Raw genomic sequence first — 72,089 nt, forward strand, 5'->3', positions numbered from 1 at the left:
CTCTAACCTACACCTCTCATATTGGGTAGTGGTCAAGTATAAAAATATATTCACTTTTTTTATTTGCCCCCTATGTCTATTTTTGTATTTGCCCCCTCTGTACTTTTTATATAGTGCTCTCTCTGTCCACCCTATACGCCAGGTGATTAGAGTTTAATTTAAATATGTAGCCCACTCTTACACCTATCTTTTAATACCAAGGTTTGTATTTTGATAAGAATTGACAAAGTTATGACAATTTGAGTAAAGAAAAACATAATTTTGACCACAGTTTCTTCAACAAATTTATACATCAAAAAATTTCGTATTAAAACCGTCGCAACTTTTGAAAAAATGGTTCAATTATGATGATTTTTTCACCTTTAAAATACTGTAATGGTCTTTTTTCCAAAGATATAAGACAGTATTGTATATTGCAACAGTTTGAAGTTTTTATCGACGCACCTTTAATATTGTTAAAAGATTTTAAAAGCAGCAACTTTTTATTCTGTGATTCTTTATCAAAACATTTCGCTCTGCAGTTGCAGGGATCTCCATTTTTTCTCTCTCCTTTAGCAGTTTTTGTTTTTTCTCAAACTCAATGTAAATCTATCTATCAACTTTTCTTTTTTTTGCAAAATTTCTTTTCCAGACATTATTATTTATGATGCGTTTTCTTGTTACCTTTTTTTTTTTTAGATTTACTTTCAGAAGTAATTTCAAATCTCTGCACTATCATTTGAGATAGAAATGATTTTTACATTAGGCTCACTGTTTTTGAGGACAAAATCAGTGATATTAATATACATTTTAATATACATATAATATTAATACACTTTAGTATACATTCATCATGAGAAGCCATGTTTTTACTTGTATTAAATAAGTTCTTTTATGTACAATGCTTGAAAATAATAATAACACTATACTAGAATTTAGTATATGACTGGAAGAAACACTAAAAACATTTTGTATCTCTGTCAAAAGATATAAACCTAATATTTAAACAAACGCGAACGGGCACTACTCAATGTGACATAAATACAAAATATATATTGTGCATAAAAGAGGCGACTCCGGAGTTACCTCGTTTTTGCACCGAATGAATGTAGGAAATACCTATTTTTCTACCAAGTCATGTGTTTAATGGCACAAGAAATGCTTTAATCTTTGTCATTTTTATACTAACTGACACAACTTCTTTTATATATTAATATTCGAATAAAACTTGAATATTGATAAAAAGTGGAGCTACATCGTTGTTGCACCCATGCATGGACAATTAAAGACATGGCCATGTCTTCAATTTATTTGGAAGCAAGTTAAAAAAAAAAATTTACTCGCAGATATGCAATAAACTTCTAGTTTTTTTAAACTCTCCCCATCTCACTTTATTTTTTTGTCATTACGCCTCAAAGCAAACCATTTCTCATCGGGTATTTTTTTTCAAAGTTACGTTCTAAATTATTTTAAATGTCTTTTAAACGCCTTCTAAACATTCTTTCGTAAAGAACGTTTAATAGACGTTTAAAAACTGGATATAAAACTTTCTAAAAAAATACAATCTAAGGTCATCAACTAATCCACTAAACACTTCACTACTTCCCTAACAAAGCCGGCGTAAAGGTGGGGAGAGGTGTGTGTGACACCACCTATTAATAAATTTTTCATTCATTTAGTTTAATTAGCAAACTTGACCCTTTTAGACAAGTCAGTCGGCAAATTTAGATAGTCAGTCGGCAAATTTTAAAAAACGAGGATTTTTTTTTTTTTTTTTTAGTCGGCAAAAATTATAATAGCATCCCCCATCCCCACGATAAGACTTTTGACATAAAGTTCAAAACTTTGCCTAACAACTTAAGAAATTTTTTTACATAATTTAGATATTAGATTGCTTACAAGAAAACCTTAAACTAAAAGAAAAGTTTATGAAGCACAAAACAATTCAATAAAATCGGTTAGGTACAATCGGCCGAACAGAGCAGATTGGCTGAACAAATCATTTATTTGGTACAAGCGGCAGAGTGGTTTATAAAACTAGCTGAACTTTTATAAATATTCTGTTAAATAATTAGGCGGATTACATGCACACAAAGCACTCCAAATCGAATGGTAACCGTTCAAAGAATCAATAGTTTAAAGACTTGAGTCTTGTGCACTTTTTATTTCAATTGCAAAATTGGAGAATGGTCCGATACATCACATCATTTTCCAATTGTATATCCAATAAATATATATCCGATATATCGAATGTCATTTTCCAATTTTTATTGCAACTCAAAAATGTAATCTTAAGTCGCAAAAACTGAAATTAACTAAGCAAATAATTATTGACGTTTCTACCAAACTTTATAATCAGTCTTTATCTTCTGCAAACTGAAAAAAAAAATTACAAATAAATACCACAAACAAAGCCTAAAAAAATTTCCTTCAAGTATTTCAAAAACATTACAATAATGCATTCCCGGAGATAACAAAAATGATTAAACCTAAATATATTTGAACCCATGGATAACTACCGAAATATTGAAATCATCAAAAAAGAAACGTTTACATAAACTTTTTTAAAAAAGAACATTTTGAATCAAAATAATAACAATGAATCCAAGTATAAAAAATATTAGGGTGTTTTTGAACCACTTATATATCGTTCTAAGAAAATTTTTAAAACCAACTACTGAAATTCAAAGGCGACACTCAGAAAACCTGGAATATCATTAAAAACTTAACTGGTAAATAACTAATGGTCTTCCAAATACAACAAACTTTAACAGCATTGAATACTTAATGAATGAGAAATTATAAAAATATTTAATGTAAGTTAGTGTAGGATAGAACTTAGTTTTAAAACCCGATAAATTTACCGTCCACATTTATTAGTCCACATTTAACTGCTAACAAAACAATAATGACCAACAATAAACTGAAAATGAGTTTTTAATTGCTTTTCAAACGTTCAAACTAAACGAAGGATTAAAAGTTGATGAAAAGAAGTAATCTTGTAATAAAATCTATACGCTATTTAACAACACCATTATTGTATATTTTTAATCTTTCTTTAAAACAAGGAATATTTCCAGAAAGTTATAAACCGCATAAGTTATACCGGTTTTACACCGGGAGGTTTTTCTAATGCTTCTGATTATAGAACTATCTCCATTCTTTCTTGCTTCTCTAAAATACCGGAACGATTAATGTATAACTGACTATTCTCTTTTCTAGAGACAAATAATATTCTATATAGCAAACAATTTGGGTTCAACAAGACATTCAACTTATCATGCTATTCTTTAACTTGTTCATAATATTTTTCAAGCTTTAGATAAAAAAGAGTATACATTAGGTATTTTTAGAGACCTTAACAAAACCTTTGACACAGTAGATTACCATTAAAAAAACTAGTAGTAAAAACTCACTGATAAAAATAAAATTTGAAAATTAAAACCGTTAATAAATAATTTCCTACCCCACTTCGTATAAAGCTCCAGAGAGTATATGATTTATAAGGAATTTGTAATATAGTTAGATACGTACCCCCCACTTTTTTTCAGAATCTTTTTCTTTTTAAGAAAATTCAGTATATAGAGGAATTTTTTTAGAAATTGACTATTGTGCTATCCCCCTCCTCCCCCAATTCGAAACCAGTGTCGTTGGCCATGAACACTTCTCTACTTTAAATAAGAAATAAGAAAAAAAGCAGTTCCCTAAAGGAATATTCCTATAAGATTAGGTAAAAAAATAGATCGAGGTAAAAAATATTTCTTTTAAACTCGAGAACAAAATTTAATGTATAATGATTATACATTAAATTTCGTTTTCGAGTTTAAAAGAAATATTTTTGTTCCTCTAATAACGGGTGACACCTATCTTTTTTTAAGGCATGAGGTAAAACAAGAAGAAAAAATATTTTAGAATAAAAATACTTTTATTTTAGTTTTTATTAATACAATCAGTTCCTTCCAATTAAACCATGCCTTCTGACTTAATTTTATGATATAGTTTTAGTTTACATTATTGTGATTTACATGTAATATAAACATATAAACTTGGAATCCGGAAAAAGATCATAACAATCTTGTCGCCAGAACCATATAAAAATTACAATATAAATATAATATAAAATAATACAAGTAGTTTATGACAAAATAACAATCAAAAACATTTGAAATAATAAATCGTTAAAATAATATCTCAAAAATATTTTAATATATTATCCGTTGAAAAAATAATATTCTTTAATTTGTTTTTAAAAACAGATAAAGAGATAGATGAATCATAATTAGGCTGGACAATTTTATTCCAGAGAAAAGGTGCTCGATAATCTATACAAAATTGATTAAACTTTGTTTGACAAAAGGGTTCTTTTAAATAGTTTTTGTTCTGCAAACTATATTTATTCTTTACTTTAAATGTAAATAGATCTTTAAAAACATGTAATAAAGGATTGTTCATGCAACAAAACGTAAAACATGAAGTATTATACAAGTTAAGTTTAAAAACGTCTAATACATTCATATCTTTGAATAAAGGCTTTGTATTTGAAAAACGATTTAAAAAATATATTATTCGCATTGCACGTTTCTGATGGTGGTAAAGACATTGCAATTTCTTTTTACCTGTACTTCCCTAGGCAATATTTGCATAGTTTATATAGCTATGAATAAATGAGTAGTATAGTTGTTTTAAATTATTTTTATTTAAATAATTTCTGGCCTTATAGACGATTCCAATACTTTTTGCAACTGTTGTTGATATATAATCAATATGAGTTTTCCATGTCATATTTTCGTCAAGGTAAATACCTAGGAATTTTAAAACGGAATCTTTTTTTATTTCTATTTCATCAATATAAAGTTTTGGTAAATCATTAGGCAAAAAACGTTTTTTTGTTGAGGAGTGAAAAAGGATCCACTTTGTTTTGTCAATATTTACGGTTAGTTTGTTGCATTTCAACCAACTCGAAACTTTTATAAGTTCTTTATTCACATTTAAAAAAAGTTTTTGTTTTCATCGCCATTTTAAGAAAGAAATTCTTTTTAGTCACTAGAATAATGATAAAAACAATCTATTTTTAAGTCATTAAAATAATTAACATCTGGATCTGTGTTTTTATCAGATCCAATGTATTTGTTTCCAAAGTTGAAAATAAGTGATTCATAGTCCTCCATTTTACATTTTTTGTTGTTATCATTTTTTGTATACTAAATAAGATTTAAAAGAATTTCTTATACTTCTGAGGCGATGAATGAATTTCTTATATTCATTTAATACGATTTCTCTATCTTTATAGTTAAGAAACTTTACCACGATAGTTCTTCTTCTTTTTACAGATTCAGGCAAATCCTGATTGAGCGGTTTTTGAAGATTTTCTGCATGCCAATTGTTGTTGTAGGCAAGGCGTTTCCAAATACTTTAAAAATTTTTAATAGAGCGTCATTATCCGCCTTCTCAACAAAATTCATATTTTTCTTGTTTAGTTACGTGATTACTGTTTTTGCATATTGAGATGATGCCATATCGAGCCAGAATACATATTTTTTTTTTTTTTTTTTTTTTTTGCCGTTAAATAATACATTCAGTTTCGAAGCACATAAATAAAAATAAATATTGGCAGGGCAAGAAGAAGACTAATTTAGCCTTATCACCGAGCCCTATTCTCACGTATTTACAAAAACCGTAATATTTAAATATCTATAGTTAACAAACTATTTATAATAAAAAAAAATAAAAGCAAAAAAGTATAATAGATAACAATTCCTTATCATTTAAAGAAAAACTTAAAGAATAAAACTTTAAGGAAAGAGTAGGATCATTTTTTTAGGATAAGAAAAAATAAATAAGATATTATCATTTATTTAAGAATTAAAAATTTAAAGTAAGATTTAAAAATAAAAAGTAAATAAATTAATATACACCATAGAAATAACAAAAATAAATTAGTCAACTTCATAGAAATAACGTAAATAAATTAGCAAACGTCATAGAGGTAATACCATAATTAAGATAATAAAAAAAAAAAAAAATGTTAATACACTCAGTGACATAATTTTGTATTAATTATTTTATGTATTTGAGTTTTAATTAAAAAAAACATTTAAAATCGGATATATTAAAATCCATAAGTAAGAATGCTTGTTTTGATTCATTTTTAAACTGCTCTATACTAGTTTTATGTGTATTTACAATTTTGGGAAACATTTTCCACAAGTAGGGTCCACGATAAAGAACTGAATATGAAGTTAGTTTTGAATTATATTTTGGGACAACAAAGTTGTTACTTGAAAATTTTGTTGGATATTTATGAACTATTTTGTCAAAATAGGATTGAAATATTTTAGAAGATAATCCTAAATTTGTTTTATACATGAACATTAAAACTTGGTGTAAGTTGATTTTATATATATTTAATGCTCCAAGTATACGCAGAAGAGGCTCACAAGGTAGTGTTCTATTAGCTCCAAAAATTATTCTGCGCGCGTGTTTTTGTTTACAGTACAATTTTTTTAATTTTGTATGGTTTGTACTTGCCCATGCAATATAGGAGTAAGTTAAATAACAATGAATAAAAGAGAAATATAAACTTTTCAAAGAACTACTGCTTAAAAATGGTTTAGCCCTATATATCATTGCTAAATTTTTTGATATTTTATTTTCAATACTTTTTATATGTAAACTCCAACGTAAATGTTCGTCTAAGATTACGTCTAGAAAGTTTACTGAGTTTTCTCTTTTAATGTTAGTGTTATTGATTATTAGATTAGGCAATTTGATGGGAATATTTTTTGATTTATTAACTTTGTGGAACAAAATAAATTTGGTTTTATCCACATTTAGAGAAAGTTTATTACTTTTGAACCACTCATTAACTTTCAATAATTGTTCGTTTGTTGTTTCAAATAGTGTATTAATATCACTGTGGGAGTAAAAAAGATTGAAGTCATCTGCAAAAAGAATACAATTTAATGGGTCTGTTGCTAAATTTAAATGATTAATATACACTAGGAACAACAGTGGTCCTAAAATAGAGCCCTGGGGAACCCCACAAGTTACGGCAGTCGGAAATGTTTGTTTTTGTTCATAAACTATAAATTGTTTTCTATCGGCCAAATAACTTTTGAACCAAAGTAAATTGTTATTTTTTACACCATAGTGTTCAAATTTTTTAACTAGTATATTATGATTAACGGTATCGAAAGCTTTTGACAGATCAATGAAAACTCCTAAGGTAAAGTAGTTACTACTGAATGCACTTGATATTTGATTTACTAGTTCAATTACTGCATGCTCCGTTGAATTTTTTTTTTTTGAAACCAAACTGTTTTGAATACAGCATGTCGTTTTCTGATAAGTGATTAAAAAGTCTATTGTACATTATTCTCTCAAGTAATTTTGAAAAACAAGGTAAAATAGATATTGGCCTATAATTATAAATATTTGAGTCATCTCCGGACTTAAATATCGGCGTGATTCGTGCAATTTTTAGCTTTTTAGGGACGATACCTGTTTTAAGTGAAAGATTAAATATGTGAAATAACGAGGGTTCTATTATATTATATACTGATTTTTTAGCATTAACGTTAATTTTATCAAATCCAGCACTTTTGTTAGTTTTAAGGCAAAAAAAGGCGGTTTGCAATTCAATTAGTTTTAAATTAGGTTCATCCATGACTTTATCGTAACTTTTTAAATAAGATTCAAATGGTGTTGAATTCATAGGAATTTTTTATGCCAAATTCGGACCAGTATTAGTAAAGAAGCTGTTTAGTTTTTCAGCAATAATTGATTTATCATAAATTGTGTTTTTATCAATTGTTATTTTTTTTGGCTGAATGTTTCTCGCATAAATATTTTTTCCTATTATTTCTTTAACTACACTCCATGTTTTTTTAGTGTTTCCGGTGGCTTTGCTTAATAGCTTTGCATAATAAAGCTTTTTTGAGTTCCTTTTTGTTTTTTCAAATACATTTTTATAATTTTTATATGTCATTTCGTTTTTATAAGTTTTTTTTTCAAGTACTTATCATATAACTTTTGTTTTCTTTTTGAAGATTTTAGTAACCCGTTAGACATCCATGGAGTTAAAACAGTTTTGGTTTTTACAGTTATTTTTTTTTCAGGAAATGCTTTATCATATTGCTTGCAGAATTGATTTAAAAATAGATCATATGCGTTGTTAACGTCATGTGACTGCAATACCAAATTCCAATCAACGTTGTCTTTTAAAAGATTTTGAAATTTTTTTACCGAGTTTTTATTGATCTGTCGCCTAAATATAATGGATTGAGAAAGAATACTGTTAAATAATATATTGTTAGTAACTAGAAATGTTGGGAAATGATCTGATAAGTCAGTTTTGATTATGCCTGTGTAAAGACTGTTATTAAGATGGTTATTAGTTATTATATTATCAAGAAGTGTAGAAGAGTTGTTAGTCACTCTCGTTGGCTTGTTTATTGACGGAATTAAATTATATTGAAGAAGAGTATTAATAAAATTGTTAACATTATTATTTGAAGCATGGTTTATTAGGTCTATGTTAAAATCCCCAACTAAGGCATGATTTCGGGTTTTATTAATATTTGTTAAGAATGGTTTAAGATGAGTTTTAAATTTTTTTAAGCTAGAAGATGGAGGTCTATATGTGGCATTTATAATTATTTTTGTTGTTGTTTTATTTATTATTTAAATGCATAATGACTCACAATCTTTTTCATTTACACAGAGATCGTGACGTAAATTATAACTAATTGAGTTGTGAACAAAAATACATACACCCCCACCAACACCAAAACCACGTGGTTGATGAACTGATGAGTAATTAATTAGTTCAAATTGGGCATTTGTTTCACCACGCTTACACCAAGTTTCTGTTAGACAAATAATTTTAAAATCGTGTTTTAATTCATCCAACAAAAACCTTAGATTTTCAAAATTTTTATTTAAACTTCGAATATTAATGTTTAAAATTGAAAAACTATTTTTATTTTTTTGAAGATATTGAGAAGATTCAATAACCGTATAGTATTGGCTTTCAATTTTTTGATTAAAGTTATTAGAGTCATCGACGTCACTGAGTGCGACATTTTCATCTAGAAACTCAATTATAAAGTTTTCCTCCATTTTAAAGTAACACATATATAATTAAACGCAAAAATAGTTAATAAAATAGTTAGGAATAGTTAAAAGAAAAGTAATAAACCAAACTCTTACTGACACGGTTTCGGGATTTCTTTCGTTTTCTTAGACACCCACTCGCGTACAATCAGCTTATCATATGATATGTATGCAAATTTTCCCAGCAGCCGCTCAATTTTCATTTTTTCTCTAAGATCTTTTCTTATTAAGTTCGTTTCGAAGCAATATTCTTCGTTTATGTAGATATTTTCACCCTTTAATTTAGAAGAATTTTTTAAAATTTCTACCTTATCTTTATAGTCTAACAGCTTAATAATAATTGTGCGTGGTGTTTTTGCATCTCGGCGTCCACTACGATGCGCTCGTTCAATTCTCACATTTTTCACCCCTAGAGTCTCCTCAAAAAGTTTAATCACTATTATTTCACTTTCAGACCATGTTTCATTTTCATTTTCTTTGATGCCATCAATCCTAAGGTTATTTCTTCGTGACCGATCCTCTATTTCCCTAAGTTTTTTTTTAAAGTCAATATACTCATCGTTTTTATGTGCTTTGGTTTAACAAAATCTTTTTTTTTCAATAGACTCAATATTATTTTTGACCTTTTTTTCGATAAGTTCCTCGTGAAAATTTCGATGAAAATTTCATGAAACTTTCCTTTATATCAAATACATCCTTTTCCAATCGTTTAATTTTTTCCATGCTGTCATTAATGTTTGTTTCAGCTTTTTGTTGTCGATCGCTCGTTGTTTTTGCGTTCGCACTGATGAGTTTGAGAATATTTTCTTCTTGTTGTTTTATTAGTAATACTATATCTTTTTTGTACTCCGCAAACATTTCCTTGAACATTATTCGAATTTCACTAATGGTTACTGCCATATTTAATAATTGATAGCAACTTGTATTTTTACTTTTAAATTTGTATTTAAAAAAAAAAAAAAAAATTTAAAAAAATTTCTTCGATCAATAAAAACACGTCTGTTCACCGTAAAAGTAAATGCAATTTTTTTGCCAATCTGAATGATACTTATCGATGATGGAATGAGTCTCTTCTTGATACATTTGTTTAAGTAGATTTCTTGATTTACAGCCAGCCTACTAGACACAAAATAGGGCTGAGAAATGCAATTTTCAGAAAAAGCAATCTATAGAAACAAATTTTTTTGAAACTTTTATTTTGTTTGTTATTTAACTGAAGATGGAGTAGATTTTACATAGCATATAAAAAACATCATTTCCATTGTTACTGGAGTGATTTAACGTGAAATAAGACATATGCCAATCTTCAATTATTGGTTTACGATTTTTGAATTTCTGATACACTTGACTGCACTCAGTTCTAGCTAATCGTCAGAACGTTTTGGAATTGTCATTTTTTTGGAATAATTTTTGTCTTTTTTTTAAAATATTTTACTGATGTGTTGCTGAGTACAGTTGAACTTTTTTGCTGCCTATTGTTGAGAAACTCCATCTTTAAGGCCAAACATAAGTTTGAATCTTTTAATATTTTTCTTGGTTATTTTTGCCTAAAAAATATTTTGTTTTCAAAACTTTTTTTTGATAAAACAAACTATCATGCTTCATTATTTTAAAAAAAAAAAAAAAAAAAAATTAATTTTAGAAATACCAAAATGCATCGGTGCGAAAAACAAAATTTGCGTATTTTTTTAAGCGATGCACGACCTAACACTAATCATATATAATAAATTTTGCTAGTCTGGAGTTTCATTACTTTGATTGCCGTAGCTTATTTTTAGAAATATTTTTTTTTTGTTTATTTATTTTCTTAAATCGACGAATTTTAGGAAATTTATGAAAAACAGTGTTAACTATGATTATTTTATCCGCAACTAGCATTTGTTTCTAAAGTGTCCCTATGTCCCCGCTTTACCCGCTCTAAACATAAAGTGGACGATCATTTTGGCTTACCGTTCCAGATAAAAAATTGAAATGTAAAATAAATGATTATTTTAAAACAGTATATTATTTCAAGAATAACTTCATTTACAAAAACCATAATATATATGTATACCTTAAAACCAATTTGTATAAAAGTAAATTAAATAACAATTCATTGATCACCATGGTGAACTTGCGTTAAATATTTTCTTTTTTATAAATAAACATATCAAAAAGACGGTATATACAACTTTTAATTATATAACATATAAACTATAATTATATAACAAAGACGATATATACAATTTATAAAAAATAACACATAAAAAAACTTGACTTGATTAGAATAACAAGAATCTGCACAACCATTTATAGATTTGAATTTTACAGGTTGGATTATTGACACGCACATATGATTTTTTCAAACATTTAAATCGATAAAATTCTGTTATTCTAATCAAGTCCAAAAGGTATTGCTACAAATGTACTTTGCTTTCAATAAATATTGCATCATCCAAAATAAAGTTTTCATTTATGTCAGATTTTTTAGCAAATAATGGAACACCAGCAGCAATATTCATTTCACGGACTGGTTTAATAAAACTAGAAGAGTTCTTATCAGGAGTAAATGACTCCACAATATCATATTCGGAATTTTTTGCTCGCAATCTAAAAGTTACTTTGTTTTGAAATGGCCACTTGTGTAGAGAATCATAATCTGATTTCATCAGAACAAAAAAAAGAGAAATGTAAGATCCCTTGCCTGCTCCGTCTCCATTCAAATACAATCGGAGACAATACTTGTAGCCAAAGCGCGACGTATAACACGGAGCACTGTGTAATGCTGGTATAGTTCCAGACATTGCAGCTATTGATCTTTGTTTGTAAGAAGATATTTTCCACAAAAGATGTCCGTCATAAGACGTATTTTCTAAAATTTGTTGGCTCAGATGCAAATCGTTATATGATTCATTTAGCTTTTCTTGAGACCTCTCAATGAAATTCAACTTTTTATTATGTTCATCAACAGGCGTTTGCATGAAATTAGCTTCTTTTAAATCATTAACCTGCAAACTTAATGCTTGGAAAATACTCGCACTTTCATCTACTTGTATTTGCACAGTTTTCTTTAGATCATTTATCTCTTGATCATATTTTTTTACTGATTCCAACTGCTGACGAAGTTCAAGATTCTCTTTACTAAGTTTGCTTACCTCGTTTTTTAATGTTATTTGTTTCACAGACATTTCTTGTACAAAAACCATCAATAAGTGGTTGTGAGAAATGACATCAGATTTATAGTGCTCTTCAACTGAGTTGGTTAACTAAAAAACGCAAATAAATAAAAGCACAAGTAAATAAAAATTATTATGCCTTTGTTTTTTATTAATTAACTTATTTTTTTGACTTTAAATAAAGATTTCTTCCAACATAAAAATAGTATAATTAGCATAACTACTTTAATTAAAGCTCATTAATTTAACAGCAGTAAACCTTTAAAGATACTGTATGAAAAAAGAAAAAAAGGATGCTTATTAACTTAACCATATTAAATAACAATTGAATATAATTACAATATTTTATTAAATAACCAACAAAACAAATAATGAAAACCTAAAAACCAAAAGTTACTAGTACAATTTTTTGAAATAATTAAAGTGATTAAGTATACAAAACTTTGTTCATAATTTCAAACTTGATGCAGTTAAAAAGTGTAGTTAGAATTTTTAAAACAATAATACTAAAATTTTTTGTGATCCTTATCTTTTATCTTCTCTTACTATGATGCTATATAAATTAATGCTGGAAAAAAATATTTACCTTAAAAATAAAAGCAAAGATATGATAGAATATCAATAATGGCTCTATATAATAAATAACACTGGATTTACATTTTTTTTAAATAAAATAAAACAAAATTTGAAAGAATGACTAAAGAACCTTGACATTTAACAGTTCCTTAATAAGCAGGTCTCTGAATATATTAAAAAAAAGTTTTATGAAAGGAAAAATTATATATAATAATAATGAAAACTTTTATTGGGTTTCAACAGAAGCAAAACTATATTTAAATTTCAAAAGTATTTTTTATTATACAAAAAGTAATTATCATTACATATGTTAAATAATTATAAAAAAAAAAGTCATCATTATATAAACAAGATAAATAAAAACAAAATCAAACAAATGAATGTTAATAAATCTTTATATCCATTATTAGGCAGGAATCAATGAGGTTCTAAAGTGTTTAGAACTATTTGTACAAACCTATTGATACCTTCAAAAATTTAACCAAATTGATTAAGAATGATATATCACTTGAGCTTCAAAAACCAAGATCAAAGATAGCATTTTAAAGTAAATATTGATAAAGGTTTCTGCAACTGGATTTTGAATATGCTCAGAAGAAAAAAAATTTAATTAGAACATATCTGCTGCAGTTAGGAAATGCCATGGGCCATGCCACAAAAGGCAAATTTCAAACATTGGGTGACTGGCAATGTAGATCGCAGTGTTTGCATATTGTCTGGAAATGGAATATTTTATGGAAGGGGTATACTATCTTCTTTAGTATCTTCTACAAAATGCACTTTTCAAGGCACAAAACTTATCATCTAATCATGGATTTAATTATCATGGTTTATAAAAGTTAAATTTTGAGCCATCAAAATAAATTGTGTGAAGCATTTTGTGTGTCTATATGAACCTTGATTTTATAGAAAATTCCGTATGGTTGTTTAAAAAAATGGTGATTTTTGCTTTAACTGGACATATTAACCACAGTTTATACCATCACCAAAAAATATGAAAATGCATAAATTTATTTTTACCTATAATTAACTTTAATTAAATATTCTTTAGATGAAACCTTCATTCTGATCATTTTGAGGACTTATATTCTTCAGATGAAACATTCATTCTGATCAGTAGATTTTCCACATTAAGAGAAAATATAATGGTTCTCTATGAACAATTTTTATGGCTTCTTCTTCGATAACAACTTTATTAACTTTGGCAAATTTTGACAAAAAAATTTACACAATTGCCCTTATAAAAAATTGCCCTTAGGTATCTCAGTATTTCAATCAGCATATTGATATAACTGTAACTATTTTTCTTCTACATGTGAGAAATAAATTTTTATAATGAATAAATTTAAACATACCAATCAAGGCAAGCATTAAAAACATCATGCAAATTAAGATAAAATGATCAAAAAACCTCTAACCATGATCAAACAATCAGAAAATATAATGTTTTACTCAGAAGCTTTTATTTGGTGGCTTGAATTACTGCTACCAGGGTAAAAAAAGTTATACTTTGATGTCTCCGTGTATATTTGACAACCTATGTATGCGAAGAAATTTTATTTGATATAAATTATATATAAGTTGCATAAAAAAATATTTAACTCTGGTTAGATGCAAAATGACAGCAGTAGATATTAAAATGTTGTGTGCGTGCCCGATTGCATATGCAATCCCATAAATGCATATTGTATGAGCCATTCAGTAAGCATTGCCTCCTCATGTTGATTTTGCATAACTTTTAAAATTTTGGTTTACAGAATGTTATACACTATCGAGCTTTGTATGCACTCAATAACTTATTTTATACATCAGTAGAAGCTTCAACTAAGTTTTCTTTGCTATAAAACGACTATATTTTGCTATTTAATAAACCATGTTTTTTGTTAACAATTTCCATTTTAAAGTAAAAGAGTTATAACATCTTTTATAGTTTTTAAAGAAACTTTAGATGAAACAAAGTGGTGCAATTATACTGCTTTAATTAAATAAACAATATCATAAAAAGTGTTATGATCTGAAATTATAGCACTCATCAATACCTTTACCAAATGTGTTTACTCATTAACACATTTTAAGTAACTCATTGACACATTTTAAGTAACTGATAAACACATTTTAAGTGATTCATTAACATATTTTAAGTGACACATTAAAAAATGTGCAAACTCAATACAATTGGAATAGTTATAGTGGATGCAAATAATTTTTTAGATACTGTACTTCTTATTAAAATTCTCCACACAAAATTTTTTTTGTAAGCATTAAATTTCAAAAGTTTATTTTATAAATCATGTGCATAAAAGAAATAGTAAATTTTATGCATATGATGTACTTACATAAAAAGTACATCCATAACTTACTTTTTGATTGTGACTTTATTTAACTATTTCAGATTTTAAAAATGGTTGTTAATGAACTTTTAAATAAAAAAATTTGTCCTAATAAATAAATTTTCTCAAGATCAATCACTGAAAAATGCTCACCCCTCAACCACTAACTTTTACTTTTTTGCTGAGAACTAAAACTACTATTTATCCTAAAATAAAATTATTTATGTCAATAACTTTCCAACATTCAGTTTTAAAGTTATAGTTCTAATTAAAATAATGAATGAACACACTTAAACTTTTTAGTCCCAATAAAAACTTAATTGTCAAGAAACTTAAAATAAAACCAATTATCAATGGGGCTCTTTGGACAAAAGATAGTAAGTGGGCACTATTAATTGTTTGCAATTTTTAGATTAGTTGTATCACTTCACAACAAGGTCATAAGTCTTGAAGAAGCTTTTTAAACAATATATAAGAAAATCAGTAAACTAAATCTATTTAAAAAAATAATAGTATTACTAAAAGAGATTACCAATAAAGCTTTTAGATCTAGTTCCACTTGTAGATTTTACATTACAGTTTTTTATTGTTATAAAGCCTATATTAATAATATTAATCTAACTAATTAATATAATTAATATAATTAATAATATTTATCTGACTAATTAATAATATTAATTAGTCAGAATCTAACAAGCCACTAAAACCTTTTTTAATACCAGTTAATATCTTTAGTAGTTTCTATAGCTCATTCATAACATTTAGTTATAAAATAAATTTATTACATTGTTTTTTCTGATTCTTTAGATCAACATGAAATAGAAAAAATAATCATTTCTCTTGTTTTTAGTTATTTCTTTCAATACTTTTTTCTAGTGTTTTTTTATTGAATCAGATTAATTTGTAAATAAAATTTTTATACATAAAAATTTTAACAGTTAAACTTTGATACTTTGATACTAATAAACATAAATTCTTTAACTATGAACATTATACTTTAAAACTAGGTTACAATTAATTTTGAATTATTAACATAAATAAGACACATAAATTTAAATTTGAAATAACACTAACTAAATATTACATAAAAATAATACTAACTTAGTAGTAAATAAACATTAATTTTTAAGAAAAATTTCCTCAGCCGTCTTATTTTAACACATTAGTCTTTAGTGGCTTGCACATTTTCATTAAACTAGATTTTTTAAATAACTACAGTCATTTTGGCTAACACAATTCACATTAAACATTCTGCATTTTTTCACCAAATTGAATTCACCTTGCACACTTCCTAATTAGAAATTATTCACCTTGCACATTTTCCAACTTAAAATTAAATACCTTGTTTGTCTTTTGTCACCAACACATCTTATATATTCTTTATTTACTGGTCTTCGTGCATACGCAACAATCAAGTTGCTTTAGTATTCGAGACACCAAAGATGGAAGGTAATTTCTTTTCTAGTTTTTTCAAATAAACACTCAAACGTTATATATACTCTAGGGAACTTAACTTAAAGTATCCTTAAGCTATTGGCTATATCTTTCTTTATTTTTAATGCAAGTTTAAAACACCTCCTTGTTAATAAGTTTGTTTTATTCAGTATTATTTCAATACACAAAATACAAGTTTGAAACACATCTTAATTTATGAATTTGCTTTTAATTTATGAGCTTGTTTTTCCTCCTGGTTACTATGTTTTTGCTCTTGGTTACTATGTTTTTGTCCATCAAATAATTCCACATATATGCTGTTATGATATATTATCTCATTATGTTTGTTGTGAGTTAGCATTAATTGTTTGTTTACAATAAATTTTCTAAAATTAAGTTTTAATAAATTGATAATAAATTTTCTAGGTTAAGATAATAAATTTTTTAAGTAAGGCATACACACATTTTCACACATCTTCTCGAGCTTCAATCTTACCAGGTCGTACTCATTTTTTCCAAACGGCCTTTCTTACTTGTGCGTTTTTTATCTCTCATTTTTTTGAGCATTTTTTTAAGCGCATGTTTTTTAATAGTTTTAGCTAGTTTTTACCTGTCTCCATTTGTTTGTTTTCTATACACTTAAGTTTTCACTGCCCCCTTCCCCTTTTAATTTTGCCATAGTAATGAGTAAAATATACATAGAGAATTCTAATTTTGCTTTTAAATTTTTGTACTTTGATACTGAACATCTGTTCAACACCTTTTAATAATTTCTTATTAGTGGCATCTTCTCTCCTTCTTATCTTCTCTCCTTCTAAGGTTTTATTACTACTTTCTTCCTTTATTTTTTGATATTTTAACTATCTTTATTTTCTCTTTATCCTAAGACTCACTTCAAAAATAGTTCTCACGTATATATTTTTTATGCACGCGCGCACCCCCATCACATGTGTAAGTGTTTTATTTTATTGTAAAAAAAAATTAATTCTCATAAACAGTTTTATATATTCTTATACTGAGGCAAAGCAGCAGGCTATTTTACTAAGATTAATAAGTTAACCTTTTGGGCTGCCGCCCTAACCAAAAACCCTTTGCACTTGCAAGTAGGCTCCACTGTGGCTGTCCCTATTTTAGTCAGTCAATATAGCAACACTCCACTGCCCCTATCCCTATTTGAGTCAGTCAAAGCATGAATACTCTGCAACACCTGTACCTACTTTTAATCAGTCGATGGATGTATACTCCATTGGGCATGTTCCTTTTCTTTATAACTTGTTGTATCAGCATTCCACTGCGCATGTCCCTATTTTTTACACATATTACAGGTTCATATTACCATTCATATACCTGATTGATTGAATCCTGTTTGCATACGTATTTGTATTATAGATTTCATCTATTATAGCTTTTTAATTTTATAATATATAAACCTTTATGTTTCGCTAAGTATAAGATTGTTTAGCTTTAGTTAATGGATAAGATTGTAATGGATAAAATCTAAGTATAAGATAATTTATCTTATTTAATGGATCTCTTGTTTTTTCTAACAAGGTACATAATTGTTTAACACACATCCTCTTTATACTTCCTAAATAACAAGGTATACACACATACGTATTCACACACATACGTATATTCGTTAAGGTTAAATCATACCACGTCATTTGCATAATGGTTACATAAACTCTCTTCTATTGCTTTTTTAAGACTTAGCCCATTGGGCTTACTTATATGCGCTCCCTTGTTTTTAGTTTTACTAAATTACTTGTGAAATATACGTTAACAATTTTTGAATTATTAATAATATAAATTATTTTGCTTGAATTTTGTGCTTTTATACTGGACATCTATCCAACATCTTTTAATTTTGTTTTTAATGCTTACTCTAATATAATCTTTTCTCCTTCTTCCCTGAGGCTCTAATGGCAGAGTGTGTTCCATTAAAGTAACTGGCTTTCAAGTCCAGTGGCAAATTATAAATAATAAAAAACTGTAATTTCAAAAAGAATATTAACAAAGATAGCCTTTCCAAATTTGCAGAAGATAATAAAGATTAAAGAAAAATCAAAAATAATAACTTAGAGTAGCCAAATGTGAGAGCGGAGACGATGAAAAAAAGATATTGAAATTATACCTTTGTCTAGTATTGATAGAACTTGAAAAAAATATATTTAGACAAGTGGCTCTTGATACCAAAAATACCGAAAGTATTGAATACCAAAGTATTCAAAAATTTTGTGCTGTTTATGTGAGAGCAGATCAACCCAAAAACAAGCCCCTAGCTAATCATACTTTAAATACAGAATGCTAAGATAACAGTCTATCAAATGATATGTAAGGTTCTCAAGGGCAAAGAGGGTTTCTGGTATATGCTTCCAAAACCATTCGCTGAATTGAACGAAGAAAAGAAAGCAGCATATTTATATACAATCCTGTTGTAATATACTATTTATATTTATTTATATATACAACTATTTATTTAATCTTGTTTTTGGCAAAAAAACTTTTTTGTTGACTCATTTTTTTTTTCTTCTTATATTACCTTCTAAAATAATTGTTTCCTTGTATTGTCTTATTAAAACTTATACTATCAAAGTATTATTAATTTTAAAAAAATTGGCAACATAAAAAATTCTTCTATTATTAACTTCTTAAATTTGTTAATTTTTTATCAATTCTCTTAAAACTTATACTAACTAATTCTCCATAAATTGTCTTATTAAAACTTATCTGTCAAAGTCTATTAATAATTTTTATTTAAATGCAACATTTTCAGATAATAAATGATGCAAATTCAAGGTAAACTTCTTTTGGCCATCCTCTTTTTGTAGTGGTTACAGAGACTCGATTTAATCCTACATCTTTTTAAGTGATTGCCAATTATATAGTTTATTTTCATGACAGTTTGTGGTAGCCTTGTTATATATAACCAAAATGGTTACTATTTTTCGAGTGTGATTTTAACAATGTTTTTATATTACAAAACAAATTAGGTAATAAATCTAATAGCAATAAATAATCTATGAATAATAATAAATAATACTAATGATCTTTTATATAAAAAAAAATTTTTTATACAAATAATTATGTATATGTTATGATAAATGGTAACCTTCAAAAAAAAATTTCAATCAACTTTTTAAACAATAACATTTAAAAACAATTGTCACTTTTAATGAATTTTTTTTAAGAATTCGAAGCTTATAATTCTAAACATGTTTAAAAACTTGATTTAAATAATCTCAGCGTTTTAGTTTTTTGATTTTATTTGAGTTTTTTTGTTATTTTTTGTGTATTAGTTAGAGTTAAGTTCTTTTTATTTTCTTTTTTGTTCTTTTTTTAAATAAAGATTATTTTTAAGTTTTTTTGTTGTTGTTGTCTAGATAAGTGTTTTTGACAAATTTTTTAAATGTTTAAATTTTCAAAACTTATTACCAGCCGTGATCAAGTCATTAAAATAGACTCTTATTTGCATGGTCATATAATGGCATACAATCACACAGCTACCTGGCCAAGACTGTATAGGCATCCTTTTACTTAGTTTGAGCCAAATAATTTGAAAAATAATTCAAACAAGCAAGATGGTCTATGAAAAGTCAATGATGGTACTTACAATACACTCTTGTGCAGGGGACTTTTACCACAGCATTATAGCCTGATCAAATGCTGATGGCAACTGCAAAAAAAAAAGTACTTTGTTTCAAACTGTCAGCTACACAAACAACTGTTTACAACATAAACAACAGCTTTCTCCTTAATTTTCATCAAGTTGACTTTTCTAAATAATAAACTTAATTTAGTGATTTGCAACAATCTAAATAAAATGTTTAAAGGTGATATCGGTTCAGCTGTAGGTTGTACAATTAAAGATTACACAATTCTTAGTTAAGAGTGTTTAGAATTGAGTTTAGTGTTCAACAAGCTTGCACTCATAAAGCTAATTATTCCTATTCTATTTCTATTCCTATAATAAATATGACTATAATGCCTAAGAGCAATTAACTGACCTTGGGTCTAAATTAAGGAAAAAAAAAACTATTTAGAATTTGTAACTTACAGGTAATTTGCAACCAATTAATCTATATACGCAAACATTTTGTAAAATATTACATTGATTTAAATGAGTGATAATATCTTCATATAAAAAAGTTGTACCACAATCCAGAGAGCATGTTAGAGGTAACTTCAAGCAAAGATGAGCCTAAAGTAGTCATTAACAATTATAAATCTTTAAAACACACACATGTTATTGTGTACCTTCTCTAACATAATTATTTTTTAACTAACCTATTTTTATACATAGTTAAATGAATACAATTTGCTATCTTTATAAAAAACTTTATACACTTGCAACACTATATAACAGCTTTTATAACCTTAAAACAAAATTTGACTCAATAATCAGATTTGACTTACTTTTTTGTCTTTTACAGAAACTTTTTCATCACAATATTGACAAGTGAAAAAAGAGTGTGAACAATAATTCAAACCGTGTTCATTTAAATTTTTTTGTAAAACTTCTTCACCACATTTTTCACATATATAAGTTCTGTAATCACAAGAATTTAAGTGCTCCTGAAAAAACAACAATATTTTAAATATCTGATATTTCTTAATTTTTACATTTACATTTATTTATTTATATTTACATTTAAGTACAAATTTCAGTATATGATCTTATATACAATAAATGTAAATGTAAATTTTGAAAGTTTTACAAAATTAAATTATATAAAGCTATTTATTTATAGCCATATTAGAATCTCAATATTAAAAAATATTGAGCAAAAATTGGTTTAAGGCTTAATGAGGTTAACATAAAAAGTTTAAAATTCACAGCCTCTTAAAAAACAAGGAGGAGAGCGTTTGTGTGTAAATTTTACATGGGTCTTTCTAAAGCAGGGGTTGGAAACCCATGGGTCATCAAAAAGTGTTGAAAGCTGTTATCAAAAAGTGTTGAAAATAAGTCTTACACTCTGTCAAATAATAAGAATCTTGAATGTAACTTTTTTAACAATGTGCTTTTGCTAAAAGATACAAGCAAAAAGATACAAGCAACAAGATCTAGCAACAACAGAAAGGCCAAAAATATAAAATAACAACAAAATATGCAACAGATCGAGATTATACATACTTTGTGATTTTAAAAATAAAGAGGAAATAATTTAACCATTAATGTATCCTGTCAGGGTATACACAAAGTATATTTAATTTAGACATAATTACTGCAAAACTTAATTATTTGAAAATTTTGAAACTTTGATATTTTCTGATGTCTACTAAGTGAATAAAACATTTAAAAAAATGAATCCACATTCAATTCCAAACTTGCAGTTACACCTCATATATAAAACATCAACCCAAGCGATAACACTGACATTGTGATATGAGTAAAATTATTTGCTTTAAAATATTAACACGCTTTTAAATTTAAAAAAGTTATTAGGTTTAAACTGATAATTGAGACGCTTTTAAATTAAAAAAATTTTATGTTTCTATATTTTCTTGTTTATCTTTTACTTGTTTTATTGTTTGTTAAAATTTTATTTCTTATTCTAAACAAATATACGCGGAATTAAAATATAAACTATGTGGTATTAAATATATGGTATAAAATATGTGGTATTAAAACATAAACAAATGCATACAATATTAAAAAAATAATAGTAATAAGAACCACATGCAGAGATCATCTGGGTCATATTTGAAAAACCTGTAAAACATTTTGCAAAAAAAAAAAAAAAAAAAGAAAAAATACATAAATTTTTCACTTCATATTTGTCTTAATTAAACTTCAAACTAACAGATTTCTTAATTTTTTTGAATTTTTTTGAATTTTTTGTATGAGTAATGACTTCAAAAATTTTAAAAACATTTATTGCAAAAATTTTTAACTTGTATTTACAGAAGACTTTTTAGAAATATGGAAAACTATATGTCAAAAAAAATATCCGGAATTCAAGATATATCCGAAAAAAGAAACCCTGTAATAAGAATTTCAAGAATCTGATGAAAAGTTTACAAAAGAAATGCTGTTAAATATAGTTTTATTTGATTAAACAATACAAAACAATTTTTTTAACAAAATCTTGATAAAGATAGCAAATATTTAGTAACATATATAGCATATATTTTAAAGACTTCTGACCAAAGTGGAGAATGTGAGCTTCAACAAAAAACTACAAAACTAGTTTTTCTTGGTATACATTTATTATTTTGTTTTAAATGAAAAAATTCTGCCCGAACAATTTTTTTAAACATTCTCTTTTATATGAACAAAACTTGTCTTGGGTTTTGGGGATCTCTTTAACAATGTATAAAGTGTAATTAATTTAATGTGAAATGAAATTTAAGAAAACGTTATGAACTAAATGCATTAGCAAAAACAACATAATTTAAAGAATGTTCAACTACTATACCTTAAATGAAATGTTTATCAATTTTGAAAAATAAACTACTAAATGCTCTTGTTCTTGAACATGCATAATATATTTGACCATGGGAGAAACGGGAACAAATACCTGCTTACAACAGGAAACTTTTGTCAAAACTTTGGCATCAATATAATTATTTTGAAAACCACAAATTTTTATTTAGGTGCCATTGCATAGCCAGGGTTTAAGATCAAAATTTCTAAGTTACATAATTACAAAAACAATTTTCAATTTTAAACGATGAGAAGAAATACAGAGTTAAACTGTTTAAAACTCAACAGCAAAATTATTTAGTTAAGGTCATTAGTCTGAACTAGACCAGCATCTTTATAAGTTTTGACCTGTCCTGGCAAAAATTTAAGGACTTCTTCATTAATTAACAAGCAACCCACAATTGTGAATACTTGAATCACACAATTAGAATCTTCATCTTGTTCATCATCTCAAATGATAAACAAGACAATTAAATCCAAATATATTTTCATCAATTGGGTCATTTTCTCTAACACGGCACTGATGCAGTATTTTAATACATCCTTTAAAAAGATCTTCCTTTTCGACTAGAATTTTTTGAAACCTAAATTTTAATAGCTATTAGGGAAAATTCTTCCCTTACTCTTTATTGCACCTGTAAATAACATACATTTAATATTTAACCACACTCTAACAGTGCACTGTGGAAAGCAATTATTTAAAGAATTCACTATGCATTTCTTATCCATGTTGTGAATAAGACAAGTCATTGAAGCTTTGATCTCTTGAATTTGAAACAAGCACTCTAACCACTGCAGCACAGTTATTCATAGTTTAATTTAATTTAATTTAAGTTTCTGTTATTAATAACAATTTTGAGAAAGTAGCAAAAAACTTTCTTTAAATAGCAAACTTATGCATAAATGATTTTTTATTTGATTTGAAGTTATTTTATTAACACAAGTTTTTCATAGCTCATTGACTATCATTTTATCAATTTTTTAGATAAGGAACATCAAATAAAAATGAAAAACTATTTTTTAAGCAGTAGGCACAGATTTTATATAAAACAAACTGTTTACAAAAAATAGTGGATAGTTTTATTTCCAAAAAAAAACACTCTATTAAACTGTAGCAGAGTATAAAACATTTGTAGACAAAAGTTCTTACTCTTGTAATGAGGGATGGATCCGTTTGGTGTTTGAGATAGCTAACATCCAGACATTGAGGAAACTCCAAATATTTATGTTTAGATTTTAGTCAAATAAGGATGCTTTGCAAAAAATTGCAATGATTGGAGCCTGGGAACAAAAAAGCCATTAAAATTTTCCCCTTTTCTGCCCCAAATGCAATATAGAATAATAAAAAAATTACCCAAAGAATAGTAAAAAAAATATTTAAGTAACAAGTTGATAAAATATTTTTTTTACTATTCTTAACTAAATTTAAATTCATGATTAGTTTTAAGTTTTATAGTATAATTTCACAGGATTCAAAAATTATGACCATATAAAATTTGTAAACTCCTTAAACTGAGGGGGTTCAAACTTGATCTAATTAATAATGTTGAGCTTACTAGTGATAGCAGTGCCCACTTGTGCATTTGAGCTGAAGGAAGCCATTAAACCCAAGCTGATGGCAAGAAAGAGTCTCTCAGCATATTTTTATAAAGTATAAGACGTTTTATAAGTATAAGAAATATTCATATATATATTCAAATATATATGTGATAACAATATGTCATTTAAAATTACATAAATGTAAAAATTATATTTGTTGATATGTTAGATACAAACATCTTTAGCATAAGTTGAGTTTGTGGGTGGTATATGGAACTTTTGTGTATAATATATGTATAATGTTAGAAATTTTTTTTAAAACTTCTAACAAATGGCTTTTTTGCTTAAACTTTTATGGTTTGTATTTAAAATAACACAAGACTGAAAAAACTGAAATGTATTTTGCCCATGGAAATGTTAGAATGTAGATTCTGAGGACAGCACACTTAAGCAATGAGCTATCAAAAATTACCTCAAATTCGGTGTAATATAATAACCAAGGCACTATGCCAATATATTTATTATATATTTTTACAGCTAAAATATTTAATTTCTTTTTTTGCATACAAATGTTTCTACTATGTGAGTATGTGCATATAATTTGTACACGCATACAACCGTCTTTCATTTTTGTTTTCTCCCTACAATTTCACACAAAGAAAAGACAATATAAATATGAAAATGCATTAGAAGATTGCCTAAAATGAAATCAGCTGAAAATAAAGTTTTTTTATATATAACTTTACATTATTTTATATATAAAAAATTTTTTATCATTGTCAGGTCAGTTTTAGGTTTTTTTTAAAATAAAAAAATTATTTTAAAGGCCGGAAAAACTTTTTTTTTTAATTTTTTTATTATTTGATAGACTGCCTGCCCAAACCAAACCCTCACTCGATGTAGTGACACTTCCTTATAGCAGCACGCTATAAGATAGTCGGTGTAACACTTTCTCCAGCACAGTCCTCTAAATCTTCTAAATCAAAAGTCCTCTAAGTCAAGAAAAGATAGAGCGTATTACTTTTAAACATAGAAATTTTAGATTTAATTAATTAAAATGTCTAAAATCAATTGCATCATTATATGAATTTATGATCTATTCAAATTGGTACAAAATGTTGCAATAAAGATAAAAATAATTATTACTATGGTTTAAAGCGATCATATAAGACTTATATTTTTTGTCAAAATGACCGACAAAAAATGTCTAATTTGTGCATGTTGCTTTATTTCCTTTGGAAAAGGATCACATAAACTTATTCAAGTAACACCTGCAGTACAACTTTATTTAAATATACCCGCAGTAAACTTTATTTATTAACTAAATTTATTTTGGAGAGAATATGAGGTAGAAAAAGAGTGTTGTTTAAAAAACATTTGTAATTATTACAAAACAAATTTATATGCATTGAACAGGGGTGAAACATCAAAATTAAATAATTAGAATGAGATCTCAAATTAACAAACATTAACTCAGAAGATCATCTGATATTAGTGAAATATCTGAACAGATCACAGCAAATAATCAAGATATCGCTAATAAAATTATTATAAGATATGTCCTAATTACTTGTATACAATAGGTATGATTTCCTTAAACAAATTTAGAATTTTGTATAACTTATATAATATTGTAGTTAATAAACTATTTCTTCAATTACTGTAAAAAAAAATTTAAATTTAGTATAGAGTCTATGTTAGTAAATGCAGAGCCTACGATAGACATATTAAATATTAGTGCAGGGCTTAACTTAGTTTTTTTATAAAGTCCTGGACAAAATGTCTGATCAAAGCATGTTTGGGTCAAACAGTGTCCGATCAAACTTTTAAAATATAATTTTTATGGTTTTAAGGAGCCGAGTTACACAATGGAAATCTTTGTCATGTTATTCAGTTTATTTTAACGTTAGTTCAGTGAAGTTTTAGTTTCTTTCATTGTTACTAAGAATATTTCATCGCAGATTTTTGTTTTTTAACAAAGTAGTTTTAATTTATTTTTGCATGTTTTTTAGATAGACTTAAATTCTCAAGCTGTAACTGACAACACTTTTTATTTTTTTCTTAACAATTTGACAACAACTGTTTTGAGGTTTTAACAATTTAAATGCAATAAAAAAAATCATATCATTACAAATAACTTTTAATTATTAATTTTTTTTTTAAAGTTTTTATTTTACGTGAAGGCTTTAAATAAAATCAAAAATTATTTATAATTATCGCAATGATCGTTTAAAAAGAAAACGCAGGTGTAAATTAAGTGTTATATTTAAATTTTTTTTAATGGTATGTATTTTTTATGATAAATTCAAACATTTGAAATTATTTTTTCATGTCTTTCAAAAAATCTTTTAAAAGGTTTTTTTTTTCAAGTTATTTTAAGTTATGACTAAGTTAATTAAATCTCCCTATGATATAGTTGCTTTATTTTTTTGTTTTTATTTTTACAAAGAATTGTTTGAGAGTTTTTTTATTAAACTTGACTTACTTTATAAAGGGTGAAATGATTAAAAATTACGATTTTGAAAAGACTACATTATTTTTTTAAATAACATTTTTTTGCTACTTTTTGAAACCAATGTTTATATAACTTAAAAATACATTTTTTTCTTTTCAATAACTTAATTTCACTTTTCAATAATTTAAATAAAATTTGTTCATTTATTAAACAATCAATAGAAGTAATTTGTAAAAGTGTTTTGCCTAACTAATTAAATGTTTAAAAAAAAGTTTTTATGTAAATTTTTTCAAATGCAATTAAAAACGTTACAAAAAGTAATTTTAACTTTAAGTTTTTTTAGTTTTATTTTAAACCTAATTTATTTTCTTTTTTGTAAGGCAATGTTTTGCTTAACCTTCAGTTTTTTCAATTTTTTCCAAGTTTAAGTTTAGCTCAACGTTTCTTTTTTCAGCGCATTTCTGAAACATTTAAATCATCCAAACATCTAAACATTCATGGTCAAGTTGTAAACAAAAAAAATCATTTACATTGTCAGCATATGCGTTTGATTGCACATCATTCCTGCCCAAGCTTTATTTTGTAGAATTTAATTCACGTTGGTCAAAATGTCCAATTGCTTTGTAAATTGACCAGACAATCTAAGGTTTTAGCTGGACAATGACCGATGTCTGACCGTTAAATAGAGCCCTTTTAGTGTATTATTTTAACCCTGTTAGTGTATTTATTAGCGGTAGTGGTGTAGTGGTAGAGCGCTGCTTTATAAGCAAGTGGTTCTGAGTTCGATTTCCACCATGACCCTGGAAGTAACGCGCTCAACTTGTTTCTTCGCGCAGCAGCCTTGTTCGTCAAGGTTCATGTGTCGGAGTTATAGAGTTGAGAGAGGGTTATAACCACAAGTAGCCTCTTCATCTGTAGTGGCCTTTATGACCTTGGGGAGGTGAATTATAAAAAAAAAAAACCATAACAACTATAACAAGTTCGTTGAAGATAGATGCAAAAAAAATCACATGATTGAACTTAAAAACTGTATTTCTCCTAGAGTTGTGTACCTTGATGAACCTCTAGAAACTTTAGTAGAACATCTCATTCCTCCACCAGAGTTACACATTCTTATTGATATTACTTCTATGTTTGTAAGAATATTAATTACACTATGGCCTGATTTTGATTTGTGGCTAAAGTTGAATTATATAACCTTTAGAGGTTACCATGGAACTGGTTTGGATGGTAAAAATTCACAGAGACTTTTAGATAAATTAGATAATTTAGAATTAGATAATTTAGAAGTTAACCTTTTAAGTGCAGCCTCTATATTACCAAATATGATATTTCTCCAAGCAGTAGTTAGCTGTCTTTCTCTGTGAAAGTTTTCAATTATTAAAACAAAAGGTTTTAGCATGTTTATTGGAGAATCTATTGCTGAATCAGTTTTAGATTTTAAAAAAGCTTTCGAAAATCTGCAGCTTCATCTTGTCAAAAAGTTTAAATACCAATTAAATATTAGCTGGAAAGTTCATATTTTAGTATGTTATCTTGTTCCTTTTCTACAGCATAGTCAGTTTGGGCTTGGTGTATATGCCGAGCAAGCAGGAAAAAGTGCTCGCTACTATCACTATCAAGTATGGAAGTGATACAAACGTCGTTTGGAACACAATGATTATGCAAAACAGCTTAAGAAAATTGTGATTGAGTTTGGTATAATTTAGTTTCAAGTAGTCCTTTTCTCTCCTTTTTAAAATTTTTAATTATTGTGAACTTTGAAATGATTGAATTATTTTATAAGGAATTTCAATATTTCATGTTAAACCATTACATTTATTGCATTGACATTATATTGTTAACTCTGGAATTTATCTCAATTTTATCATAAAAGTTCTCATTTTTTCATTTCAAATTTGTATTCTTTTAACAAAATTGTTTTAGAGGTGCAATATCCTATTAATTTTGAAGAAAATCTCTGCCCTCCTTATACTAACTCTTCCTCCTCCATATGTTATTTTAGGCAAAAACTATTTTAACAAAAAAAGATATGTTTAAAAATTAGTTAAGATTTTGAAAATTATTTTAAAACACTTACCTACCCCCAATATTAATAAATAAACAAAAAAAATTAGAGTAAACTAAAATTTACCCTGGCGGTCTCAGAAGAGCACAGTGAGTTTGGAATCAAATTTGGGCACCCAAACCAGTTTACAGGAGTCAAAAAGGGCCCTGGATACATCACTGATATATGTGTATGTGTACGTGTGTGTATATATATATTATCAGGATTGGACAGAAATGGGGTGCGATAGGACACTAACTGACCATGCATTTATTTGTTTCTTTATAATTTGACCATGGCTGTTTTAATGTTTTAACAATTTAAATGCAATAAAAAATCATTATGTTAAGAAAACTTTTTAATCTTTGATCTTTTCTAAAGTTTTTATTTTACGCGAAGGTTTTAAATAAAACAAAAAATTAATTATAATGATCATTTATTATAAACACATTTTGTGTAAATTTAAATATTTAATTTTTTTTTAGTAGGCATGTTTTTCTCATGATCAATTTATCAAGTATTAATTTTTTTTTTTTTTTTTTTGTTATTCACCTCCTCAAGGCCGAAAAAGCCACTACAGATGAGGAGGCTACTTAATAGTGGTTATAACCCTCTCTCAACTCTATAACTCCGAAACACGAACCTTGACAAACAAGGCCGCTGCGCAGAGAAACAAGTACTACCAGAGACATGGTGGGGATCGAACTCGGAACCTCCCGCTTATGAAGCGAGCGCTTTACCACTACACCACTACCGCATAATTAATTTAGCAAAGTAAAAATTAAAGTAAAAATTAATCAAGTAGGCATGTTTTTTTCATGATCAATTTAAACATTTGCAACTATTTTTTATGTCTTTCTAAAAGTCTTTCAAAAGATTATATTTCTAAGTTACTTTAAATTATAAGTCAAATTAAAATCTTCCCGATGCAATGGAGTGATTTAATTGCTTTATTTTTATAAAAAATTGTTTAACAGTTGTTTTTTTTTTGTAAATTAAACATGATGAAATGATTAATAATTACTATTTAAAAAAGACAAGGTTATTATTTAAAAAAAAATTTCTTTTTTTGAAACTTTTTGAAAAAAATGTTTCTTCGATTCAAAAATATATCTTTTTCGTATCAATAATTTATTTTAACTTTTCAATAATTCAAATAAAACTTGCTCATTTATTGAACAGTAATTAGAAGTAATTTGTGAAAGCATTTTGCTTAACTTCATTATAACATTTCAAACGCAATTAAAAACAAAACAAAATGTAATTTTCACTTTGAATTTCAGTTTTTTGATTTTTATATAAAGCTTATAAGTTTTCTTTTTAGTAAGGAATTTTTATTTTTATTTTTTTAATTTTTTTCCTAGTTTAAGACTTAAGAAAAGAAGACTTCAAAACGCTTAGCTAAACTGTTTAGCGTTTCATTTTTCAGCGCATTTGTGAAATGTTTAAATCACCTAAACAGTCATGGTCAAGTTGTCAGCATAAAAAAATTATTTGCATGGTCAGCATTAGTGTTCGATCACTAAAGCAAGACAGCAATAGCTATATATATATATATATATATATATATATATATATATATATATATATATATATATATATATATATATATATATATATATATATATATATATATATATACATATATATACAGTGGCATATCCAGAAATTTTTTGGGCATACCGGTCCACATTTAAAGGACCTTCTTTTTATTAAAAAAAATACAATTTAAGTTATGTTAATTAGTAAACTTAATTACGTAGTAAATATAAGTTATGCTTTAATGTCAACATCGATTTGCTGCCAATTTATGTTTATATGCTTTATTTGCTTGCTAATATAAAAGATAAAACATAATTTTTTGATTGTTTCTATTGTGAGTACCATTAACTGCGGGTACTCTCAAGAGAAGCGTTATAACTATAAACTTTTAATAACAATGCATTTATATATATATATATATATATATATATATATATATATATATATATATATATATATATATATATATATATATATATATATATATATATATATATATTAAAAATAGACTAAAAATGTATTATATACCATTAATTCATTTATAACTCAAGCATAGCAAGGTCATTAATAAATCCAAAACTTTTTTTGCTGTTTTTATCTTACTTTTTAAATCAAGTTTTTTGGTGTGATAATTATTATATTAATACATTTTAAAAACTTTATATTTATTTTATTATTTAAAAAATTGAGGAGGAACTGAAATTAAGTGTATTTCAAAACAGGTTAATGTTTTTATTGAAGGAATTATAAAAATATAAAATGGTAAGTATTTTGAATTTTAATCTAATCAAATTGTGCACTTTATATTTTAATCTGATTGTAACATATTCCATATTCATCCACATGAGTTTGAATTAAGCATTCTGATTGGCTTAAAATACATTTACAATCTATTTTAAAAAGTAATTTGCAAATGTTGCTTTTTCTAAACAACATTAATAACAATTTTGTAACTATAATAACAAATTTTATCATTACAAAACAGCAAGACAATAAATAATAAAGAAATGTTTTATTTTAATTTTAATATATATATATATATATATATATATATATATATATATATATATATATATATATATATATATATATTTATATAATCTAAATATCTTTTACAGCCTGTTTCACCTTCAGCATATATATATATATATATATATATATATATATATATATATATAAATATATATATATATATATATATATATATATATATATATATATATATATATATATATATATATATTTATATAATCTAAATATCTTTTACAGCCTGTTTCACCTTCAGCAGGTTCATCAGGAAGCTGTATAATGATTATTTTTCAATTTTTTAATTTAATTTCATTTCTTATATATTATATATGATAATGTTGTTTTAAGAATATGAGTACAATATTTTTCAAATTTCAAATTTTTAGATTGACATTTGTAATGATTTATTTAAGATATGTTATTTGATAATGCATGTATGGTTCAAATGTCTGATTGACTAAATTTTTTTTTCAATGCTATAACTGTTAATATAAAGATTTTTAACATAATAATAATTCACAACTATGTAATGTATCATTTTTTTAGATTAGCTATTTAATAACAATTTATTTAACATAATTAATCATGTACCATAATTATGTTACATAATATATGAGTGAGTATATTTAAACAATGATCATCTATCAAACAAGTTTTAAAAATTGCTTATTATTATAAATTGCTTATTAAATATATTATTTTCAAGTCAAACTTAAAACTTCACCTTAGCATTACTGTCCAAACTTTATATATTCACAAACATTAAAAAAACTTGTTTTAAATATGATACTATTTATTTTTGCGTTTATTTTTTAAAATATTTGTATTTATATTTGATTAAAAACTTGCTTACTTCTTTCAATTTGATTAACTTGCCAGACCAATTACAATTTTCATTAAATGGACATTTAAACTCTAGTGTCTGAATCTCTTTGTCAGCAAACTTGTCATAAAAGGAAATACATTCAACATTTTCAACAGGACAGAGTATTTTACCACTATAAAAAAGAAAAAAAATTATCAAAGTTATTTAAAAAAACTTATTATTTATTATTTATACATTAATAATTATTATTAGGAAAATATTATGTAAATAACATAAACATTTTATTAATATACTGCAAAACCAATCTAGTGTAGAGACACAAAATTTACATTGTGCAGTGTAAAGACATAAAACTTTCAAAAAAAGTGGAGTTTAGAGAATTTTCTTTGCAAAAATATAAAACTTGAATAAAAATAAAGAATTTTAGCAATTTTTTACAAACTAATAATCTTCCTGACGTTAACAAATTTTGCAGATCTGAAATGAGGATTCCTGGTAGAAGAAAGGAGAACTAGGACAATGTGCTTCCAAAAAAATGAGTCCAATTGATTTTTTGGGTTCATCAAATTCTTTGAACAGTTTTGTGTTAGCTTAACAAAATTTTAAAAATTTGAATATTCTTATTCGGCATTTATTGCAGTTTTTTCAAACCTTGGTTTGAAAAAACTATTTTTTTTTAAAAAACTATTTTTCAGACATTTAGTCTAATAAAGCTGTTAACAGCTCAGCCAATTTCATCAAACAAACAAGAAGTCCTTCAAACAAAACTATTCCTCGATATACTTTAACATTTGTATACATAATATAGTATGCATAAACAGGACAAGAACTGTAAAGCATCAGGCTGAAGATTGCTAACTTTAATTTATTGCTTTTCATCAGAATCTAATAACAAGTCTGTATATAAGCTGCTCAAAGTTAAATTTAATGATAAAGTTGATTAATTTACTGATAAAGTTAGTTGTTTTATCAGTAAAGTAATTAACTTTATCAGTAAATTAATTAACTTTATCATTAAATTAATTAACTTTATCAGTAAATTAACCAACTTTATCAGTAAATTTAACTTTGAGCAGGTTATATACAGAGTTTCTGCCAATTTTTTTAATGCATCCTCTACACAAATTACCAAGTATGTAGTTTAGTGATTTTGTAACACTATTGTAACACTATTGGATTGTGAAACACTATTGGATGGCCAGTTTAAAAAGTGATGAAGTAATCATTTAATGATACTGCAAATTCCTCAAAAAATCTAAGTTCCAATGGAATGGTAGAATTTTAGAGGGTATTCTAAAAAGTAGCAGCTGTTAGATGTTTATAGTTAGCACGGCAGGAAGGAGACTCATCAAATATTTTATAAAGATAAAAAAGTAACTTCTTAATGTTTCAGTCTGTAGCCTTTTCTATACATTAGAAAGAATGATGAAGGGTATGGAGACTACACACTCCAATATTCAATAGATGACTTTACTATGAACTAAAGAGCTTAACCAATTATTATATTTAGAAATTATTATATTTATTTAAAAAAAGGAGCAACATTGTGACATAAAAGGTAACTGCTTTTCCACAGGTGATATTTTGGGCAACTTTAATGTCTGGAAACAAGGAACAGAACGGTTTATTATTTGATTCTGAAGAACAGCATGAATATTTACATTTTAAAACTTCTAGTGACCAAAACACTTCTACATATAATGTCTGATCTCTTGATATCAAATCAACCAAATTTGTTTGCTTTTAAGTTGTTTTCTGTTCTGGAGGGTTAGCTTTTTCAGATTAGTTACTTTTTAAAAGTATCTTACCGCTATCAACATGGATTTTTCCACATACTTCTTCTCTTTAGCATGCTGCTTTATATTCCTATACCCCTGCTTTGCAATGCTTAAGGACCTTGAACAAACTTTACAAAATGCATTTATTTCATCCGTTTTATCTCTTTTCAACCAGCATTTGAACTCATCTTTAATAAGTTACAAGTCTTGAAATTTACTTTAATACTTAGACATTATTTCTAGTTTATTTTTAACAAAATAAATTCTGTTAAATATCAAAAATTAACTTCATTCAAACCAAATTCTAAATTGAAAATTGGCTACACTCTTTAATAATGTTATAAGAATAAGTTAATGTCAAAAATGCAAATAGCTTTAATGTAATTATTATAAAAACAACAATTGCAGTATCATCTTATACTATAATCTATATATTCAATTTATTAAGAATAAAAAATCAAGTGTGAACCTGAAAAAAAAGAGATTTGATTACATTTTTAACTTACTGAAGAAGATTTAAAAAAATAGAAATTTAGAAGATTTCAAGATAAAAGGTAATTTTAATAAGAGCTTAAAGCTTATTCCCAGAGCTTTCAAATAAAATTTTTCAAATAAATTCATCATATTCTGCCAGGTTGCACATAATACTTCAATTATATTGCAATTTTACCTTGAAATTATTCCTATATAAATTTACACCCATAAAATTGTAATTGTAGAATAAAAACATAAAAATTCATTTTATAGAGATATTTGGTTATCAAAATATAACTCTAAGTAGTTTACTGCATTAATGATTTTTTTAAATTAAACTAAAAAAACAAGGATTTTACTATAAATATAACTTATATATAGTAATAACTTATATAAGTATATATAGTATATATAGAACATACCTTGAGGTAAACTTTACACAACTTTCACAAAATCTTTCACCACACCCCGTTTGAATAGGATTATATAGCACTTTAGTGCAAATTTTACATAAATATTTAGCATTAATATTTTTAACAGGATTAGCTTTCACGATATAGTTTAAACCCATGCTCCTTGATATATCCATGATTTTTAATAAGATCTATAAACCTTTCAATTAACAAATAAGAGATAAATTCAAGTTAATAAAAGTTAGATGTATTTCTTAAAGTATATAATTTTCATTTACATTTAAAATGATCCGTCTAGATCTGTCTGATCAGTCTTATTGATTTGACAATATTTAAAAAAAAAATTGAAAGATATTTAAATTACTAAAAATAACTACAAAAATACTAATAAAAAAGCAAGACTTAATTTTGCTTACAACAAAAGTTTTTATCACAATGGCAGGTAACTAATTGCAATAACTTTTCCTTTAATTGGTCGCTTAAATAGAATGGCCAGACTCAACCAGTCATTCCAGTTGAACAGGTTAACCTATTGTAAGACATACAAATTACTCCATCTTTTATACCTATTTCACAGCTTATTACAAATATACAAATAAACCTTAGAAGACAACGTTTAGATCTGTCTGTTTAGATGTCTATTTTCTGAGGTTTATTTAAAAATGACCAAAATTTGTCTCGGCACTTGGGAACCCCTTTAATGTTAGCATACTTAATTGTAAAATAAAAAGTGAGTATTTTTTTTATTTGTTAAACCATTTTGAAATAAATTTTTATATGAAAGTTTTTATTTTGGTTTTAGCTATTGCACTTTTGAATTCATCTAAAAAAATTGAATTTAAAAGTCGAAAGCTGTAAGTCAAAATTTGTTTCAAAAATGAAAATTGCTTAAAAATCGGTTTAGAAAGAAATCATGTGAGACTATCTATGAACCTTAAAAATTAAATTGCATTATGTAAAAAAAGTTTTATTTACATAATGCAACCTTGCATATCAAAAATTGAAAGCTAAATTTTTATAAATGCAAGCTTGCATGGCAAAAAATATTTAAAATCTGAGTTAGTGTGGTATCAAGCATAAGTCAGCCATTGGAATTTGAGTTGGCATTCAGCAATGCTGACCTAAAGTGTTTGAGGTTGGTAAAAAATCGCCAACCTTATTTCTATGGTTTATGGTAAAAACTCTGTATCAAATTTTTTTTGCTGTCTTGATGGTAACCTTTGAAAGATTAAGGTAGGCAAATTATTGCTGACCTTAATTTTCCTAATTCCGACAGCTGATAAGTTGAGTTAAACTGGAATGACACAAAATTCTTACTTCAATTTCGAACAAAATCAAAATGGGTTATATTTTAAACAAAAATTTAAATAAAAATTCTCAACAAGCTCTACAGAGAAAAAGAAATTTTAAATCCAATATATTAAAATAATTTATAACATATATTAGTTACCAACTAAATTTAACATTTTGATCTATATAAAAGCTTGAATTTGCTTTATCTTTGTAAATTTTTTAATCTATCAATCTATTAATTCTGGCTTTATAAGAATATATTTATTTTCAGTACCTTAGGTGATTAAACAATGTGTCATCAAGCTTCTATTTGTTTCATATTGATTACCAGGTCTTGTTATGAGATTTTATTGCATAAACAAAATACTTCAAGCTAATAAACGATTCTTTAAATCAGCTCTGATAATTTAATTGTTAAAATTTAAATTACATCATTAAGGTATTTAAAATCACATTTTACTTAAACTTAATTTTAAACTGCCTTAAAAATCATTTAAACAATATAATTTATAACAAAAATTACTGATAAAATATAAATTCCGTATTTGAAAAAAATTTGTTAATAACTTATTTTTTAAAACAATCTTATCCATAACATTATCTTTTGTTTGCTTTATCTTAATTTTTTTTTTACTTTATTTAATGCACTATTTTTTAAAAAGATTATAAACATTATATTGATAGATTTTATCTGCAACCAGTAAGATTTCCTTTTATAAAACAAAACAAAAATAAAGATTTTAGTTGCTTTCACACATTTTAATCTATGATCTTTTTTCACAACTTTTAAAACCTTATTTTAAAAAGAATGTTACGAATAATCACAAAAAAAAAGAGAGTTATGTTAAACATAAAATTTAAAAGGAGACTTTTAACATAACGAACTAGTCAGCAGATAATAAGAAAAAAAGTTTTTTTTACTAAATATTGCAAAACTATTTTACATTCCTTTTAAACTAAATTTTACATTCTACATTTTACAAACTATTTTACATTTATTTAAAACTAAATTTAAATTTTTAATTTTCCAAACCATATTTAATGTAAATATATACATATATATATATATATATATATATATATATATATATATATATATATATATATATATATATATATATATATATATATACATACATATATATATATATATATATATATATATATATATATATATACATATATATATATATATATATATATATATATATATATATATATATATATATATATATATATATATATATATATATATATATATATATATTCACAATTGTGGTTAAATTCTTTTTTTAATGAATAAATATTTTTAGAAAAAACATCACATAAATAATATTAAAAGATAATTTAAATAATCTAAAAATAAAAAGTTTTTGCTTAAAGTAAAATTGGTGAGCACAAATGACAAATCATCAATACAGACATAAAATGAGAGCATTGAATGATTCTTAACAAGGCCTGTGTTGCACATAAATTATTATGTCATTTTTGAACAAATTTGGTATTCTTGAAATTTTGAGTTCTACTCCCTGTCTTTTAATGAGTAGTTATAATAGAGAATTTTTATACTGAATATGAATTATATTAAAAAATAAAGCTGAAGGCTAAGCTAAAACTTTAATCTGTAGTTAAAAGTATATATACAAAAAAATATATATATAGAGAGATATTAAAAAAAGTTTAACTAATATTATCATCTTTTTAATATTCAGTTATGATTTGAATTCTTTTAAAATAAACTTTATATGAAAACATAAACCACATGGGGTTGCTTTCTAATCTCTGCTTTAAACTTAATGAAGTGCATCAAAAAGAAATTTTTTTTTAACATATATATTTATTCATAAGATTACAAGGTTTCAAGCAACCATCATTTGAGTTGGGCGTTAACAGAAAACAAAGAATGTTAGAATGATTAATGAGAGCTACCAGAAAACAAAGAATATTACAATGATTGATAGAAAACTTAAAAAACTGTAAATTGTATCAGGAAAATACAAAGATGATAGAGAACTCCAATATTAACTCCATTATTAAAGTAGGAGGTAAACAAAATTAAAGAATTGAGAACATGAAAGGCAGATACAGTAGAAAGATGCAATTTTGTTGAATAATGAATCATGCAAGAATTCGTTTAGGTAGATGGAACATGAAAACTTGATGAAAGCTAGTTTGACCTGTGACTATGATATTATTTGCAGAAAAGAAAAAGAGATTTTTCTTTTCTGCAAATAATATCATGATCACAGCTCAAACTAGCTTTCATCAAGTTTTCATGTTCCATCTACCTAAACGAATTCTTGCATGATTCATTATTCAACAAAATTGCATCTTTCTACTTGAGACAAAAGCTCAAGCTTGGCTGCTAAAGCAGATCTAACTAAAGTTGCTACACAATTTAGGACCTTATCTTGAACGAAAAGGGTATCACTTGAAGAACCTTATTATGACAACAGTATGCAGTAGTACTTTCTGATAGAAAACATAATCCAGTGACAGTGACAGTAAGTTCTCTATAAAAGGTCAGTTTCATTGAGCGGATTTAGGAAATAGAACTGCTTTATATGCAAGATTGTCAGAAAGATCATTAACATAGATGAGAAATAAAATAGGACTAAGAATGGAACAGTGTGGTAACCAAGAAAATACTGGAAATGAAAAAGATTGTTGACCTTCATGCACAAATTTAATATTATGGTTAGAAAAAAATGATTCAAACATTTTAAAAACTTACCAACGCCATATGAAATGCGTTAATGGATAAGTCTAGCATGCTAGAGTTTATCAAAAGCTATTGTTATTGTATCAGCCCTTGCTTTGCCACATCCATCTCATGAGTGGTAGTGCCTTTCTGTTGGAACAACACTTTAGTTCCATTATTAAAAAAATTTATTGAAAATTTAATAATTTATTTAAAACTAAAACATCTTTTGGTTTTTGTTACAAAAAATTTTTTTTTAACATTTCATTATTTAAAAACGCTTAAATGAGATTTTAGATTAAGGCTCCGTTTAGCTTATTGTTAGATAAGAATAAAGCTTAGAAAGATGAAAATACTATTTTTATTGTTGTTATTGTTATTTTTATATATGTTAAAATGATTACTTTTAATTAACTAGAATACACAACATGAACGTCTGCTACAAAAATTAAATTACAATTATATTTACAGGTAATTTCAAGCACTTTTACATGAATTATAAAAACACAGTATTTATCTGATTTATATTTCAAACTGTATTAATATAAAACAATATAATATTATAAACCTAAGGACCTTAAGTTTTAACATTATACTGTTTCATATAATCAGCTAATAAACCTAATTAAGGTTTATTAGCTATTAAAGATACTGTTTCTAACATTTGGTTTTTAAATTTTTTTTTTTTTTGGTTTTTATAATTTTAAAATTTTGACCACTCGATATATTATAAATCTAATGGTTAAAAACGAAGTTTATGAACAATACCCTGAACAGTACCCTAAGCATTATAAAACTTGATTACTTTTTTAAAAATAAACATTCAATAATTTACAAAATCATTAATTACTAAAAAAAAAAAAAGACTGTTGCTTTGCAAAGTTGCGAAGCATTTAATTCAAGCAACAGTCTTTTTTTTTGTTCTAATTGGATCAATAAAACTTTCATAGGAATTTTAAATCATCTTAATGTTTCCATAAATTTTTTACATATTTTTGCGTAGTACTACTACTCAAGCACTAAGTTGGCGGTGAACTAGTATTATTATTAATTTAAGAATAATCTAATTTAGGCCCGTGGTTAGGTCATCCTGGACCCCTAGCAAAATATGATTAATGGTTAGATTAACCATTTTGTTCGGTGAGATCCTTATACTAAAAGTTAAGTAACTTGGTTACCTGATTAGCCCACTATTTACTAGATGTCAGTAAGAGGGTTATAACCACTATTAAGTAGTCTCCTTTGATGAGGAGGCTACATAATAGTGGTTATAACCCTCTCACAACTCTATAACTCCAAAACACAAACCTTGACAAACAAGGCGGCTGCGTGGAGAAACAAGTTGATTTATATATATGTATATATATATACAGGGATGACAGAGCCATATTTTGGCATTAGAAACAACTAATATAAAAAAAGGATGATTTTCAAAAAATTTTGAGGATTGGAACCATAATTGGACCCCCCCCCCCCTCCAATTTGCCCTAAACTTGAGAGCAACAAATTGATAAAATATTTTTTGTATAAAAAATCTTTTATCAACTTGTTGCTCTTACATTGCAGGCATGGGGCAACAATTTTATAGGTTTTTTTGTTCCCAGTATCAAATCAGCGCAACTTTTTGCAAAGCATCCTTATTTGACATAAGTATAAACATATAAATGTTTCAAGTTTGCTCCATGTCTGGAAGTTAGCTATCTCAAAGGCCAAAAAATGCTGGATCCACCCTTGAAGTCTCTTGTAACAATATTTTAAAAAGCTACATAAAGTTTTCTGCAAAATTCTTTTTGCAAACAGAGCCTGGTTTATATCTTTTTAATTAAAGCTTTACAATTAATGGACATTTTTTTATTAATTTAAATTAAGTTTTAACAATGGTATAGTTCTTTATCATTTATTTAAATTAATAAATTACAAATCATACTGTATGTGTATTTAGTTATCATACTGTATGAATATTTTTAAAAAGTAGAATCACGCAAACTGCAGATAAGCAGCATAAAACAAATATATTGTTTTGGTTTATGCATTCTTGTTCTCGGAGACTAAATGAGAACTTAAATTTTTTACATTGTTTAAAAGTAGACTTAAAACTATCTATTGTTTGTGAAAGGACTTAAATAACGATATTTTAGTGCTTTTTATGTTTTTAAACAAGTTTTTAACAACTTATAAACAAAGTACAGAAATGCTTTTCATTGTTGATTTTTTTTTTTTAATATATATTTTAATTACTATTATTAACTTTTATTTTGTTGATTAAACAGTCAGGGTTGTTCCGAATGGGGGCGTAGGGGGTGTCCCACTCCTAAAGCTGTAATATAAGCATTTGAGTGAGCACATTAAGCAAGTTTGGAACTGTAGATGGCATATTGCAAATCTTGAGGACCTATTTTTTTTTTGCCTCTAGTTGGCAAAAAATACATACAACACCTCCCCTTCCTCTCATGCAAGACCTCCTCGGGACGACCCTGAACAATGTTACAATTTTTGATATAATCATGTAAAAAATAAATAACATCGTAAACATAAAAACCTTAATTAAAAACGTTTTTAATTTTTTAACTATATTTATATATATATATATATATATATATATATATATACATATATATATATATATATATAAATATATATATATATATATATACATATATATATATATATATTTGTGTGTGTGTGTGTGTGTGAGTGTGTGTGTGTGTGTGTGTGTGTGTGTGAGTGAGTGTGTGTGTGTGTGTGTGTGTGTGTGTGTGTGTGTGTGTGTGTGTGTGTGTGTGTGTGTGTGTGTGTGTGTGTGTGTGTGTGTGTGTGTGTGTGTGTGTGTGTGTGTGTGTGTGTGTGTGTGTGTGTGTGTACTGTCATAACCAGTTTGCCGTTTGTTTTATGTTATGCCGCTCAACTGATGATTTAAATAAACTAGCTAGTATTTTTGTATTTTATAAAAGCAACTAGTAACATAATATTTTTTTTTTAATTATATCTTTTTTAAAATCCACATGTTTTAAACTGAGAAATCAGTAAAACTTGTAGATGATTCCAATATAAATTATACCACTGTTATATATAAAATAAATAAAATCCACATAAATCTACCTCCTTTTTAACTTCGAATTAAATAATAAAACGCAAAAAGCTTCTAGGTAAACGCAAATACTTTTTGATTTAAATGTTAATAATGTTTTTTAAGTCTAAAAAAAGTTATCAAGCTAAAAAATTTGTTGAATTTCCCTGTCATATCAAAAGTAGAGTTAAAAATTGGCGAACATTACCCGGGTAAATTTCGTAAAAATTTCCCGAATTTTTCTGGGAAATTATTTTGGGAAATTTTTCTATGAAATTTTTTTCCAAATTTCCGGAAATTTTCAACAATTTTTTATTGCAATAAACTTATAGTTATTACAAAGTTTTGTAAAGTTCGTTTCTCTCAACCACGATGTAAAATATTCACATAATACAAAGATTAAAATCTTTTTTAGATAAAGTTTTATTGAGTATACTTTTTGTAGAGTGTTTTAAGGAAACAACTAGGGTTGCCAGATGTCCCGGTTTTACGAAGGAGAACTAAGTAAAAAAAATATTTTTACATATTTGGCACAGAATTCTCCTTCGTAAAATCGGGACATTTGGCAACCCTAAAACAACGATTTTTTATGCGTAAAGATTGCGTACAAAAACAATTTTAGGGGAAGGGTGTGTGGGGGATGGGAGTGTTCTACTCCCACAAAGAAGGTGATTTTCAAGTTATAGTTGCTTTTTTGACGAATTTATTCGGCTAGTGGGGTATTTGACACAATTCAAACTGAAGAATTTTAGTTTTTAAGGACCTTATATTTTATTATTTTTCAGAAACCGGTCGTTGCGTTTTACAAATTGACCCCTCCCCTCTCATTTTTTAGTTTATTGATTCATAAAGTCAAAAGTATCCTAGCAAGGTTGTAACAAGTGAGACTTAAAAGCACTTATTTAAACATTCTCGAAACACACTCAAAATTAATGAACAGAAACTTTCGGCTTCGGCCAAAGTTTCCGCCGAAACCGAAACCGAAATTTCTGCTTCAACAATTTTTTACTTTTCCTGTTTCGGCCGAAATTTTGGTTCAAACCGCTACCGAAATGAACCAAAACTTTTACAAGATTTTTTTTAAGTTTAGATAACTTTGTTTAAATTTAGGGTGGGATCAACACGATTTACTAATTGTAATCGTTTGTTAGTAAATCAATTTTTAATTATAACAATTGTAGAAATTTTAAATAAAATCACGTTACATAATAGTTTCATGTTACTATTTTCAAATCATTCTTTATATAAATTAACATTTCAGTGAAGCAAACAAAATCAATAATTTCATTAAAAGTTTCTCAGTGTTAAATTTTACAATGGAAAATAATCGATCAAAAACTGGTTTATGGAATTATTTTACTGTGACAGCTAGTGATTTCAAATACGGAACTTGCAATATCTGCAATTTGAAAATATCTCGTTGATCGCACAATCCAAAACTTTAATCACTTAGCGGACTATCATCACATTTAAAAAGTCGTTTACTCTAAAAAATCTCCTTACTGAAAAACCAATACTCACAACTACTGGCAGTCCTGAAAATATACCAACTTCAGATCAAGTTGAGCCTATTACAATTAAAAAAGAACAGTATCCTTATTTGACACCAGAACAAACCGGCAGAGGGCTGAAATGTTGCAAATTGCAATGCCTGGTTGGGTTGACAACATCTCAAAAATTGATTCAAACTCCGAAGAAGGTCTGAAGTTTCATAGATATATATTAGAAAACAACATTAAAAGCAAAGTTTGGTTTGTCAAAAGTAGCAAAGAGATAACTTAGACCTCCATCAACATCTACCAAAGTTAAAAGGTTGTTTTTAACTGCTGGAGACATTCTTTCAAATGAAAGAAACAGACTTTTGCCATAAAACATGGAAAAAACTTTAATCTGTTGAGCAAATATTTCAATTATTTAATTTAATTATTGAAAATGTCTTGCCATATTATAGTTTTTATCAAATTATGTTACATGGTGATTGCTTAGATATGTGTAAAATAGTTTTTTTGCTTTAACTCGGTGATCATAAAAGGTTCAGGATTTTTTACATTCTTTTTCAAATTTCGGTTTCGGATTCGGCCGAAATTTTAGTTTTGGTTTCGGCTTCATTGAACCGAAATTTCGGTACTTTCGGTATCGGATCAAATTTCGGCTTCGGTCGATAACTACTCGAAATCATTAGTTCTTTATTTTTGTTACTGACTATATTTTTGAACAGTTCAAATTTAGCAAAAAAAATTTATTTACATTTCAATAACTAGTAACATCTTTATATCAAATAAATATTGTAAAGTACTGTAAATATTTATTCAAACCTTTTTATATATAATTTTACAGTTTTTAGTAACTTGTACGCCAATTTAATAGATATTTAAAATGCCCCATCCGCTTTAGGGATCGGATTCCCAATAACGTTAAGCCTTAAATAAAGCTAACGACAATGAACATCAATATACTTTGCAAATAACAAGATTAAGGTGGTAGTACCCCAAAAAACCGGCTGAAATTTTTTTTTTTAAATTTAAATTTTTACAATTTTCCTTCATTTATTATGTCTACTCTTATAATAATAAAAAAAAAGTTTAAAAAAATAAGTTGAAAGGCCTCAATAGATTAGATACTGTATCATAAAGCGCCTTAGCAACGGGCCTTGGAGATATATTTCTCGCAATATCTTGAAAAATACAAGTCTAATTTTTATAGTTTTTTTTGTGCTTATGACTAAATTGTTCCTTAGAAAGGTTTTATTGACCAACATAATAAAGAAAAAGATATTGCATACAGTAGCGGTGGCTTTTATTTTGTAAAAAACTTAATGTAATTTTAGCATTTTTTTAAATTGCGTTTTATTTGCGATTAACTTTTTGTGAATTTTTTAATTTTTTAACAAAGATAACTTTTTACCCGCTCAATGAAATTTTTTCAAATCTTCAGCAATTATTCTTGAGTGTATTTGTGATGTGCTGAACCAAAGAAAATCAACTTTTTTAATGTTAAAGTATTAAATTTTGAATTTTAGCAAGCTGTACTTATACTTTTTTCTTTTTATTGATATAATTTAATGATTTTAAAGTTATTAAATGTTGTTTATTGTATAATTTTTAATTTAGCACATTTTTTGAACATATATAAAACTACTTATAAAGTTTGGTTTGTAAAACATGAATGGTTCCCAAGATATTCTTGTTAAAAAAAGTCCATTTTTTTCCCTAAATTTATGCGCATTGTTACCAAGCAGGGGGTTAAAAAAAATTAATTTTGTTACTTTTTGAAATAATTTAATTTAACACTTCAGAAAAACATAAATGTTCCTAAAAAATATCAAGTTTTAAATTTTTTTCCTCTTTAAGGGTACTACCACCTTAAACAGTTTTGGAAAATTTTGAAAACAAATTATCATAGTTACTACTTAACTTTGAAATAAAAAAACTCAACAAAATACCATAAAATTGTGTTTTTCAAAGGGGGTTTTCTAATATTTTTATAAACTACTTTACAATACTTTATCATAAAATCGTCCATAACATGTTATGGATAAAATTTTATGTCTTATTTAGGCAGTTGTTAACAACTGCCTAAGTAAGACATAAAATTTTACTTATATATTTTAAAGTAACTTATCATTATTTTCAATCCTATATAAAACAGATGAAAGTTCAACCACCTTGGGACTATGCTTGAAACCTTTTGTTTCGTAAACAAAAAGAAAATGACATCAATACTGTACTTAAACTCGGGGTGTACCGGAATTACGCTGTATTTTGTGGTATTCAGTTCATTCCGGTTCCGGCCAGAAATACAATAAATAAAGCCAGAATGCCGGAATTTATTTTTCAACTATATTTTTTAATACATATGAAACAGACAGTGTAAATTAAATCAAAAAGTAATTGTCCTACAGGGAAACAAATAACAATAGCTAAACCTATATAAAAAATACAAGTTTATAAATGAGCGCAATGAATTTTTATTTGCAATAATCAATTAAGAATTAAAAATAATTAAGTAATGATTTTTGGAAATTTAGAAATATTGCGGTGCAAAAATTAGAGCTGCTCTCCAGTTTTTGGCAAAAAACGAGCTCTTTTTTCCTCAAAAATGTTACCTGCCTCTGAGAATAGTCTCTCTGAATAGACAGATGAAGCAGGGGCTGATAAAAGTTTTCTTGCTATACAGCATATATGAGGATGGTAATCCCAGAGCCGTAGTGACGGGGTGGCGAACGAGGCCACAGCCATGGGCGGCAAATTAGCAAGGCGGCAAATTTCAAAATTTAATAAACATTTTTTAATATATGAAATGTTTTAAAGACGCCTCAAAACCAAAATAATTTTAATTTGCGTTTCAAAACCTTTGGACACGCCTCATAATTTTTTTCGCACCTTCATGCAAATTAAAATAACTTCCAAAGTGAAATTAAAACATTAATTAAAAAAAAATTAAATAATTAAAACAAAATCTGAAATGCAGTGGAATATATATTAACAAAGATTTCGCTAAAGAAACTATGGAAGAGAGAAAGAAACTATGGGAAGAAGTGAAAAAACTGTGCTAATTTAGTTATATTTAGTCGGTGCGTGTTTACTTAAGGTAAATACGCACCGACTAAATATAACTAAATTAATTGTCGCGAATTTAAAAAATATCTTAATTTTTTTTTTAAGCGTAAGAATTAATTACTCTTACAAATGGCTAAACAAACAATAGATTTTGGAACGCAACACTTTAATGTTTTCAAAACTACAAATAATGTTTTACTTAATGACTTTTACGACCAATTTTTTAATGAAAATAATTTCAATTCGCAGTTTTTTGAGAACTTTTAAAAAAGAAATCGAGGCAAAATAATTGCATTTGTATTTATTGATTATACCTAGTCGCACACAGAAACTTTCATTCTTTCTTTGTCAAGAAAAGTAAAATATTTTGAAATAAAAGTTTTAAAATCTATTACGTCACCATCAAAAAAAAAGAACAAAGCTATCTGGTTCAGCTTTCAAAAAGTTAAAAAAGCAACATCTTGAAAGTGACAAAAAATTACAAAAGGTGTTTGCAAAATGGATTAAAAAAAGCGAAGATCAAACAGAACAACCAGTTAAAAATATTTTTATTGATGGATTTTCAAGTCAAATCACAAATAAATTTAATTAAAAAACTTGGGCAAACTAAGCCATGTCATTTGCAATATTACAATGAAAAAAATGTCAATTTTATTTTTACAAGCAAAAAGGATGTTTGATGATGAAACAAGGGAAGAAAGTTCACACATACTTCCAGAAAAAGATTTTGAAATTAATTGTAACATAGTCCTTGACAGTATAATTACACAATTACACTGGAGATTTGAAACAATGGCTGAGATTTCATCAGATTTTAAGTTTCTAATTGGTAACTCTCTTGCAAGTATGTCAGTTGAAGATCTGAAGAAATGTGGAGATAAACTTTGTCAAAAATATGTTCGTGATCTTAATGCTAATCAATTTCTATCTGAAATTGAAAGCTTTAAGTTTCAAGACAGTGTCCTGATTCCAGATTTAAAAAACGCAAATCCATTGAAAATCTTGCAATTTATGCACACCTATTCTTTGACTGAGGTATACCCTTTCATTGAAATTGCTATTAGAATCTTTCTTACACGACCCGTCACTGTGGCATCATGTGAACGTAGCTTTATCAAACTTAAGCTTTTGAAAAATTATCTAAGATCCTCCATGGGTCAAGAACGTTTGACTAATCTTGCCATTTTGTCAATTAAAAACCCCCTGGCAAAAACTCTGTGTTACAATGAAATTATTGATAACTTTGCATCATTGAAAGCTAGAAAAATAAATTTTGTTTGAATGTGTCTAATTTTAATATTTATTAAAAAAACTAATGCCTGGTATTTTTTTCATTGACTTTCAACCACAAAGCACAATATAAAGTTGATTTTAAATGTGCTTTAAGTAGATTTATCAAAATTTGAATCAAATTAAACATAAAAAAAAGTTATTGAATTTAAGGCGGCATTTTTCTCCTTGCCCGAAAGGATTTTTGATCTCACTACGGCCCTGGGTAATCCTTATTATAGCTCCACCATTTTAACACTGCTTCTTTATTTTCTAATTTACCTATTCCTTTCCCAGCTATAAAACAATCTATTTCTTTTTATCTCTTTATCTATTATTCCTATACTTTTTCTTTGCTTTTTTCTTTTAGGGTTACTTTTTCTTTCTTCTTCTAGCTCATAACAACTAAGATAACTTTTTGCGATTGTCATTGTTAAATTTGACGCATATAAAGCTGATGTGGATGGCTGACAACCTTTATTGGTTGGTGAGGAATTCGAACTTTCGGACAAAGATGAATCTGTTTCTGACATATTATCCATATTAGTCTCTTTTTGTGAATTTATTTGTTGCTTTATCTCGGAAAAAAGCCAGATTTTAGCCAAATATTTTTGTTCATCAGGGAAAAGTGACAGTTTATACCTTAGATCAACAGTTGTGGACAAAACATGTTCTTTACTCACTAGTACATTAAAGTGACCTTTTAATGAAACATTACTCATGAATCTTTTTTAAATAGACTCTCTTAGCATTTTCTTCATTGATTAGAATCATCTGCAAGGCTTTTAAGAAAATTGTGTAGTGCACGAATATGGCTAATTACAGATGAAAACATTGATTTTGATTTCCTGACTGTATCAGTAATCATAAAAACTGATTGTTAAAGTCCTAATACATTTTCAATTCCAATTCACTTGAACCTAATATTAAATTTATTAAATGAGGGTGGTCTGCTGTGTAAAGTTGTATAAATCTTTTGAAATTCACAATTCAATCCAACATTAAATATGTACTATTCCATTTTGTTTGAACATCTTGGATTGGTTATAAAGGTTTTAAAATTTTGGAATCTCATTCTTTCTGTATTTCATTTAATTTGGTGCCAGCCAAACTTGAATGGTTAAAATAAGTGCAGATGCTTCTGCATTTCTTTATTATGTCGTATACTGCAACCTAATCACAACGGGGGTCTTTGATAAATAGCAGCAGTTGATGAATAAAACATGAGATTCCTGAGAACTCATGCAACTTGGAATTGTCGAGTCAATTCCAAGTTACATGTTATAAGCTCAATGGACTATATGTCTCGAAGGACTATATGTATTTTCGTTTTGGAAATAACCTAATCAACTAGCATCGTATCAAATAAATTTAAAATATTTATTCCAGTGCGGAACCCTGAAAAATAGTAGCAGTTTAGAACACAAATCTTTCTAATAAAATTATCTGTTATCCAATAAGCAGGCTATGATATAAATGCATTATTACTATAGGAATTTGTCCAAATATCTGTTTTAAATAAAATGTGATCAGCTGCAGAAATGTCATTAAATACTATAATTTTTAAATTTTTGCAAGATGCTGGTAGCATTGTTTCCTTATAAATCTTTCTACGTGGAATTAGGTACTGTGGTTGCAGGAGAGCAATCAATTTAATAATCATCTGATCTTTAACTACAGAAAAATGTTATAATATGATATAAAACTTTCTGTACAAATTATTTAAGATCGGTGAGACAAAACTACGTAGAGTTTTGACTATAACAGCTGTTAAATGTAAAACTATTTAAGTTCAGTGAGACTAAACTTCGTAATAATTTGACTGTAACAGCTGTTAAATGTAAAATTATTTAGACTCGGTAAAACAAAACTGCCTAGAGTTTTGACTGTAACAGCAGTTAAATGTCAATTTATTTAAGTTCATTGAGACAAAACATCATAAATTTTGAACTGTAACACCTGTTAAATGTCAATTTCTTTAAGTTAAGTCAAAGAAAACTCCGTAGATTTTTGACTGTAACACCTGTTAAATGTAAATTATTTAAGTTCGGTGAGACAGAACTTCGTAGAGTTTTGACTGTATCAATTGTTAAATGTAAAATTATTTTGGTTCGGTGAGTAAAAACTCCAAAAAATTTGACTGTAACAGTTGTTAAATGTCAATATATTTAAGTTCGATAAGACAAAACTTCTTAGATTTATGACGGTAACAGCCGTTAAATGTAAAATTATTTAGGTTCAATGAGACAAAACTTCGTAAAGTGTTGACTGTAACAACCGTTAAATGTAAAACTATATAAGTTCGATAAGACAAAACTTCGTAGAGTTTTGAATGTAACAGCTGATAAATGTAAAGTTATTTAAGTTCGGTGTGAAAAAAACTCCGTAGAGTTTTGACTGTCACAGCTGTTAAATGTAAAATTATTTAATTTTGCTGAGACAAAACTCCGTAGAGATATGACTGTAAAAGCTGTTAAATGTAATTTATTTAAGTTCGGTAAGATAAAACTTCCTAAAGTTTTGACTGTAACGACTGTTCAATTTTAAAATATTTAAATTTAGTGAGACAAAATTCCGTAGAGTTTTGACTGTAACAGCTGTAAAATGTAAAATTATTAAAGTTCGCTAAGACAAAACTTCGTAGAGTTTTAACTTTAACAGCTGTTAAATGTAAAACTATTTGAGTTCGGTGAGACAAAACTTCGTAGAATTTTTACTGTAACATCTGTTATATGAAAAACTATAAAAGTTTAAAGAGACAAAACTTCGTAGAGTTTTAACTGTAACAGCCGTTAAATAAAAAATTAATTAAGTAAAGTGAGACAAAACTCCGAAGAGTTTCGACTGTGACAGCTGTATAATGTAAAATTATTTAAGTTCAGTGAGATAAAACTTCGTAGAGTTTTGACAGTAACAGATGTTAAATGTAAAGTTATTAAAGTTCGGTGAGACAAAACTTTGTAAAGTTTTGACTGTAACAGCTTTTAAATAAAATTTTTCTAAAGTTCGCTGAGACAAAACTCCGTAGAGTTTTGACTGTAACAGCTGTTAAATGTAGAATTATTTATGTTTTTGAGACAAAACTTCGTAGAGTTTTGACTGTTAAAGCTGTTAAATGTAAAATTATTTAAGTTCGGGAAGACAAAACTTTGTAAAGTTTTGACTGTAACAGCTGTTAAATGTAAAATGATTCAAGTTCGGTGAGACAAATCTCCGGAGAGTTTTGACTAAAACACCTGTTAAATCTAAAAATATTTAGGTTCGGTGAGTCAAAACTCCGTAAAAATTTGACTGTAACAGTTGTTAAATGTCAATTTATTTAAGTTCGATAAGACAAAACTTCGTAGATAATGACTGTAACAGCCGTTAAATGTCAAAATATTTAGGTTCAATAAGACAAAACTTCGTAAAGTGTTGACTGTAACAATCGTTAAATGTAAAACTATATAAGTTCGATACGACAAAACTTCGTAGAGTTTTGAATGTAACAGCTGTTAAATGTAAAGTTATTTAAGTTCGGTGAGAAATAAACTCCTTAGAGTTTTGACTGTAACAGCTGTTAAATGTGAAATTATTTAGTTTTGCTGAGACAAAACTCCGTAGAGATATGACTGTAACAGTTGTTAAATGTTAAATAATTTAAGTTAAATAAGACAAAACTGCGAAGAGTTTTGACTGTAACAGCTGTTAAATGTTAAATTATTAAAGTTCGCTGAGACAAAACTGCGTAGAGTTTTGACTGTAAAAGCTGTTAAATGTAAAATTATTTAAGTTCGGTACGACAAAACTCTGTAAAGCTTTGACTGTAACAGCAGTTAAATGCAAAATTATTAAAGTTCGATGAGACAAAACTTCGTAGATTCTTGACTGTAACAATCGTTAAATGTAAAATTATTTAAATTCGGTGAGACAAAACTTCGTAAAGTTTTGATTGTAACAGCCGTTTGATGTAAATATATATAAATTCGATGAGACAAAACTTCGTAGAGTTTTGACTGTAACAACTGTTAAATGTAAAGTTATTTAAGTTCAGTGAGAAAAAAACTCAGTAAGAATTTGACTGCAACAGCTGTTAAATGTAAAATTTTTTAAGTTTGCTGGGACAAAAGTCTGTAAAGTTTTGACTGTTAAAGCTGTTAAATGTAAAATTAATTAAGATCGGTAAGACAAAACTTCGTAGAGTTTTGACTGTAACAGCTGTTAAATGTAAAATTATTTAAGTTTAGTGGGACAAAATCCGAAGACTTTTGACTGCAACAGCTGTTAAATATAAATTATTCAATATCGGTGAGACAAAACTCCGAAGAGTTTTGACTTTAACAGCTGTTAAATCTAAAATTACTTTTGTTCGGTGAGTAAAAGTTCCGTAAAAGTTTTACTGTAACAGTTGTTAAATGTCAATATATTTAAGTTCGATAAGACAAAACTTCGTAGATTTGTGACTGTAACAGCCGTTAAATGTGAAATTATTTAGGTTTGGTGAGACAAAACTTCGTAAAGTGTTGACTGTAACAACCGTTAAATGTAAAACTATATAAGTTCGTTGAGACAAAACTTCGTAGAGTTTTGAATGTAACAGATGTTAAATGAAAAGTTAATTAAGTTCGTGTAAAAAAAACTCCGTAGAGTTTTGACTGTAACAGCTGTTAAATGTAAAATTATTTAAGTTTGGTGAGACAAAAAATTCCGTAGAGATTTGACTGTAACAGCTGTTAAATATAAACTTATTTAAGTTCGGTGAGACAAAACTCCGAAGAGTTTTCAAAGGAACATCTGTAAAATGTAAAATTATTTAGGTTTGGTGAGACAAAACTCCGTAAAGTTGTGACTGTACCAACAGTTAAATATAAAATTATTTAAGTTCTATTAGACAAAACTTCGTAGAGTTTGATTGTAACAGCTGTTAAATGTAAAATTATTTAAGTTCAGTGAGACAAAACTGCGTAGAGTTTTGACTGTAACAGCTGTTAAATGTAAGATTATCTAAGCTCGTTGAGACAAAAAAGCTTGAGTTTTAACTGTAACACCTGTTAAATGAGAATTATTTAAGTTCGTTTAGACAAAACTCCGTTGAGTTTTGACCTTAACTGCTGATATATGTAAAATTATTAAAGTTCGGGAAGACGAAACTCCGTAGAGCTTTGACTGTAACTGCAGTTAAATGTAAAATTATTTTTGTTCGATGAGACAAAACCTCGTAGATTTTTTACTGTAACAGCCGTTAAAAGTAAAATTATTTAGGTTCGTTGAGACAAAACTTCGTAATGTTTTGACTGTAACAGCCGTTAAATGTAAAACTATATAAGTTCGATGAGACAAAACTTCGTAGAGTTTTGACTGTAACAACTGTTAAATGTAAAGTTATTTAAGTTCAGTGAGAAAAAAACTCAGTAAGAATTTGACTGCAACAGCTGTTAAATGTAAAAATTCTTAAGTTTGCTGAGTCAAAAGTCCGTAAAGTTTTGACTGTTAAAGCTGTTAAATGTAAAATTATTTAGACTCGGTAAAACAAAACTGCCTAGAGTTTTGACTGTAACAGCAGTTAAATGTCAATTTATTTAAGTTCATTGAGACAAAACATCATAAATTTTGAACTGTAACACCTGTTAAATGTCAATTTCTTTAAGTTAAGTCAAAGAAAACTCCGTAGATTTTTGACTGTAACACCTGTTAAATGTAAATTATTTAAGTTCGGTGAGACAGAACTTCGTAGAGTTTTGACTGTATCAATTGTTAAATGTAAAATTATTTTGGTTCGGTGAGTAAAAACTCCAAAAAATTTGACTGTAACAGTTGTTAAATGTCAATATATTTAAGTTCGAAAAGACAAAACTTCTTAGATTTATGACGGTAACAGCCGTTAAATGTAAAATTATTTAGGTTCAATGAGACAAAACTTCGTAAAGTGTTGACTGTAACAACCGTTAAATATAAAACTATATAAGTTCGATAAGACAAAACTTCGTAGAGTTTTGAATGTAACAGCTGATAAATGTAAAGTTATTTAAGTTCGGTGTGAAAAAAACTCCGTAGAGTTTTGACTGTAACAGCTGTTAAATGTAAAATTATTTAATTTTGCTGAGACAAAACTCCGTAGAGATATGACTGTAAAAGCTGTTAAATGTAATTTATTTAAGTTCGGTAAGATAAATCTTCCTAAAGTTTTGACTGTAACGACTGTTCAATTTTAAAATATTTAAATTTAGTGAGACAAAATTCCGTAGAGTTTTGACTGTAACAGCTGTAAAATGTAAAATTATTAAAGTTCGCTAAGACAAAACTTCGTAGAGTTTTAACTTTAACAGCTGTTAAATGTAAAACTATTTGAGTTCGGTGAGACAAAACTTCGTAGAATTTTTACTGTAACATCTGTTATATGAAAAACTATAAAAGTTTAAAGAGACAAAACTTCGTAGAGTTTTAACTGTAACAGCCGTTAAATAAAAAATTAATTAAGTAAAGTGAGACAAAAATCCGAAGAGTTTCGACTGTAACAGCTGTATAATGTAAAATTATTTAAGTTCAGTGAGATAAAACTTCGTAGAGTTTTGACAGTAACAGATGTTAAATGTTAAGTTATTAAAGTTCGGTGAGACAAAACTTTGTAAAGTTTTGACTGTAACAGCTGTTAAATAAAATTTTTCTAAAGATCGCTAAGACAAAACTCCGTAGAGTTTTGACTGTAACAGCTGTTAAATGTCAATATATTTAAGTTAAGTGAGGCAAAACATCATAGAGTTTTAAATGTAACAGCCGTTAAATGTCAATATATTTAAGTTCGGTGAAAGAAAACTCCGTAGAGTTATGACTGTAACAGCTGTTAAATGTAAATTATTTAAGTTCGGTGAGACAAAACTTCGTAGAGTTTTGACTTTAACAGCTGTTAAATGTAAAATTATTTAAGTTCAGTGAGACAAAACTGCGAAGAGTTTTTACTTTAACAGCTGTTAAATGTAAAATTATTAAAGTGCGCTGAGACAAAACTCCGTAGAGATTTGACTGTAAAAGCTGTTAAATTTAATTTTATTTAGGATCGGAAAGACAAAACTCCGTAGAGTTTAGACTGTAACAGCTGTTAAATGTAAAATTATTTAAGTTTGGTGAGACAAAAATCCGTAGAGATTTGACTGTAACAGCTGTTAAATATAAACTTATTTAAGTTCGGTGAGACAAAACTCCGTAGAGTTTTCAATGGAACATCTGATAAATGTAAAATTATTTAGGTTCGGTGAGACAAAACTCCGTAAAGTTGTGACTGTAACATCAGTTAAATATAAAATTATTTAAGTTCTATTAGACAAAACTTCGTAGAGTTCGACTGGAACACCTGTTAAATGTAAAATTATTTAAGTTCAGTGAGACAAAACTGCGTAGAGTATTGACTGTAACAGCTGTTAAATGTAAGATTATTAAAGTTCGGGAAGACAAAACTCCGTCGAGCTTTAACTGTAACAGCAGTTAAATGTAAAATTATTTAAGTTCGATGAGACAAAACTTCGTAGATTTTTGACTGTAACAGCCGTTAAAAGTAAAATTATTTAGGTTCGTTGAGACAAAACTTCGTAAAGTTTTGACTGTAACAGCCGTTAAATGTAAAACTATATAAGTTCGATGAGACAAAACTTCGAAGACTTTTGAATGTAACAGCTGTTTAATGTAAAGTTATTTAAGTTCGGTAAGAAAAAAACTCCGTAGAGTTTTGACTGTAACAGCTGTTAAATGTAGAATTATTTATGTTTTTGAGACAAAACTTCGTAGAGTTTTGACTGTTAAAGCTGTTAAATGTAAAATTATTTAAGTTCGGTAAGACAAAACTTTGTAAAGTTTTGACTGTAACAGCTGTTAAATGTAAAATTATTCAAGTTCGGTGAGACAAATCTCCGGAGAGTTTTGACTAAAACACCTGTTAAATCTAAAAATATTTAGGTTCGGTGAGTCAAAACTCAGTAAAAATTTGACTGTAACAGTTGTTAAATGTCAATTTATTTAAGTTCGATAAGACAAAACTTCGTAGATAATGACTGTAACAGCCGTTAAATGTCAAAATATTTAGGTTCAATAAGACAAAACTTCGTAAAGTGTTGACTGTAACAATCGTTAAATGTAAAACTATATAAGTTCGATACGACAAAACTTCGTAGAGTTTTGAATGTAACAGCTGTTAAATGTAAAGTTATTTAAGTTCGGTGAGAAATAAACTCCTTAGAGTTTTGACTGTAACAGCTGTTAAATGTGAAATTATTTAGTTTTGCTGAGACAAAACTCCGTAGAGATATGACTGTAACAGTTGTTAAATGTTAAATAATTTAAGTTAAATAAGACAAAACTGCGAAGAGTTTTGACTGTAACAGCTGTTAAATGTTAAATTATTAAAGTTCGCTGAGACAAAACTGCGTAGAGTTTTGACTGTAAAAGCTGTTAAATGTAAAATTATTTAAGTTCGGTACGACAAAACTCTGTAAAGCTTTGACTGTAACAGCAGTTAAATGCAAAATTATTAAAGTTCGATGAGACAAAACTTCGTAGATTCTTGACTGTAACAACCGTTAAATGTAAAATTATTTAAATTCGGTGAGACAAAACTTCGTAAAGTTTTGATTGTAACAGCCGTTAGATGTAAATATATATAAATTCGATGAGACAAAACTTCGTAGAGTTTTGACTGTAACAACTGTTAAATGTAAAGTTATTTAAGTTCAGTGAGAAAAAAACTCAGTAAGAATTTGACTGCAACAGCTGTTAAATGTAAAATTTTTTAAGTTTGCTGGGACAAAAGTCTGTAAAGTTTTGACTGTTAAAGCTGTTAAATGTAAAATTAATTAAGATCGGTAAGACAAAACTTCGTAGAGTTTTGACTGTAACAGCTGTTAAATGTAAAATTATTTAAGTTTAGTGGGACAAAATCCGAAGACTTTTGACTGCAACAGCTGTTAAATATAAATTATTCAATATCGGTGAGACAAAACTCCGAAGAGTTTTGACTTCAACAGCTGTTAAATCTAAAATTACTTTTGTTCGGTGAGTAAAAGTTCCGTAAAAGTTTTACTGTAACAGTTGTTAAATGTCAATATATTTAAGTTCGATAAGACAAAACTTCGTAGATTTGTGACTGTAACAGCCGTTAAATGTGAAATTATTTAGGTTTGGTGAGACAAAACTTCGTAAAGTGTTGACTGTAACAACCGTTAAATGTAAAACTATATAAGTTCGTTGAGACAAAACTTCGTAGAGTTTTGAATGTAACAGATGTTAAATGAAAAGTTATTTAAGTTCGTGTAAAAAAAACTCCGTAGAGTTTTGACTGTAACAGCTGTTAAATGTAAAATTATTTAAGTTTGGTGAGACAAAAAATTCCGTAGAGATTTGACTGTAACAGCTGTTAAATATAAACTTATTTAAGTTCGGTGAGACAAAACTCCGTAGAGTTTTCAAAGGAACATCTGTAAAATGTAAAATTATTTAGGTTCGGTGAGACAAAACTCCGTAAAGTTGTGACTGTACCAACAGTTAAATATAAAATTATTTAAGTTCTATTAGACAAAACTTCGTAGAGTTTGATTGTAACAGCTGTTAAATGTAAAATTATTTAAGTTCAGTGAGACAAAACTGCGTAGAGTTTTGACTGTAACAGCTGTTAAATGTAAGATTATCTAAGCTCGTTGAGACAAAAAAGCTTGAGTTTTAACTGTAACACCTGTTAAATGAAAATTATTTAAGTTCGTTTAGACAAAACTCCGTTGAGTTTTGACCTTAACTGCTGATATATGTAAAATTATTAAAGTTCGGGAAGACGAAACTCCGTAGAGCTTTGACTGTAACTGCAGTTAAATGTAAAATTATTTTTGTTCGATGAGACAAAACCTCGTAGATTTTTTACTGTAACAGCCGTTAAAAGTAAAATTATTTAGGTTCGTTGAGACAAAACTTCGTAATGTTTTGACTGTAACAGCCGTTAAATGTAAAACTATATAAGTTCGATGAGACAAAACTTCGTAGAGTTTTGACTGTAACAACTGTTAAATGTAAAGTTATTTAAGTTCAGTGAGAAAAAAACTCAGTAAGAATTTGACTGCAACAGCTGTTAAATGTAAAAATTCTTAAGTTTGCTGAGTCAAAAGTCCGTAAAGTTTTGACTGTTAAAGCTGTTAAATGTAAAATTATTTAGACTCGGTAAAACAAAACTGCCTAGAGTTTTGACTGTAACAGCAGTTAAATGTCAATTTATTTAAGTTCATTGAGACAAAACATCATAAATTTTGAACTGTAACACCTGTTAAATGTCAATTTCTTTAAGTTAAGTCAAAGAAAACTCCGTAGATTTTTGACTGTAACACCTGTTAAATGTAAATTATTTAAGTTCGGTGAGACAGAACTTCGTAGAGTTTTGACTGTATCAATTGTTAAATGTAAAATTATTTTGGTTCGGTGAGTAAAAACTCCAAAAAATTTGACTGTAACAGTTGTTAAATGTCAATATATTTAAGTTCGAAAAGACAAAACTTCTTAGATTTATGACGGTAACAGCCGTTAAATGTAAAATTATTTAGGTTCAATGAGACAAAACTTCGTAAAGTGTTGACTGTAACAACCGTTAAATATAAAACTATATAAGTTCGATAAGACAAAACTTCGTAGAGTTTTGAATGTAACAGCTGATAAATGTAAAGTTATTTAAGTTCGGTGTGAAAAAAACTCCGTAGAGTTTTGACTGTAACAGCTGTTAAATGTAAAATTATTTAATTTTGCTGAGACAAAACTCCGTAGAGATATGACTGTAAAAGCTGTTAAATGTAATTTATTTAAGTTCGGTAAGATAAAACTTCCTAAAGTTTTGACTGTAACGACTGTTCAATTTTAAAATATTTAAATTTAGTAAGACAAAATTCCGTAGAGTTTTGACTGTAACAGCTGTAAAATGTAAAATTATTAAAGTTCGCTAAGACAAAACTTCGTAGAGTTTTAACTTTAACAGCTGTTAAATGTAAAACTATTTGAGTTCGGTGAGACAAAACTTCGTAGAATTTTTACTGTAACATCTGTTATATGAAAAACTATAAAAGTTAAAGAGACAAAACTTCGTAGAGTTTTAACTGTAACAGCCGTTAAATAAAAAATTAATTAAGTAAAGTGAGACAAAACTCCGAAGAGTTTCGACTGTAACAGCTGTATAATGTAAAATTATTTAAGTTCAGTGAGATAAAACTTCGTAGAGTTTTGACAGTAACAGATGTTAAATGTAAAGTTATTAAAGTTCGGTGAGACAAAACTTTGTAAAGTTTTGACTGTAACAGCTGTTAAATAAAATTTTTCTAAAGATCGCTGAGACAAAACTCCGTAGAGTTTTGACTGTAACAGCTGTTAAATGTCAATATATTTAAGTTAAGTGAGGCAAAACATCATAGAGTTTTAACTGTAACAGCCGTTAAATGTCAATATATTTAAGTTCGGTGAAAGAAAACTCCGTAGAGTTATGACTGTAACAGCTGTTAAATGTAAATTATTTAAGTTCGGTGAGACAAAACTTCGTAGAGTTTTGACTTTAACAGCTGTTAAATGTAAAATTATTTAAGTTCAGTGAGACAAAACTGCGAAGAGTTTTTACTTTAACAGCTGTTAAATGTAAAATTATTAAAGTGCGCTGAGACAAAACTCCGTAGAGATTTGACTGTAAAAGCTGTTAAATGTAATTTTATTTAGGATCGGAAAGACAAAACTCCGTAGAGTTTAGACTGTAACAGCTGTTAAATGTAAAATTATTTAAGTTTGGTGAGACAAAAATCCGTAGAGATTTGACTGTAACAGCTGTTAAATATAAACTTATTTAAGTTCGATGAGACAAAACTCCGTAGAGTTTTCAATGGAACATCTGTTAAATGTAAAATTATTTAGGTTCGGTGAGACAAAACTCCGTAAAGTTGTGACTGTAACATCAGTTAAATATAAAATTATTTAAGTTCTATTAGACAAAACTTCGTAGAGTTCGACTGGAACACCTGTTAAATGTAAAATTATTTAAGTTCAGTGAGACAAAACTGCGTAGAGTATTGACTGTAACAGCTGTTAAATGTAAGATTATTAAAGTTCGGGAAGACAAAACTCCGTCGAGCTTTAACTGTAACAGCAGTTAAATGTAAAATTATTTAAGTTCGATGAGACAAAACTTCGTAGATTTTTGACTGTAACAGCCGTTAAAAGTAAAATTATTTAGGTTCGTTGAGACAAAACTTCGTAAAGTTTTGACTGTAACAGCCGTTAAATGTAAAACTATATAAGTTCGATGAGACAAAACTTCGAAGACTTTTGAATGTAACAGCTGTTTAATGTAAAGTTATTTAAGTTCGGTAAGAAAAAAACTCCGTAGAGTTTTGACTGTAACAGCTGTTAAATGTAGAATTATTTATGTTTTTGAGACAAAACTTCGTAGAGTTTTGACTGTTAAAGCTGTTAAATGTAAAATTATTTAAGTTCGGTAAGACAAAACTTTGTAAAGTTTTGACTGTAACAGCTGTTAAATGTAAAATTATTCAAGTTCGGTGAGACAAATCTCCGGAGAGTTTTGACTAAAACACCTGTTAAATCTAAAAATATTTAGGTTCGGTGAGTCAAAACTCCGTAAAACTTTGACTGTAACAGTTGTTAAATGTCAATTTATTTAAGTTCGATAAGACAAAACTTCGTAGATAATGACTGTAACAGCCGTTAAATGTCAAAATATTTAGGTTCAATAAGACAAAACTTCGTAAAGTGTTGACTGTAACAATCGTTAAATGTAAAACTATATAAGTTCGATACGACAAAACTTCGTAGAGTTTTGAATGTAACAGCTGTTAAATGTAAAGTTATTTAAGTTCGGTGAGAAATAAACTCCTTAGAGTTTTGACTGTAACAGCTGTTAAATGTGAAATTATTTAGTTTTGCTGAGACAAAACTCCGTAGAGATATGACTGTAACAGTTGTTAAATGTATAATAATTTAAGTTAAATAAGACAAAACTGCGAAGAGTTTTGACTGTAACAGCTGTTAAATGTTAAATTATTAAAGTTCGCTGAGACAAAACTGCGTAGAGTTTTGACTGTAAAAGCTGTTAAATGTAAAATTGTTTAAGTTCGGTACGACAAAACTCTGTAAAGCTTTGACTGTAACAGCAGTTAAATGCAAAATTATTAAAGTTCGATGAGACAAAACTTCGTAGATTCTTGACTGTAACAACCGTTAAATGTAAAATTATTTAAATTCGGTGAGACAAAACTTCGTAAAGTTTTGATTGTAACAGCCGTTAGATGGAAATATATATAAATTCGATGAGACAAAACTTCGTAGAGTATTGACTGTAACAACTGTTAAATGTAAAGTTATTTAAGTTCAGTGAGAAAAAAACTCAGTAAGAATTTGACTGCAACAGCTGTTAAATGTAAAATTTTTTAAGTTTGCTGGGACAAAAGTCTGTAAAGTTTTGACTGTTAAAGCTGTTAAATGTAAAATTAATTAAGATCGGTAAGACAAAACTTCGTAGAGTTTTGACTGTAACAGCTGTTAAATGTAAAATTATTTAAGTTTAGTGGGACAAAATCCGAAGACTTTTGACTGCAACAGCTGTTAAATATAAATTATTCAATATCGGTGAGACAAAACTCCGAAGAGTTTTGACTTTAACAGCTGTTAAATCTAAAATTACTTTTGTTCGGTGAGTAAAAGTTCCGTAAAAGTTTTACTGTAACAGTTGTTAAATGTCAATATATTTAAGTTCGATAAGACAAAACTTCGTAGATTTGTGACTGTAACAGCCGTTAAATGTGAAATTATTTAGGTTTGGTGAGACAAAACTTCGTAAAGTGTTGACTGTAACAACCGTTAAATGTAAAACTATATAAGTTCGTTGAGACAAAACTTCGTAGAGTTTTGAATGTAACAGATGTTAAATGAAAAGTTATTTAAGTTCGTGTAAAAAAAACTCCGTAGAGTTTTGACTGTAACAGCTGTTAAATGTAAAATTATTTAAGTTTGGTGAGACAAAAAATTCCGTAGAGATTTGACTGTAACAGCTGTTAAATATAAACTTATTTAAGTTCGGTGAGACAAAACTCCGTAGAGTTTTCAAAGGAACATCTGTAAAATGTAAAATTATTTAGGTTCGGTGAGACAAAACTCCGTAAAGTTGTGACTGTACCAACAGTTAAATATAAAATTATTTAAGTTCTATTAGACAAAACTTCGTAGAGTTTGATTGTAACAGCTGTTAAATGTAAAATTATTTAAGTTCAGTGAGACAAAACTGCGTAGAGTTTTGACTGTAACAGCTGTTAAATGTAAGATTATCTAAGCTCGTTGAGACAAAAAAGCTTGAGTTTTAACTGTAACACCTGTTAAATGAAAATTATTTAAGTTCGTTTAGACAAAACTCCGTTGAGTTTTGACCTTAACAGCTGATATATGTAAAATTATTAAAGTTCGGGAAGACGAAACTCCGTAGAGCTTTGACTGTAACTGCAGTTAAATGTAAAATTATTTTTGTTCGATGAGACAAAACCTCGTAGATTTTTTACTGTAACAGCCGTTAAAAATAAAATTATTTAGGTTCGTTGAGACAAAACTTCGTAATGTTTTGACTGTAACAGCCGTTAAATGTAAAACTATATAAGTTCGATGAGACAAAACTTCGTAGAGTTTTGACTGTAACAACTGTTAAATGTAAAGTTATTTAAGTTCAGTGAGAAAAAAACTCAGTAAGAATTTGACTGCAACAGCTGTTAAATGTAAAAATTCTTAAGTTTGCTGAGTCAAAAGTCCGTAAAGTTTTGACTGTTAAAGCTGTTAAATGTAAAATTATTTAGACTCGGTAAAACAAAACTGCCTAGAGTTTTGACTGTAACAGCAGTTAAATGTCAATTTATTTAAGTTCATTGAGACAAAACATCATAAATTTTGAACTGTAACACCTGTTAAATGTCAATTTCTTTAAGTTAAGTCAAAGAAAACTCCGTAGATTTTTGACTGTAACACCTGTTAAATGTAAATTATTTAAGTTCGGTGAGACAGAACTTCGTAGAGTTTTGACTGTATCAATTGTTAAATGTAAAATTATTTTGGTTCGGTGAGTAAAAACTCCAAAAAATTTGACTGTAACAGTTGTTAAATGTCAATATATTTAAGTTCGAAAAGACAAAACTTCTTAGATTTATGACGGTAACAGCCGTTAAATGTAAAATTATTTAGGTTCAATGAGACAAAACTTCGTAAAGTGTTGACTGTAACAACCGTTAAATATAAAACTATATAAGTTCGATAAGACAAAACTTCGTAGAGTTTTGAATGTAACAGCTGATAAATGTAAAGTTATTTAAGTTCGGTGTGAAAAAAACTCCGTAGAGTTTTGACTGTAACAGCTGTTAAATGTAAAATTATTTAATTTTGCTGAGACAAAACTCCGTAGAGATATGACTGTAAAAGCTGTTAAATGTAATTTATTTAAGTTCGGTAAGATAAAACTTCCTAAAGTTTTGACTGTAACGACTGTTCAATTTTAAAATATTTAAATTTAGTGAGACAAAATTCCGTAGAGTTTTGACTGTAACAGCTGTAAAATGTAAAATTATTAAAGTTCGCTAAGACAAAACTTCGTAGAGTTTTAACTTTAACAGCTGTTAAATGTAAAACTATTTGAGTTCGGTGAGACAAAACTTCGTAGAATTTTTACTGTAACATCTGTTATATGAAAAACTATAAAAGTTTAAAGAGACAAAACTTCGTAGAGTTTTAACTGTAACAGCCGTTAAATAAAAAATTAATTAAGTAAAGTGAGACAAAACTCCGAAGAGTTTCGACTGTAACAGCTGTATAATGTAAAATTATTTAAGTTCAGTGAGATAAAACTTCGTAGAGTTTTGACAGTAACAGATGTTAAATGTAAAGTTATTAAAGTTCGGTGAGACAAAACTTTGTAAAGTTTTGACTGTAACAGCTGTTAAATAAAATTTTTCTAAAGATCGCTGAGACAAAACTCCGTAGAGTTTTGACTGTAACAGCTGTTAAATGTCAATATATTTAAGTTAAGTGAGGCAAAACATCATAGAGTTTTAACTGTAACAGCCGTTAAATGTCAATATATTTAAGTTCGGTGAAAGAAAACTCCGTAGAGTTATGACTGTAACAGCTGTTAAATGTAAATTATTTAAGTTCGGTGAGACAAAACTTCGTAGAGTTTTGACTTTAACAGCTGTTAAATGTAAAATTATTTAAGTTCAGTGAGACAAAACTGCGAAGAGTTTTTACTTTAACAGCTGTTAAATGTAAAATTATTAAAGTGCGCTGAGACAAAACTCCGTAGAGATTTGACTGTAAAAGCTGTTAAATGTAATTTTATTTAGGATCGGAAAGACAAAACTCCGTAGAGTTTAGACTGTAACAGCTGTTAAATGTAAAATTATTTAAGTTTGGTGAGACAAAAATCCGTAGAGATTTGACTGTAACAGCTGTTAAATATAAACTTATTTAAGTTCGGTGAGACAAAACTCCGTAGAGTTTTCAATGGAACATCTGTTAAATGTAAAATTATTTAGGTTCGGTGAGACAAAACTCCGTAAAGTTGTGACTGTAACATCAGTTAAATATAAAATTATTTAAGTTCTATTAGACAAAACTTCGTAGAGTTCGACTGGAACACCTGTTAAATGTAAAATTATTTAAGTTCAGTGAGACAAAACTGCGTAGAGTATTGACTGTAACAGCTGTTAAATGTAAGATTATTAAAGTTCGGGAAGACAAAACTCCGTCGAGCTTTAACTGTAATAGCAGTTAAATGTAAAATTATTTAAGTTCGATGAGACAAAACTTCGTAGATTTTTGACTGTAACAGCCGTTAAAAGTAAAATTATTTAGGTTCGTTGAGACAAAACTTCGTAAAGTTTTGACTGTAACAGCCGTTAAATGTAAAACTATATAAGTTCGATGAGACAAAACTTCGAAGACTTTTGAATGTAACAGCTGTTTAATGTAAAGTTATTTAAGTTCGGTAAGAAAAAAACTCCGTAGAGTTTTGACTGTAACAGCTGTTAAATGTAGAATTATTTATGTTTTTGAGACAAAACTTCGTAGAGTTTTGACTGTTAAAGCTGTTAAATGTAAAATTATTTAAGTTCGGTAAGACAAAACTTTGTAAAGTTTTGACTGTAACAGCTGTTAAATGTAAAATTATTCAAGTTCGGTGAGACAAATCTCCGGAGAGTTTTGACTAAAACACCTGTTAAATCTAAAAATATTTAGGTTCGGTGAGTCAAAACTCCGTAAAACTTTGACTGTAACAGTTGTTAAATGTCAATTTATTTAAGTTCGATAAGACAAAACTTCGTAGATAATGACTGTAACAGCCGTTAAATGTCAAAATATTTAGGTTCAATAAGACAAAACTTCGTAAAGTGTTGACTGTAACAATCGTTAAATGTAAAACTATATAAGTTCGATACGACAAAACTTCGTAGAGTTTTGAATGTAACAGCTGTTAAATGTAAAGTTATTTAAGTTCGGTGAGAAATAAACTCCTTAGAGTTTTGACTGTAACAGCTGTTAAATGTGAAATTATTTAGTTTTGCTGAGACAAAACTCCGTAGAGATATGACTGTAACAGTTGTTAAATGTATAATAATTTAAGTTAAATAAGACAAAACTGCGAAGAGTTTTGACTGTAACAGCTGTTAAATGTTAAATTATTAAAGTTCGCTGAGACAAAACTGCGTAGAGTTTTGACTGTAAAAGCTGTTAAATGTAAAATTGTTTAAGTTCGGTACGACAAAACTCTGTAAAGCTTTGACTGTAACAGCAGTTAAATGCAAAATTATTAAAGTTCGATGAGACAAAACTTCGTAGATTCTTGACTGTAACAACCGTTAAATGTAAAATTATTTAAATTCGGTGAGACAAAACTTCGTAAAGTTTTGATTGTAACAGCCGTTAGATGGAAATATATATAAATTCGATGAGACAAAACTTCGTAGAGTATTGACTGTAACAACTGTTAAATGTAAAGTTATTTAAGTTCAGTGAGAAAAAAACTCAGTAAGAATTTGACTGCAACAGCTGTTAAATGTAAAATTTTTTAAGTTTGCTGGGACAAAAGTCTGTAAAGTTTTGACTGTTAAAGCTGTTAAATGTAAAATTAATTAAGATCGGTAAGACAAAACTTCGTAGAGTTTTGACTGTAACAGCTGTTAAATGTAAAATTATTTAAGTTTAGTGGGACAAAATCCGAAGACTTTTGACTGCAACAGCTGTTAAATATAAATTATTCAATATCGGTGAGACAAAACTCCGAAGAGTTTTGACTTTAACAGCTGTTAAATCTAAAATTACTTTTGTTCGGTGAGTAAAAGTTCCGTAAAAGTTTTACTGTAACAGTTGTTAAATGTCAATATATTTAAGTTCGATAAGACAAAACTTCGTAGATTTGTGACTGTAACAGCCGTTAAATGTGAAATTATTTAGGTTTGGTGAGACAAAACTTCGTAAAGTGTTGACTGTAACAACCGTTAAATGTAAAACTATATAAGTTCGTTGAGACAAAACTTCGTAGAGTTTTGAATGTAACAGATGTTAAATGAAAAGTTATTTAAGTTCGTGTAAAAAAAACTCCGTAGAGTTTTGACTGTAACAGCTGTTAAATGTAAAATTATTTAAGTTTGGTGAGACAAAAAATTCCGTAGAGATTTGACTGTAACAGCTGTTAAATATAAACTTATTTAAGTTCGGTGAGACAAAACTCCGTAGAGTTTTCAAAGGAACATCTGTAAAATGTAAAATTATTTAGGTTCGGTGAGACAAAACTCCGTAAAGTTGTGACTGTACCAACAGTTAAATATAAAATTATTTAAGTTCTATTAGACAAAACTTCGTAGAGTTTGATTGTAACAGCTGTTAAATGTAAAATTATTTAAGTTCAGTGAGACAAAACTGCGTAGAGTTTTGACTGTAACAGCTGTTAAATGTAAGATTATCTAAGCTCGTTGAGACAAAAAAGCTTGAGTTTTAACTGTAACACCTGTTAAATGAAAATTATTTAAGTTCGTTTAGACAAAACTCCGTTGAGTTTTGACCTTAACAGCTGATATATGTAAAATTATTAAAGTTCGGGAAGACGAAACTCCGTAGAGCTTTGACTGTAACTGCAGTTAAATGTAAAATTATTTTTGTTCGATGAGACAAAACCTCGTAGATTTTTTACTGTAACAGCCGTTAAAAATAAAATTATTTAGGTTCGTTGAGACAAAACTTCGTAATGTTTTGACTGTAACAGCCGTTAAATGTAAAACTATATAAGTTCGATGAGACAAAACTTCGTAGAGTTTTGACTGTAACAACTGTTAAATGTAAAGTTATTTAAGTTCAGTGAGAAAAAAACTCAGTAAGAATTTGACTGCAACAGCTGTTAAATGTAAAAATTCTTAAGTTTGCTGAGTCAAAAGTCCGTAAAGTTTTGACTGTTAAAGCTGTTAAATGTAAAATTATTTAGACTCGGTAAAACAAAACTGCCTAGAGTTTTGACTGTAACAGCAGTTAAATGTCAATTTATTTAAGTTCATTGAGACAAAACATCATAAATTTTGAACTGTAACACCTGTTAAATGTCAATTTCTTTAAGTTAAGTCAAAGAAAACTCCGTAGATTTTTGACTGTAACACCTGTTAAATGTAAATTATTTAAGTTCGGTGAGACAGAACTTCGTAGAGTTTTGACTGTATCAATTGTTAAATGTAAAATTATTTTGGTTCGGTGAGTAAAAACTCCAAAAAATTTGACTGTAACAGTTGTTAAATGTCAATATATTTAAGTTCGAAAAGACAAAACTTCTTAGATTTATGACGGTAACAGCCGTTAAATGTAAAATTATTTAGGTTCAATGAGACAAAACTTCGTAAAGTGTTGACTGTAACAACCGTTAAATATAAAACTATATAAGTTCGATAAGACAAAACTTCGTAGAGTTTTGAATGTAACAGCTGATAAATGTAAAGTTATTTAAGTTCGGTGTGAAAAAAACTCCGTAGAGTTTTGACTGTAACAGCTGTTAAATGTAAAATTATTTAATTTTGCTGAGACAAAACTCCGTAGAGATATGACTGTAAAAGCTGTTAAATGTAATTTATTTAAGTTCGGTAAGATAAAACTTCCTAAAGTTTTGACTGTAACGACTGTTCAATTTTAAAATATTTAAATTTAGTGAGACAAAATTCCGTAGAGTTTTGACTGTAACAGCTGTAAAATGTAAAATTATTAAAGTTCGCTAAGACAAAACTTCGTAGAGTTTTAACTTTAACAGCTGTTAAATGTAAAACTATTTGAGTTCGGTGAGACAAAACTTCGTAGAATTTTTACTGTAACATCTGTTATATGAAAAACTATAAAAGTTTAAAGAGACAAAACTTCGTAGAGTTTTAACTGTAACAGCCGTTAAATAAAAAATTAATTAAGTAAAGTGAGACAAAACTCCGAAGAGTTTCGACTGTAACAGCTGTATAATGTAAAATTATTTAAGTTCAGTGAGATAAAACTTCGTAGAGTTTTGACAGTAACAGATGTTAAATGTAAAGTTATTAAAGTTCGGTGAGACAAAACTTTGTAAAGTTTTGACTGTAACAGCTGTTAAATAAAATTTTTCTAAAGATCGCTGAGACAAAACTCCGTAGAGTTTTGACTGTAACAGCTGTTAAATGTCAATATATTTAAGTTAAGTGAGGCAAAACATCATAGAGTTTTAACTGTAACAGCCGTTAAATGTCAATATATTTAAGTTCGGTGAAAGAAAACTCCGTAGAGTTATGACTGTAACAGCTGTTAAATGTAAATTATTTAAGTTCGGTGAGACAAAACTTCGTAGAGTTTTGACTTTAACAGCTGTTAAATGTAAAATTATTTAAGTTCAGTGAGACAAAACTGCGAAGAGTTTTTACTTTAACAGCTGTTAAATGTAAAATTATTAAAGTGCGCTGAGACAAAACTCCGTAGAGATTTGACTGTAAAAGCTGTTAAATGTAATTTTATTTAGGATCGGAAAGACAAAACTCCGTAGAGTTTAGACTGTAACAGCTGTTAAATGTAAAATTATTTAAGTTTGGTGAGACAAAAATCCGTAGAGATTTGACTGTAACAGCTGTTAAATATAAACTTATTTAAGTTCGGTGAGACAAAACTCCGTAGAGTTTTCAATGGAACATCTGTTAAATGTAAAATTATTTAGGTTCGGTGAGACAAAACTCCGTAAAGTTGTGACTGTAACATCAGTTAAATATAAAATTATTTAAGTTCTATTAGACAAAACTTCGTAGAGTTCGACTGGAACACCTGTTAAATGTAAAATTATTTAAGTTCAGTGAGACAAAACTGCGTAGAGTATTGACTGTAACAGCTGTTAAATGTAAGATTATTAAAGTTCGGGAAGACAAAACTCCGTCGAGCTTTAACTGTAATAGCAGTTAAATGTAAAATTATTTAAGTTCGATGAGACAAAACTTCGTAGATTTTTGACTGTAACAGCCGTTAAAAGTAAAATTATTTAGGTTCGTTGAGACAAAACTTCGTAAAGTTTTGACTGTAACAGCCGTTAAATGTAAAACTATATAAGTTCGATGAGACAAAACTTCGAAGACTTTTGAATGTAACAGCTGTTTAATGTAAAGTTATTTAAGTTCGGTAAGAAAAAAACTCCGTAGAGTTTTGACTGTAACAGCTGTTAAATGTAGAATTATTTATGTTTTTGAGACAAAACTTCGTAGAGTTTTGACTGTTAAAGCTGTTAAATGTAAAATTATTTAAGTTCGGTAAGACAAAACTTTGTAAAGTTTTGACTGTAACAGCTGTTAAATGTAAAATTATTCAAGTTCAGTGAGACAAATCTCCGGAGAGTTTTGACTAAAACACCTGTTAAATCTAAAAATATTTAGGTTCGGTGAGTCAAAACTCCGTAAAACTTTGACTGTAACAGTTGTTAAATGTCAATTTATTTAAGTTCGATAAGACAAAACTTCGTAGATAATGACTGTAACAGCCGTTAAATGTCAAAATATTTAGGTTCAATAAGACAAAACTTCGTAAAGTGTTGACTGTAACAATCGTTAAATGTAAAACTATATAAGTTCGATACGACAAAACTTCGTAGAGTTTTGAATGTAACAGCTGTTAAATGTAAAGTTATTTAAGTTCGGTGAGAAATAAACTCCTTAGAGTTTTGACTGTAACAGCTGTTAAATGTGAAATTATTTAGTTTTGCTGAGACAAAACTCCGTAGAGATATGACTGTAACAGTTGTTAAATGTTAAATAATTTAAGTTAAATAAGACAAAACTGCGAAGAGTTTTGACTGTAACAGCTGTTAAATGTTAAATTATTAAAGTTCGCTGAGACAAAACTGCGTAGAGTTTTGACTGTAAAAGCTGTTAAATGTAAAATTATTTAAGTTCGGTACGACAAAACTCTGTAAAGCTTTGACTGTAACAGCAGTTAAATGCAAAATTATTAAAGTTCGATGAGACAAAACTTCGTAGATTCTTGACTGTAACAACCGTTAAATGTAAAATTATTTAAATTCGGTGAGACAAAACTTCGTAAAGTTTTGATTGTAACAGCCGTTAGATGTAAATATATATAAATTCGATGAGACAAAACTTCGTAGAGTTTTGACTGTAACAACTGTTAAATGTAAAGTTATTTAAGTTCAGTGAGAAAAAAACTCAGTAAGAATTTGACTGCAACAGCTGTTAAATGTAAAATTTTTTAAGTTTGCTGGGACAAAAGTCTGTAAAGTTTTGACTGTTAAAGCTGTTAAATGTAAAATTAATTAAGATCGGTAAGACAAAACTTCGTAGAGTTTTGACTGTAACAGCTGTTAAATGTAAAATTATTTAAGTTTAGTGGGACAAAATCCGAAGACTTTTGACTGTAACAGCTGTTAAATATAAATTATTCAATATCGGTGAGACAAAACTCCGAAGAGTTTTGACTTTAACAGCTGTTAAATCTAAAATTACTTTTGTTCGGTGAGTAAAAGTTCCGTAAAAGTTTTACTGTAACAGTTGTTAAATGTCAATATATTTAAGTTCGATAAGACAAAACTTCGTAGATTTGTGACTGTAACAGCCGTTAAATGTGAAATTATTTAGGTTTGGTGAGACAAAACTTCGTAAAGTGTTGACTGTAACAACCGTTAAATGTAAAACTATATAAGTTCGTTGAGACAAAACTTCGTAGAGTTTTGAATGTAACAGATGTTAAATGAAAAGTTATTTAAGTTCGTGTAAAAAAAACTCCGTAGAGTTTTGACTGTAACAGCTGTTAAATGTAAAATTATTTAAGTTTGGTGAGACAAAATTCCATAGAGATTTGACTGTAACAGCTGTTAAATATAAACTTATTTAAGTTCGGTGAGACAAAACTCCGTAGAGTTTTCAAAGGAACATCTGTAAAATGTAAAATTATTTAGGTTCGGTGAGACAAAACTCCGTAAAGTTGTGACTGTACCAACAGTTAAATATAAAATTATTTAAGTTCTATTAGACAAAACTTCGTAGAGTTTGATTGTAACACCTGTTAAATGTAAAATTATTTAAGTTCAGTGAGACAAAACTGCCTAGAGTTTTGACTGTAACAGCTGTTAAATGTAAGATTATCTAAGCTCGTTGAGACAAAAAAGCTTGAGTTTTAACTGTAACACCTGTTAAATGAAAATTATTTAAGTTCGTTAAGACAAAACTCCGTTGAGTTTTGACCTTAACAGCTGATATATGTAAAATTATTAAAGTTCGGGAAGGCGAAACTCCGTAGAGCTTTGACTGTAACTGCAGTTAAATGTAAAATTATTTTTGTTCGATGAGACAAAACCTCGTAGATTTTTTACTGTAACAGCCGTTAAAAGTAAAATTATTTAGGTTCGTTGAGACAAAACTTCGTAATGTTTTGACTGTAACAGCCGTTAAATGTAAAACTATATAAGTTCGATGAGACAAAACTTCGTAGAGTTTTGACTGTAACAACTGTTAAATGTAAAGTTATTTAAGTTCGGTGAGAAAAAAACTCAGTAAGAATTTGACTGCAACAGCTGTTA

At 27.6% G+C, this 72,089-nt stretch overlaps 2 protein-coding genes across 3 annotated transcripts; one reads left to right on the top strand and one right to left on the bottom strand.

Moving 5' to 3' along the window:
* Positions 1–11,441: 11,441 nt before the first annotated feature.
* LOC101238683 (TNF receptor-associated factor 2) lies at positions 11,442–42,346 on the bottom strand. Of its 2 annotated transcripts, none has more exons than XM_065792108.1 (7): positions 42,212–42,346; positions 35,535–35,647; positions 35,128–35,317; positions 32,481–32,625; positions 21,005–21,163; positions 20,646–20,789; positions 11,442–12,338 (listed from the first exon to the last, which is right to left on the bottom strand). In XM_065792108.1, exons 3-7 carry the CDS (start codon positions 35,292–35,294, stop codon positions 11,490–11,492), a joined length of 1,464 nt encoding a protein of 487 aa, XP_065648180.1. In that variant the 5' UTR covers positions 35,295–35,317; positions 35,535–35,647; positions 42,212–42,346; the 3' UTR covers positions 11,442–11,489. The 2 variants fall into 2 exon arrangements, with proteins under 2 accessions (XP_065648180.1, XP_065648181.1); XM_065792109.1 differs by lacking the exon at positions 42,212–42,346 and adding an exon at positions 36,686–36,818.
* A 5,064-nt stretch (positions 42,347–47,410) lies between these two features.
* On the top strand, positions 47,411–48,019 carry LOC136078404 (uncharacterized). Its single transcript, XM_065794176.1, has one exon. The coding sequence runs from the start codon at positions 47,411–47,413 to the stop codon at positions 48,017–48,019; it is 609 nt and encodes a 202-aa protein (XP_065650248.1).
* The last annotated feature ends 24,070 nt before the right edge of the window (positions 48,020–72,089 follow it).

This window comes from Hydra vulgaris, chromosome 03 (assembly GCF_038396675.1).
Source record: "Hydra vulgaris chromosome 03, alternate assembly HydraT2T_AEP".
Classification (NCBI taxonomy): domain Eukaryota; kingdom Metazoa; phylum Cnidaria; class Hydrozoa; order Anthoathecata; family Hydridae; genus Hydra; species Hydra vulgaris.

What these genes read in the sequence shown, in the direction of transcription:
- LOC101238683 (XM_065792108.1), bottom strand. Translation starts at nt 35,294, where the DNA reads ATGGATATATCAAGGAGCATGGGTTTAAACTATATCGTGAAAGCTAAT. An exon ending in TGTGTAAAGTTTACCTCAAG is followed by an intron (nt 32,626 to 35,127) that starts GTATGTTCTATA and finishes TCTTTTTTATAG; the next exon opens with TGGTAAAATACTCTGTCCTG. An exon ending in TAATTGGTTGCAAATTACCT is followed by an intron (nt 12,339 to 20,645) that starts GTAAGTTACAAA and finishes TGCGTTTTTTAG; the next exon opens with TTAACCAACTCAGTTGAAGA.
- LOC136078404 (XM_065794176.1), top strand. Translation starts at nt 47,411, where the DNA reads ATGTTTGATGATGAAACAAGGGAAGAAAGTTCACACATACTTCCAGAA.